This window comes from Odontesthes bonariensis, chromosome 22 (assembly GCF_027942865.1).
Source record: "Odontesthes bonariensis isolate fOdoBon6 chromosome 22, fOdoBon6.hap1, whole genome shotgun sequence".
NCBI lineage: Eukaryota > Metazoa > Chordata > Actinopteri > Atheriniformes > Atherinopsidae > Odontesthes > Odontesthes bonariensis.
In genome coordinates this window covers 8,743,301-8,815,389 of record NC_134527.1, presented here as the reverse complement: position 1 = coordinate 8,815,389, position 72,089 = coordinate 8,743,301, and the positions used below count along the sequence as shown (strand labels likewise).

At 39.9% G+C, this 72,089-nt stretch overlaps 1 pseudogene; it reads left to right on the top strand.

Moving 5' to 3' along the window:
- Positions 1–17,887: 17,887 nt before the first annotated feature.
- LOC142373318 (E3 SUMO-protein ligase ZBED1-like) lies at positions 17,888–39,581 on the top strand (annotated as a pseudogene).
- The last annotated feature ends 32,508 nt before the right edge of the window (positions 39,582–72,089 follow it).

Below are 72,089 nucleotides of genomic sequence, written 5' to 3'. Positions count from 1 at the left end.
TTTTTTTCTTTTACTATGTTTCATCAACTCTTCTTTGGCTATACTTACATTAACAGTTTATTTACACACACTTCACAGCATCTAGGACAAGGACAGTGTTCCAATGAAATGGCCAAGTTAAGCTGTCACTGTAGCTCTTCACTGATTGCTATGGCTAATTAGCATGCTTATTAACTGGAGCTGTTATAACATGCGCTTGCAAATCCAACCAAGTATGAAGATAGGCATTTTAGTGCCACCTGTTAATCTATATTAATAGTTACGTATCAATAGTTAAGTTTTCTGGTAAAGGCTAATTTATATTTTAAAGCTTTGCTTTACTTAAAAGTTGAAACCACAAGGCATTTAGGTACAGACAAAATACAGAAGGAATACTGTAGGAATTCAGTATAACTAGTTATTAAGAGGTAGGAGTTACTGCCAATCAGAGCCCACCAAAACAAACCTAGACAGTCCGCAAACCAGTGGGAACAAACCCCTTAATAAACCCAAATGATCCGTTTGTTAAAGTAATACTATGTAACTTCTCAAAAAGCCCATTATGGAGCTCCCCCTACAGGCTTGGAGGTAATGTACGGTTAAGACACTGTCGTAAATCTCTTTCTCTTCCTTGCTTCATCAGTCAACATCTTCTTCTGTTTCTTCGGTGCCTCTGCCATGATGATCGTACTGACAATGTTGCGCTAGCTTAGCCTTATACCTGGTAGCGTGAGAGGGGTCTATTTGTTTTTGCGGTAGGTGTGCCAGAAAGCAAGTCGAAGTACTTCCGCTCAGCTCCCGGGCCGGTCCTGCAAAGTTACATAGCGCAGTTATTCCAACTCAGACCCCCGAAGGGCATAGGAGACAGGCCAATCGTAATATTAAAACTCATTCTAGCCGCACAATTTTTTTCAAGCTGTTATTTTAAGGTAGAAATGTTACATAGTTTTGCTTTAACACAAAGTTTTAACAAAGTTTTTTCTTTTGAAATTACTTTTTTTTTCTAGTATTATATTTGCTAAATATAGAAGAAGTTTTGTCTGATATATTGGCACAAATCTGATTCCATAACTTCTTGCACGGCTGGAAAAAAAGAAAAGAAAGCAGAACTAATTTGAAACACTGCATCTTACTTAGCTCTGGTTTGACTTGAAGACCATGAAATGGTGATAGAACAATTTCCTGTCTGTAGAACAACTAGAATTACATTTGGGGTCAGGGTTCAGAGATAATCTAATTCTCCCTAAATACACATTTTCTATATAATGTCACGCTGAATATTAGCATGTATAAATGTGCTTGTGTGTGGGATTCTATGAACGTGTGTCTCTCAAAAACAGAGCTGAAAAAGACAGCATGTCTGCACCTGTTTCTGATTAAAATGCCCTGATACAGATCTCAGTCTCTTTTTTTCTTGGACTCTTAGGGGCACAGGGGAATGAGATGTCTATTTGTCAAGAGTGTTTGAAGTGGAAACAATGCGTGTCAAACCCTATGAATGTATCTTGGTCATGTTCACCCTTTTTTATGTGCACATGCACCTGTGAAAGTTTGTGAATTCATGTTTTTGCTCTTATGGTGACAAGCTGCTTTAAACGCGTGCATCTGTGCGTACATGTGTGGTCGACTGTGCCTCCAACAAATGCTTTACACTGAATAGTACAAGCCTTCTTTCCATGTTTATCCAGAATATTCTTGGATTTTTTTTTATTTTGTTCAGGGATAATCTGTTCATTCAAACTACATTAGCCAAGGCAGTATCTAAACATGAATGGAGGAATACTAATGTCTTAATTGTTTGAGCAGTATCATATTCTTTAACTCTAGATGTGTCAGAAACAGGAAAAACTCCAAAAACAAAGCCTTTTGTACCTATACCTGAGCAATGCTTGAGTGGTTTGATTTAGAACTTTTTTAAGTTTGCAGAAAAGTTAAAATACGTGGATGTCACACTTTGTTCCACACTGTCAAATCATATCAGAGAAGCCATTTGGCACGGCATACTGCATATCCATTCACCTGGAAGCTAGAGTGAGAGGTTTTCTCTTCTGGCTGTTTTGACTGTGTGTTTGTGCGTGCCCGCCTGTGTAAGTGAACACAGGATTGCATCTTCCTTGTGTTTCCATGTGTGGGCATACTACATGTTTTTGGTTCTTTTCTTGCCTTACTGTGTGTATTTCCTCATTTTTGAGCCTTTTCACATACATTTGTGTGTTTGTGGGTGGAAATATGTATGCTAATGTCTTCTCCTTCCAAATTCGAGTCCCTTGGAGCTAGAACAACATGAATGGTATCTGCAAGGTGATAAACGCATGACTTGGGAAATATGTGCTCTCGATATGCACGTGTATGCTCTTTCTTTAGGGCAATAACAAAGTCAGCCTACTATCACCTTAAGAATACCACAAGGTTAAAAGATCTGATGTCTCAGCAGGACCTGGAAAAACTAGTCCATGCATTCATCTTTAGGCTACCTTTACACGGAAACGATCTGAAACCAAAACGCAAAAGTGGCGTTTCGTTTTCACTTTTAAATCTGCATTAAGACGAGCGTTTTAGGGTGAAAATCTGCGTGCATACGGAAACGCAAAAGTGTGTGACGTTTCATATTTATCGATGCAGTAAACAAGCCAGATGGCTAGGTGGCAACACTACCAAGACCAAGTCTTTCTACTTCTCTACTCATTTCTATGTGACGAGAAACGCAGTTTTGCGTTTTCAAGAATTCCACTCTGGAGGGCGGTTTCACTTTTTTGCGTTTTCATGCCCCCAAAACGCCATTACCATCTGAAAGGTATAGTGCATCTGCAAAAAGGTTTTGCGTTTTTAACCTGTTTTCGTTTCCGTGTAAAGTGCCCCTGAGTAGGCTTGATTACTGTAACAGCATCTTTACAGGTCTACCTAAAAGTCAGGTAGACAACTGCAGCTTATTCAGAACTCTGCTGCTCGAGTCCTCACTGAGACCAAATAAGTGGAGAACATCAGTCCAGCTCTGAGGCCTTTACACTGGCTGCCTGTCCATCAGAGGATAGACTTTAAAGTTCTGATGCTGCTCTATGAAATGGTTTAGGACCAAAATACATCAGTGACCTCCTGACCCAGTATGAACCTTCCAGACCCCTCAGGTCATCTGCATCCGGTCTTCTATCAGTTCCCAGAGTCAGAACCAGACATGGAGAAGCTGCATTCAGCTTCTATGCTCCACATGTCTGGAACAAACTCCCAGAAAGCCTCAGATCAGCTGAAACACTCAGTGTGTTTAAGTCCAGGCTGAAGACACACCTATTTTCAGCTGCATTTGAATAAAGCTCCAAATCTGAAGCTTGAGTTTCAAAACTTAATCATATTTTAGCCACCGATTTTATCTATTGTTCTTATTTCTTTCTTTTTTGTTTGAATTTTAAATCATGCCTTTTATTTCTACTGTTTTAATGTTTCTGTAAAGCACTTTGAATCACCTTGTTGTTGAATTGTGCAAAACAAATAACTTGCCTTGCCTTGGTTTTCTTTGTAATTGCCACACTGGATTATTTCATTCAAATTATAATTTAGAATTAATCTATAACGGATTCCATGTCTTGTTTTTATTGTTATTGGAAGATAATTTATATTAGATGTAGTTGTAGTGATAAAATAAGTACTTTCACTTACTTTGTCAAATAAAATACTTGGTAAATAAGGTGAAATGGGGGTTAAATTCATGATGTAGCTCATCTAGATGCTGAAACGTCCTGCAGAGTCATTACTTCATCCAGTTATTCTTGCTCTTTTTCCTCTCTGAACTGTGGTGAAAAATATATCAACTTCCAGTATTGTTTGAATTTAAGGGGATATTACAAACAGGTGTTTTCAAGAATAGCTATAAGTTTCTACTGTCCTGTCTTTGTCAGGTTTGTGAGGATGGAGGACACGGATGCGGACTTCAAAAAAGAAAGCTTGGTTTCTCAAAGTAAAAATTAAGAACAAAAGGCGCGGCTGAGCCGGATTTCAAAAACTTAACTGTGAATCAATACTAGGAAAACAAAACAAAGAACTTAACATGGCATGGATAAATAAATACTTAGCTTGGTCGAAAACTGGTAGCATGGGTGAGTAAACAAGGCAGGCATGAATGGCAACAAAGATCCGGCAAACTGAGAGGGGAGGCAGGAAACTAAATAGGGAGTGAGAGTGATTGGAGAGTGAGTGCAGCTGAGGGAAAAGACACAGGTGAAGTGAGTGAACTTAATTAACAGAGTGCAGGGAAACTAAGACATGACTAAACTAAACATGGACTAAGAACCGAAACGTGACCTAAAACATAATAACTAAAAAATAAAACTTAAACAGAGTCCCATGGCGTGACAGTCTTGAATCCATGGCTGTGTAAACGAGGTTATATTTGTTCACAAACTGAAACTTTGCAACCTATGGTTAATGAATATGCATTTTTAAGTTTCACATTATGATCAAATCTACACATGCATCAGTAATGTACAATGTAGGTGTGTCTGTGTGAATTTGGAGCAAGTGGGCTGCAAGCTGGCTCATTCATCGCTGAGCTTCATTTCACTGTTTATTCAAAAACAAGCCAAAGCAGTTTTTCTTGGAGAGAAATGATCGTCCTTCTCAATTGACGGGACCAAAACTTTCATTATCAGTTCTGATAAACAGGTGACTGAGCCTTTAATATAGTGTTATAATATATATGTTATAATATAGTGTTAAGTTGCGACGGTTGGTGGCTGTGGGACTATAGTAAATAGCCTTGTAAATCATAAATATGTACTGCAGACTTTCTGCACAGTCTGCAAGAGCAGAGCTAGAGTATGTTGGCAAAGTTGATTTAGCCTTAGGCCAGAAATACATCCATTATCAATGTCATTGCTACTGTAGAACTGAATAGACTTAAACGTTGCAGACTTTCACGACACAAGTTGTGGAGCAAATCAAGTATGTCAACTCAAAGCAGTACGAGAAAGCTGTGTCCTGCTGAAACTTCAATCGCAGAATGAAAAATGCCAAAAGCCAAAATCCAATCTGCAGATAAAAGAAGATGGAAATAAAGAGTAGCAGCATGGTAATAGGTTTTTAAAAACATGTCCTTTCACTAATGTGGAATTTGATACCTATTAGCTCCTGTGAAGCTTTAATCTTGTTGATCTCCTACTGTGTGCTTAAAGGCAGGTAATAACATAGGTTTAACGGTCATTGGAAGTTTGGAGCAGTCATTTACCTTATTTCCTGTCTGGTGAGGAAGTGTGTTGCCAGTTATGATCATCCTCACAATGTTCATTCTCTCTCAGGTCTCTGATGGCCTGGCCGTGACCCTGACCGAGAGGTTAAAAGCCACATGTTTCCCTCCATTTCTCTGTGTTGCAACTGTGCAGCCTTCAGGTTTTACAGAGAACTGTGCATGTGGAATAAAGCAGCACCATTTTCCCTGTAGAGGAGTGGAGGGGGTATATGACTGGGGCTGAAAGGCCAAGGTGAAATCAAGCTTTTATGGAAAATCTGTTTCTGGTTAAAATACATTTTCTCTCCTCCAGCAGTTTTTCACCTCTTCCTTTTTTCTGACAGACTATGAAGTAGGTATGTATGGGGCTACTTAAACCTGTGAACTCATGCAGGAAGCACTGCTGTTAACAAATATACATGCCATGTCAGTGCATAGTTGGTACGCTTGATATTTTAATGAGTCTCCCTCGTCGGGCAAGGTGAATCTTTAAAGTCCATCTCTTAGATGTAAGCCTCTTAAACTGTCACCACTTGTTTGTTTTTTTGTTTTTTTTGTTTTGTTTTAATAAATCTTTCTAATCATTCTCTTGAGTAGAGAATGAATGAACAATTAGCATAATACAACAAGAGAAGATGCACTGAGAGGGGACTGTCAGTGACGCTGGGGATAGCTTATGGTGAAATTTGGGAAGTTACTTAATTATTTTTTTTTCTTTTGCACTCTTACTATCACACTTGGAAATTTGAGATTCCTTTAGAAATTTCTTGAGGAGACTAAAGTATGTGACTAGTGAAAAATATATGAACTTCCAGTATTATATGTTAGAATTTAAAGGGATATTATTGACAGATGTTTTTTTTTTTTTTTAATTAAACGATTACAAACAGGTATTTTTTAAATGTTTGTAGAATTGTGTCCTTGCATGGACAAAGGAGATATCCTCACAAAGTGAGTTGTCGATGCTTGTCAGGCAGGAAGATGTTAGAAAATCAACTCTGAAAAGTTTAGACTCCACAGGCTGCCAGATTGCATACAAAAGAAAGAAACTAATGTGCTTTGTTATGCTCCTCATGGAGGATCAACCAAAAAAGATTGTTCCAAGACTAAGATGAGTAATAGTCTGTCAAATCACAAAGCAACCCAATGCAGCTTAACACTCTGGGGTCTAATGCCCACCGGTGGGCATTTTTGACACATCTCCAAAAACACATCTGTAACTCTGTGAGTTTTTGTCATTCAAACATATAAGTGACACCATTAAAAACCTTGAAACTTCTACTTTCAAATATATATATTTTAAAATAAATTATATAGCTGGCCCTTTTTAAAGAGAGTGAACAGAAATCTTTGGATTTTCTGTACTCTCAGACTGTAGCAGCTTCCTAGGCACCTATCGCTATTCACATGTAAAGTACCAGGTGATTGAGTGGCTATTCACAGGTGAGAACACGCCCCATTCAGCCAGCATGTGGGGGAAGGCAGCAATGTCCTGCCAGTGACAGACAATTATCACATGGAGAGTGACAGGAGGGTGGGGGGGAATCAGGGGTGTTACACACCCATCTAATTAGTATTCAACTAACAGAGACACTGCCTGGAGTTACAAAAACTTTTTTACAGTTTGTGTGAAAACAAAAAAACATTTCTGACTGCACTTTTTACTTTTATGCAGCCAACACTTTTGTTTACAAGGTTCAACCTTCAAAAGTCTTGGCTAGATACATTTATAGTGTGTTTTCTTGCACTGTTTGAAGACCTTTAAAACAGTTGTGTTTCCCCTCAATTTAAATAAAACTTGTTTGTATTACATTCACTTCACTCTCATATTGTTTTTTGTTAGGCTTTTCAGAATACAACCATATGTGTCACTTTTGCATAGATGTTTACAGTTAGTTGAAATACTTGAAAATGTCAAGGTGGTGACAACTCCCTCAAAGTCTCTGAAAAGGCCTTAGACCCCAGAGGGTTAATGCTGAAATATAGTTCATGCTCAAGAGTCCAGCAAGATCTCTCAGCTTCTCTCCAAAGCCACATCTGGACAACCCGTGCACATGCACCAACCCAGTCAGCTGGAAGAGCAGCGAGCTAGCCATGGGCTAACATTTCATGAACACACTGAAAACTACAGCAGTCCACAAGCTGTACAGTAATGAAAACAGCAAATCCTCAACATCCAAAGCATTACATAGTGTCAACCATAGTAACAAGCATGGTGTCAGTTCCAAGGCCTGCAGTTGTTGCCACCATGGAAAAGCCATCCATTGTTGAGTCTGGTTTGACCTCTTTCTTTGTCCAAATGTTTTTTGGGTTTTCTTTGTAAGTTATAGACATACAGCCATCCTTTTCTCCCTTCCTTTAAAAGTACTTGATGTGGAGGCTTGGAAGCTTTAAGTTGCTGCTCCCTCTCAGCTTTTACCGTGCTACCTGTCAGTTGCTAGCTACTCTCGTTGACTGTCCTTGCAGCACTCTGTAGGCTGACAATGTTCAATTAATGTACAGCCAGAGTAAACGCAGGAAGGAAGATAAACAGGAAAAGGAGCTGGTAGGCCATCCAATCATTGCATTTGGCAAGAAAAAAAAGCATGTCGACCTCGAATAAATAAACAACAGTTTTCCTGTAAACTGAACTTGGCTCCTGAGGCCAAAAATTGAACATAGCTTTAACTGTTGCACTCACATTGGCAATTTTCTCTGTTGTCTTCATATTTGTTTACATATTTGCCTGTGTACTACACCTGTTAGCAGGAGGTTAGTATTTGGTTGATGTTTAAACCAGAGCAGAAAAAGTAACAGCTGCTGTTGTATAGATGGCATTTAAGGCCCCTGGATCAAGAACGTTGGATGTACAGTTTTATTTGCACTGCATTGTCTTTTGCAATTATCTAAATATTCCATAATGAAAAATATTCATCTATAAGTTAACCGATGCTCCAAGCAATTACAGAATATTGGAGATAGCCATTACAAATGCTTGAGTGCATCATTAAAAACAAGTATATTCTTAGCCCAATAATACTATGACGACCTCTGGTGAAACTGACAACTTGCTCTTATCGTCCGGACTCGGGATTGAGGAGACAAGGTTGTAACCTCGCATTATTCGAGTCTTTAATATTGATGTAATGAAGACAGTACAACGTTCAAATAATTGTCATTATGGAATCTGACCCCTTGCAGCCTAATAAGTCTTTAAAACAATGCAGGTGAAGTAAGGTTCCGCTCTACTGCTGATCCAATCTAGCATCAGTCATAACTCACTCACTTTATTCTCACAATGTCATGCCCGTTTGCCACCCACAAGGCCACCTTTGTAAAGGGCAAGGCTTATCTGGAGCATAAAGTATCCACTCTTTATCTTCATAATGACATCCTAATCATCATTCCTGTAAAACATCAACACAGAGTCAAATTATATTATTTTCTTAAGCATCATTAACTATGAAACTTAATCATAATCAATCCTGGTGAAAAGAAATATTGTATTAATTGACAGTACTAGTAAGAATATAATGTAGAGCAAAAAGTCTTGATGTACAATATGTGTGGGGAAAAAAAGCTCCAACCTTATCTTTCTGTAATTAGAAACTTTAGAAGTGAAGTTAATATAAAATATAGTGAATGTTATCATGACTTACCACGGAAGGCATCCATAACTTCTTGGCTGAGGAGGTGCAGCGGTCCTCATCCAATCAGTAACAGCCTCAAAAGTCAAAGTGTCCTTGAGATGGTCCATTTATCTTTTGTTTGTCGAGAATTGATGTTGTGCATAACTACGCTATTTAATGTATACGGTACATTGTTTTCTCATCTCTTGCAGGGAAGCTGCAATCTCAAATCAGGGTGACTAAAAGGGTCACAGGATTGCCGAGGACCGGAGTGAAAAGCTAGTTGTGTTTGGTGTCCCTCATGTCTTAGCCTTTGATGGATTCAGCAGATCCCACCAAAAGCAACCTTGCAATCCATGAGGATATGTTTGGGTAAAAACAGGTTTGGATGCCTGATGCATGTGGATCATGGCAAAGTGTTTTTTGATAATCACTTTAATTAGTCTGGACTGTGTACCAGCAGTGACCACAAACTGAAAAAATTATAACTATCAGGTTTGTTTGAGATACAATTAAATCCCTCGTTATGATGGACTTGCGCATTTCTTTGATTGTTTTGTGCACAATAAAGTTACTTTAATGTGATTTATGCACATAAAATGCATTAATCGATTAGCTTGTCATGACGCTCTTCCTAACACTCTTCGCGTTGACATTAAAATTTGTTTTTTATACACTCATCCTTAAAGTTGCAATTCACTCTGAACAATCAACTTTTCCAATCTGATGGAGCACGATGGCAGTGTTATTCTGTATCTTCCCAAATATCCTGGTTTCAGATATAACCTGTTCAGGTTGTCACTAAGCTCTGGTTAAAGATCGATTACACGCAAATGAATGGAAATAACATCTTCTTAAGGCTTAGTTGCTCAAAGCCTTTTTTACATGACAATAAAATGCAGTTTCCTGGAATCTCCGATTCTAACATCTCATTTTGCAGACAGAATCTTCTGCCTAAAAAACAATTGTGAATGTTGCAGATGATTTATGAAGTAGTTGTACCATCCAAGTTACCTTTATTTAAACCCACTGCTTTCCAATCCCTTCTTCCAATGCCTCCTCTTTTCTGAACTCCAGTTACAGATCCTTCTCAGTATGCATTTCACTCAATCAGGTTCTCCAGCTAAGTAAGCTGATCTTGGGAGAAGCCATAAAAGCATTGTTTATGAACAAAGCAGTAAGTGCATTGTTGGCAAGATAACCCAACCTGATTGAAGAGAATTCAGGGAGTAGTAAACTGAGAGAAACAACTGTCTCTATTTATTTATGCACTGGTTGCTTGTGTCCATATATGTCAGCCTCTTTCAACCTCTCTTTCTCACTTCTTTCGTCACATTTGTTTCTTGATTTTCACTTTCCCATCATCGCACTCTCTCTTTTGTTTTGTGTGGAAAAACCCACCCTTCCTTTTCTCATACTTTGTCTTGTCATTCTTATTTAAACGCTCCTAGAAATGCACTGGAATCCCATCAGTCCATAATAATATATCTTGCCTCCTACCTGACTTTTTAAAGACCTCTTTTAATCCATCTGCAGCAGGAAGCATTTGTTTAAGAATGTGATTTGCAAATGTGGTTTATGGTGACAGGGTTCCTGGTTCAAATCCCGGCCAAGGCCTTTCTGTGGGACGTTTGCATGTTCTCCCCATGCACGCGTGGGTTCTCTGCAGGTGCTTCCTCCCAGTGTCCAAAAACATGCATGTTAGGTTAACTTGAAGGAAGAATGGTTGTTTGTCTCTGTGTGACCCCGTGATGAACAGGCAACATGTCGAGGTGTACCCTCCCTTTTGCCCAATGGAAGCTGGGATAGACTCCAGACCCCTGTGACCCTGTACTGAAGTGAGTAGGAATAGAAAATGGATGGTTCATTTATGGTGGTGGTTTACAATTAGATTAGTGATGACACTCTGGCATTTGGTCGATTTAAGATTACTCAAAATACAGATGTTGCGAGTGTACCAACGCAAAGAGAGATGGTCTTCCTACCCTTCCGAGTAATGATGGGCAGCAACAACTGCTTCACACCAGTGCAGTCTCTCAACAGAATATGGTCTAGTTGGTTCACAGCACGAAACACAGGAGATTCACAAGGTAAAAAAAAAAAAAAAATTATTACTACACTTTCTGGGCTCCAAAATTGTTACATACCTACATTTTACTTTGCATGAAACTGCCTGCAAATGTTATATTGAAAAACTATCACATGTTCAAAAATGCTTAGCCACAAGGAGCTGGGCCATATTGTCACTCCATAGTTGGATACAGCATTGTTTGGGTTTAATATTTATAGATAAATGACTACAGGTTTTTACCACATTATCTGAATGCTGCGTTATGCAAAACAACAGGCAAAGAAAAATGTGACCACCTAACAATTTATTATTGATACTTTATTATGAAACTTCTTCATTTTGGACATGTGGACAAATGTAACTCCTTTTTCTTGACCAGGTTAGTTACAAACCCTGAAAGCTCCAGACTATCGAACTGACAAAATGTCTTTCTATACTTGTTGATGTCCAGCTAATCAAATTCAAACCAATTTGAATAGCAGCATCTGGTTGCTGCTCATCTTCTTAATTCCTATGGAAGCAGGAAGGGTGTTCTGAGTTTTTCACACACTGTTTACTATTCATGCTTTGACTGTATTTGTTTTTGGTAAAAATATCATAATACAGTGTAATTCTTCATTCCTCTTCATCTGAGGCTGACCTGAGGGTTTTTTAAAATTCATTATTATAATTTCCTGATACATAAAAACCTTAGAATGCGTGTACTTTCTTCTTCAGATGCCTATATACTGCTCTGTTTGACTTTTTCACACCATCATAACCCCAAAGAAATACATTTTGGATTCAGAGAGAGCAAAAGCAAAGAAAGCTCCAGAACAATTTATATGCTAACAATATCCACCCAGCTACTGAAGAAAAGAGAGGTCAATATATACAAAACCTTTCTCGAAAGAGCAAGAGATATATATTAAAAAATGGGATTCCATGACTATCTTTTTGTCAAATCAATGCAATATCAGCCAATAATTTTAAAATCTAATGTATGTGTTTTATATGAATTGGCAGCTCCTCTCATCCTGCCACCTACACACAGCTCCGTTAAACTTTGCATCATTTAGGTAAAAAACTTGTAAAGTTAATCTTTCCATAAGTAATAACTCCTGTTCATTATTTTTGCAATCTCTTACATAACATATTCAACCATCTACGGCATGGAAAAAAGGACAACTGGTACAAACACACCTGTTGTCTGGTCTGTCAAATCTCATGCCCTCGCAAAAGCCTGTCGGAGACATTTAAAAAATTGGTGCATGTCAAAAAGGTCAAACATATCAACATGTCAGCAGAGAGGATGACGAGAAGTGGTAGTGTACACAAACAAACAAAGAGGTGAGTGTGTGATTGGGCTCACAGGGGGAAAAAATGAGAAACAAGGGCTGAGAAAGACATTAGAGAGAAGACCATATATGGCTGGAGCCAATACCAGAGTGGTGAGAGGAGAGTAACACAAGTAAGAGGGACAGATTATGTGTTGTTGTTAAGAATAGGGTGATGACACAAAGTAAGGTCAAAAGAAAAAACAAACACCAGAGGCAAGGGAAGTTTTAAGAGGGAGGCTGGACTGGGACAAGGGTGACGGAAGTATGAGAAGATAAGATAAGACAGATGTGGAGGAGTGAAGTGAAGGGAAAGACTGAACACAGAAGGGTTGACCAAGGACAGGAACAGGGAGAATGTAATGGTGGAGTGTTGACGGCAGTAACACATCTCAATCTTGTTTTTTCCTCTGTGTAAATGAGAGTTCCAAAATAATCTGAGGGGGAGTAAAACAGCTGTCCTTTGATCTCAGTGATGTGGTTGGACTGATCAGCAATCAAGACATGCCAAAACACTTTTTCACCAGTCAGCAGGATCAGCAATAAAGACATTTTATACTATTTTTTTAAAATTTTGCAATAATAAAACATAGATCAGAGATTAAATCAGCAGTGGCAGAGAAAACAGTACACTGACAAGCATTTGAACAATGAAACGCCCTCAACAAAAAACACACTTCGTCATATTCTAATTCAGTCCTTATGCTTGTCTTATAAAGTCTAGGATTGCTGACAGATGTGGTTTGTTGATCATAATTTCTGTTCTTTTAATATTAAACTTTAGGAACTTTGACATCAACAAATTAGAAATGATCAGTGAAGTGACTGTTGGATGGAGTGTTTGGTCAAATCAAAAGAACAGATGTACAATGGGGTGAGCAGACATGAGAGCACTTAAGAGAGGTGAGGATTTTGATGAAGGAATAATGTTATTGGCTTGGGAAGAGTAGTAAATGTAGAAAATATATCCACATGCAAAAACAAAACAGTTACATCTTTACACTGATATCCTTCGGCACAGTACAAAAATCTCACTTGTTCTGTTCATCTCATCTTGTTCCTTTTTTTTGTGCCAAATGGTTGATTTGAGTATATTGAATCCTCTTGGTGTTAAAGCCTTAGAAGCCATCTGATGGAGTTCATTTAAAGAAAAAAAAGAAAAAGAAAGACAGAAAAGGAGTATATGACTCTTTTTGTTATCAAACTCTACTTACATAAAACTCACAACAGCCAGGGAGCCTGATGGTGTCTGGACGAGACCAACAACAATAGACAAACAACAACAAAGACGGCTATAAACTAAAAACAAAAACAGCAGGACGGAGAGAATGAAACACTTGTGGGGATGTGAGAGGCTGGGAAACAGAGGAAGAGAAGAATAGAAACAGATGGACACAGAGCAAGGAAAAGACAACAAGTTGAAAAAAGAAGCATAGAGTTACGAAGTGAGAATAAGACACCTGTTTGAAGTTAGTCCTCTTTCTGGTTACGGTTCACTCACTGATCCCTCACTATGCTAAATCCTCAGTAAATGGACCATGACATATTAAAACATAAATAGATTGTGTAATGGTTTAAACCCCCACCATTTTAAACTGAGCAAACCTTTCCACTTTACAACTTGCATTGTCCTGGTTGTTTTAGAAAACATCATGTTCTGAAATCATGCAGTCCATTGTATGAAAGTAGTTTTGTCTGACATCATGGTATCCATAAACCACAAATAGTTTGCCAAAACAATTTCTTCACCAACATTCTACATAAAGTCGAACAAGACTCTCGGGCTTGACCACCTAGAGCATTCCTGGACCAAACACATGTTGCGTAAAGCGCTCAGTTTGGGGAAAAAAAGACTAAATGAGTCTTTGAGCTGCAGCTGTCAGTAATGTGAGTAGAAAAGGATCCAAATGCAGAATAAGAGCAGGAGGCAGCAGGTGAAGTCTTAAAGGGATGCCAAAACTACATGAATAAACAAATAACGGTGCAGGGCAGGTAGTACAAGAGACCAAATCTAAACCCCGAATTAATCCAAAAAAATGGAGTGATGAAAATAATTATTACAGCATGGCAGCAGAGCTCAGCATCTTGCACAAAAAAATCTTTGATTAGTGGTCTGGAGACAACAGGGATCAAACCACTGACCTTCCAACAAGCAGGTGTCCGCTATGCTTCCTGAGCAGAAAGCAGAACATAATCAAAGACAAGGATCTGCTACACAGGTGTATGGTCATCAGGTAAAAAGACGAAGTAAAGCAAAAAAACAATTTTAAGAAATGGAAAAAAAAAAATCAAGCTGAGGTCAGTACAGAACATAGTAATCCAAAGAACAAGGTCAATGATAAAACCAAAAACAACAATGCTCATAAACTTGAGAGCAGCATCAATCTGATGCTTTTTCTGGCACCACAGCTGTACATAAAACAAATAAATAAATAAACAAGAAAAACAACATCACTGTGCCTTGTGTTTTACGTACTGTAATACTCTAGTTAGACAAAAACTTAAAAGTCATAGAGGTACTTACATGGAAATGCAGACACTAATAGATGATAAGATGATTTTACTCAGCGGAGAAGCATGCTGCCAGTTTGTAATAGCCAGGGAGACATAATGTGGACAAAAATGCAAGAGGAATACAAATCAAAGCAGGTAATTGTCCATACATCCCAGAAGTACCAGTGACAAAAAAAACATGATCTATATCTTTACAAACACTAATTGGGTTATATTGGGTTATAAGGTGCAGCTGAGGAGGCAGACAACGGGTCATGAGGACGGATCAGGAGGTGAAAGACTGGGGTCAGAAAAACAGAGAAAGACGACACAGTTTCCACTCTGAGTGATTTACGATGGGCAGGATCGATACATTTGCCAAGGACATTGAGAACTGCAGCATCAGGCTGAATAAAAGGTTGCATTGGCAACATGAAGTGCATATTGCAGCAGGGTAGAGTTTTAAAAGAAAACCTATAGGTTTTTCAAGGTAAACTACTAACTATGACATCACAATACTGCACTCATTATCAGCAGCTAAACTTTTGTGAGCATGACCGATCGCACAGACAATCCTTGTATTTCCATGTCAGAGACCCATCTGAGACCAAGAACCAGGCAGAAGTGGCCCACTGCTACTGTCATCTGTTTTGACAATTTCTTCCTTCGCAATGGAAAAAAAAATCATCATTCAAAGACACTGGTTCATTTATTCTAAGCCTTTGGTATCTGCTAAATCAGATCATTCTCCCTCTCAAGTTATGTCATACTAATGCTTAGTCAGGAACCCCTGAGTGTCACATTTCAATGCATTTCAGTTGCTGTTTGATTACAATTGTGCATCAGATTACTCGATTAGGGTTAACATCTCCTATACAATGGTCTCCACCTTGTTTATTGGCAGATACCATTTGGGTTTGATTTCATGGGATCCAATATAGAATTTGAGATACTTCTATGAAGGTATATTCAACCGATTATCATATAGAAAAATTACACTGAGAAGTTTGTTGCTTCCCTGCATCATAATCAACCATAAGTGCAGAAAAGCATGAATGTTTTGCTAAAAAAAAATGTTAATTCAATCAGAAATTGGAGACTCACCCCAAGTTTGGGAATCTTACAAATTAAAATAGGGTTAGAGGTCTTGCAAGATATCTGTATTGATCTGTATTGTGAAATACTGTCACATTTATTCAGAATGAATTAAGTTTTGGGACTCGAATAACTTTAAGGGCCAGTCACCCAGCACTCAGTAGCTGACTTGGGTCTGCCGGCAGCATGCCTCTGGAGTGGTTGGCTTTTGGTTGCTGTCTAACCATTTGCATAATATCAGCGGTCAGCAAGAGAAACATTTCAAAGACCAGCTGAAGGATAGAAAATGCAGACTGAGATCTAAAGATGTCATTGTTGACCGTAACACCCACTGGCAGCAGTGCCTTCAAGGTGCTAGAAGGAGAAGGCAGCTACAGACATTGAATATGGCATATGAGACTCATAATTTGAGTCAAGATGGCAAGATGGCACGGTGGGATATTCTGCCCAACAACAAAACACCCTGAAATCCAGCCTGAAGTTGTGTTTCCCTGATGTGAAAGGACACAACTTTTTTTTGTTTTTTTGCTGTACTCAGAGGCACAGGCATCAGCAAAGCTGAAGCCCACAGCACCAGTGTTTTCATCATAATTTGCAGCAGCGTTGTAGGTTTTTTTTGTTTGTTTGTTTTTGATTAAATTTAAATTGAAGGGGGGAATGACAGAAAGAGGGTAAGTGAGGAGAAAAGAAAGGAGATGCAAACATAAAACAGACAACCAGCTGCTGTATCTGGAGGAAAAGAAAAGACTCCTATGAGCAGGACCATCGAGAGCATCTGCAAAAGGATTAATGGAGATAAGTTTGAACAAAAAGAAAGAAACAAACAGCAACAATATTGCCAGCAACAAGCATATGAAAACTTAACTATGGTCACTGAATATCATTAAAGCTGTAGACTGAGCATGTAAGTGAATAAGTGGGTGTGTGTGTATGCAGTGTTGTGCGTGAACGAGTTCAAAAGAACGCGTTCATTGAACACGCTCTTTTTTTCGTGAACGCTGAACTGAACGCAACACATTTTTTAATAAAGAACTTGAACGTGAATGAGTTCACATTATGTGTCATGAACGGCAGACGTCACTGTAAATGAACGTTGGAATTTGTTTTCCCATTGAAAACTGAGTGACATCTGTTTTCTCTTTTGAAACGCAACGAGAGAAAGTTCCTCCCTCCTGTATTCTCGCTGGTGCCGCTTAAATCATGTATCACCAGACAGAAATGGTTTTGACATTGTGTGCGCAATGCATTGCGGGCAACGTAGTGTCCGGCTGAGAATAGTTGAATAACATACTGGCTTCCGCACGACTTTACCCGCGATGAATTGCAGCAGAGCGGGGTAAGCATAACAACGGCGCGTAGCAGGCAACGACGAGAGCGCGGAGGGCTGGAGGAGCGAGCGAGAGAGAGAGAGAGAGAGTGAGAGAAAGCGCTGCAATTAAAAAAAAAAAAAAGGCTAGTGGAAGTGATTGCACGGAGACAGACACCGATTCTCCTTATGAACATTTAAAACAATTTTACACTCTTGCAAACCAAGACCCCGACGCATTTCATATTATATATATTTTTTTAATTAAATGCTGGTAGATTTCATTGCACTAAGTATAGAACTGGTCTACCTTGTCTGTACTGCTGCAAGTTTCATCACCTGGTAAGAAACCCACAATTGCAGTGTCATGAGCAAATGTCTACAATGAGCAGTTTCAAAGAACATATAGTGATTTCTAGCTCGTAGTGTGAAAAAAAGTATTTATTTGAATATCTCACGAAAAAAGTAAAATGAACTGAATTTTGAACTAGTTCAGAATTAAAATTGTGAACTTTGAACGTGAACTGTTCACTTTGAGCATGTATGAACTGAACTTGAACTAGTTCAGAAAAGCTGTGAACTGGCACAACACTGTGTGTATGTATGAATGCATGCCCATGCGTGCGCATTTGCCAGCAAAATATTTGGCAAAGGCTTTACATGAATTGTGCTTAAAAATGTGGGAAGGGGGCCGCAACCACCCCCCACTCCAGGAGCAGACAGGAAGGGGACACAGACCCTGGTAACCAGCAGCCCCCATGGATCAAGGAAGTCAGAAATCGGGCACACCATCACAGAAAAGCCATGCTACAGCCCAGAGGACAGCATAGGAAGGCACAGCCATGGAGCAAAGGAGCCAGGGAACCAGGGGTGACAGGCCAGGGTCCCATCAGGCAGCGGCCGCCCAGCTTGCGTGCTCAAGAACCACACCTCCACCCGGTAGATGGCCTGCCCAAGACGACTGGGCCACCCAAGGCAGCCGGCCCCAGTGGGACAGCACCCACCCCGATGCCCAAGGCGAAGCGTCCCAGGACCGAAGTAGTGTCCATCCACAAGAACAGCGGGAAGGGGTGAGGAGGGGGCAAGCAGATTTTGGTGGTTTGGCTAAGAAACTGAGCATTCCACATTGACTGATCGCCAGTTATTCTCCTTCAGTTTCCCACACAGATGACTGTACAGTATAACTCTGTATCAACAGTGTGAGACTAAAGATGGAAGTCATAGCACACAAATGAAAGAATGTTGAATGTTGATCACTGTGGTTATGGTTGTGTTCTTGAGTACACAATCTTCCACTCAAGATCACCGTTTCTTCACTAAGGCATAGCCCTTTGCTCTGTCTGTAAGTTTAAAGTCCTCAGTAACCCTATAAGTGGTCAGAATAAACCTTGCAGGGAGCATTCCAAGTCTAGCACGAGCACTGAGAACGGTGTATTACTGCACAAGGCGGCTACTTTGTGGGGAATGCGATAGTGGCCTAATTTAAATCTGCTTTAATTTTTCTTGTTATAGGCACAGTGTCTGAACTTTGATCTTGTAATATATAAGGGGGTCTGCTGGCTGAGCAACTAATCTTTCATCTCTTTAATAGATTAGACAGATTGAGGGCAAAGGAACATTTTGTTGTGTTCATATCTATTTATGTGCTTTAAGTGGCTGCGCAAAAATGTTCAAATTGAACATAAATTTTGAACTAAGTAATTAAAAGTCAGCATTTATTCATGTAAGAGGTGATTAAATTCTCAAAGCGATTGCTTTGGTTGCTAGTAGGTCGGCTTGCACACCTGCACTCTGCAGTAATACTCCCCAACAAATAAACTGATGGAAGTGTGTCTTTTCTTGACCACATCAGTGACTTTCTACCAACTACACTGCACACTACAAACTGTTCACCAACATTTTTGGCACATTTGCCAGCGGAAGAACAGAACAGCCAGTGCTACCTTGTTGATCATGTAGCCTGGCTCTGAGATTTTATGGGATAATATTCATGTCTGTTTTGCTATTGAGACAACAGAGACACAGCTCTCCAACAAGGTGATGAAATACAGCAATACTCTCAGCACTTCTAAGTAAATCAATCCTATGATCCAACCAGCTGCCGACTACTAAATTAAGTAATTTAGTAGTTGGCTGGTGGATCTGTGAGTGGTTGTGCATGATTGCTGACAACTAATCCAATCATTAGAGACCATTCACCAATCCTTGGTAAAACAGTCTCTGTAAGTTTGCCTCATCGTCAACAAATTGCCAACCCCCAAGTGAATGAAAATATGCATTTCATTCTGTAGATCATTCTGGTTTCTAGGCCAGTGTGACTGATGCCAAAAAAAACTAAATGGTAAAGAAAGATTTATTTATTGTTGTTATAATATAATTGAAAGCTTATGGCAGTTGGAAGCACAACTTGAAAATAAATGTTTAAAATAAGCTGTTGAGAGGATGCAGCACGAAGAGAAAGAAAGAAATGAGAAGAGACACACTGAAACCCAGACAAAAGTTAGAAAAGAATTCTCTCTAGAGAGATACTTTTTTCAACAGACAACCTGCAGGAGTGGAGGACCGCCCTCCAGGGCCGTTTCTAGCTTTGTGGGGGCCCTAAGCAAGATACCGTTTGGGGGCCCCTAGTTTGTCAAACTACAATGAAGAGATTCCTAACCATTTAGATGGAACACTAAGATCTATTACACTTTATGAGCAAAACAGGCTAGAGTTTAAATTAAACATCTTAAGTTGAAGCACTCAGGCAAGTTAAACAAATAAGAATATGTAATACAAAGAAAACAATAAATAAAAGATTTTGAGGTTTTTTTTAATATTAAACTGTAATGTACAGCGTCCCTTTAAAGATTGTACTCAATTACAAAGTAGATAGATACTTTATTGATCCCGAAGGAAATTCAAGCATCCAGTAGCAAGACATAAAGCAATAAAAAATGTTTATACAATTATAAGCACTTTAAAAACTATTTAAGAATTTAAAAAAACTATTTAAAAAACAGTTTAAAAATCTAAAGTGACCAGTGAAATAAGACCAAAGTGAAATATAAAGTGACCAGTGAAATACAGAAGCGCCATCACTTAAAGCTGTTGTACATCCTGATGGCCAGAGGAACAAAAGAGCTCTTGAAGTTGTCACTTTTAAGACGTTTCTGCATTTATCTACACATTGTACTAGTTAAAGTACAATGTAACAAGTAACTAAGAAAAATTATCCACTGCCACAATATTCTAAAATAATCAACAGGATGCCTAATATTTGTATATCACTTAAAAAACTAACAGTAGAACACTTCTAATAAGAGGCCTATAAATAACACACCAAACTTAATAAATGAATCCTAAGTAATGCCAAAATCGTGTCAAATAGCTGAGAGACAACTTCCACTGAACAATGACAGAGCAGGACAACAACATGCCTCCCTCCCTGCTAGAATCTGAATAAACGGGTCTGCAGTCAGTCAGTCATTCCCATGGCAGGACATGCCTTACCTTTGTCCTCGGGTAACTTTGAAGACTGTACCATTCAGGAACCATTGTACCATTTCAGGAAGGGGGGGTATAGATAAGGTAAACACATGTAATTTGCCCGAATCGAGTAATAGGGCACACAATTAAGAAAAACAACGCTGGGCCTGTTCATGACTAATTTATATAATTTCTTTAATGTAATAACAGTGGCGGCTCCTCCATAGGGGCGATTTGTGCGACGCACTACCAAACACGGAGTTTTTTCTTTTTTTTTTTTTAATCTAGTTGCTAAGGTGGGACTGATCTGCTGTAGGCAAACTGGTTGTATATGTCATTGTCCAATCAGATTAAGGTCGCGCCTGGTGTTGCTACGCCCATTTTGTGCGATTTCGGTCAGGGTCGAATTTGCACCAGGAAGCTCCCATTGACATGAATGGGACCTCGGTTTTTTTCAAAAATCCTGCTCCCAATGCATTCTCTATGAGAGTTTATGTGCTCGCACAAACGACGCACAACGTGCTTTCGTCATGTGTCTGTTGCGCGGGACCATGAACATTCTACTTGTTGTTGTAACATTGTGGTTTTCAATAAAGAAAAAAAAAAAAAAAAAAACATTCTATGAAGAAGATGGCGAGTGTCGAGTGCAACAATACGTTAGTGTTTCTGACAGAAGTGCCCTTTAGTTGTCGTACTAATGCGGAGAAGGAAGTTTGGAAGAATTTTGCGGGATGTTCGAGCTCGCCTTGCGAGGCAAAGATGAAACCCAGGGCTCCACCAACCCTGCTATTTTTCCAGGTAGTTTTTGATGTAGCTAAATAACTTACCCTTTTGTGCTCAATCATTGACTTGTAATGATTTAAATCTTTAATATAATGTTGACAATGATAGCAGAATGTATAATGACACATTCATTGTTTATGGTGCAGTATTATATTTAAAAAAGAGAGAAATCTCACATAAGTAAGCTGCACTTAACCATGTTTGACAACTGGTTATACTTTTCTAAGTCATATTTTCCAAAACTTCCATAAACACTTGACTTGGATTTATATGCTATCATTTTAATTAGATTCTGTAGAATGAAAATTGAATGAATCTTATCATTAAGAGCTTATGTGTTTACTTATTTCATAGAATCCTGGAACAATATGAGGAAAATAAATAAAAAATGGTTAAGGTGTAATATTAACTGATTGGCAAATTATTAAAAATTATTACAATAAATTATGCTACCTAGACAAATATACCTCAGTCCTATGGACTTTTATGGTACTTATGGACATAACGGGGGGGAAATTGCAGAGTCACTTTGGTTATTTGGCAGACCAAATAACCCCTCGACTCTGCGTTGTGTTTATTTAAAGAAGACAAGGAGTTTCTGGACGATCAGACATTTTATTTCCTGTGTGGGAACATAACAGGTTTGCATCAGTGCAATCGGTTCAGCTTCGCACAGCACACTCTGATGCAGCTTTCGCAGACTGGAAATTGCACTACCTAAAAAAAATGTCAGGAGCCGCCACTGTGTAATAATATAATATATTTAACAACCTTAATTTTGGGGGCCCCCGCCAGGTACTTGGGGCCCTACGCGCTCTGCGTACTCTGCGTATGCGGAGCGGCGTGCCTGCCGCCCTCCAATCATGTTAGAAACAAAACTATCATCCTGCTGGCAGTACTGAGATTGGATCAAGACAGAGGTAGATTAAGAGAAAGGGGTTATTTGATGGATCAATATGTATGGTGTAAGAAACAAAGGGTAAAATACTGTAAGGTGAAAGAAAAGGACAGCTGGCAAATAGAAGGTGGAGAAAGAAACACTAGATAAATAGAGTGAGAAGACAAAAATCCGACACTGGTACACCAGTATCTCTTAAAATGTAACTCCTTTCCTTTATTTGCACTTCACAGTGCATGCCGCATTGAACGCTCACATATTATGGCAGATGTTTGTTGCTAGATTTTGGACACTACTTGGATGTAACACTGTCATGGTTACAAGCCAGATGCTCGTAATGATTTGAGTCACAAAAACATCTGCAACAAACATTTTTGGATAAGTGGTGCATGTTACAACTGATATATCTTTACACAAAATGTTATAACAAATATAGGTCACACGTTCTAATCTAAAAAAAAAATCTACTTTGAATCTGCTTTATTCTCCAATGTATGCATGAATGATACTGTGACTTTAACTCTATTATATACTGAACTTCCCTTCCAATTGTGGTAGTCTTACTTTTGATTTTATTGCAAATCTATGATGCCAATGCAAAGCCATAAAATACACACCAAGCTTCTTAATGTATTCCTACTATAATTAGACCGAGCAGTTGTAAATTTGAAGAATATTTAGTATTTTTTTAAATCATGCTGCTCAGTCATAAGAGGAGATGAATCTGAGTGTTTTCAAAACCACTCACTCTCGCCTAGTCAGAAAATCCCATTGAGTTGCAGCTATGTTTGCACCTAAGCTGTTAACGACAGCCGAGAGACAGTTGCAAGGCATGATGGTCTTCACTACAGTTGAGAAATCAAATAGCTATAGCTACAAAATGGCTGATAATATATTGCACATTCGTGAATATCCCAAACACAACAATATGAGAACCAGAGTGCAATAACATTGTGCTAACTATACCGCCTAGCTTTTAATCTAATATCAGGTAAACTAATTTTGTCATCACAACCCATTTGTCTTCTCCTTTGTACCAGTTGCCCTTTACATTTCTTTGTCTCTCTCCTACTCTATGTGCTCACATAATATGCTGTGTATTAATACAGAAAAATTACCCATTAAGCTCATTCACATGTTTTGCTATTTATGTTGTCAGGCAGCAAAATTAGCCCAAAATTGTTACTGAAACGCAGCCCAGTAAGACTACATGTTAACCTGCAGTCCCTAATTATTCATCTCAAGATTGTTACTCTGCTCTGATAAAATCCAGATTTTACAACCACAGCATCATCTGACAAAATGACCAACCAACAATTTAAAGACGTCTGTGCGGTGATTTCGCTATACTTACATGCACAATGATATTGAGGAGGGGAAGTTGGAAGCAACAGAATTTCTCAGATATTTTCTCACACAGTTCACAGCTTCTTACCAGACCACAAGGACAACCCTGGGCATGTGTGAGCGGCTCACAGCCACTGCGGCTCTTGATGGACTACAGATGTCTGTCCTAAAATTTGCAAGATTTGTCATTAGTTGATGCTTTGGGGGAAACAAGTCTTGAGGTGTTGTGTCATGAAAGGAGCCAGATGTGGCGTGAGAAAATTGACGTGAAGTGTGACATTCCCTAAAATCCATATATCTATTAGCTAGGATATGCATACGCAAACATTCAGGCACACTTTAAGTTCCTTCTGATTCTCACTTACCTGTGAGGCATGATCTGAGTTCACATTTCTTTTTCTTTGTGTGTATGCAACATAGGAGAGAATAGAGGTAACACGTGAGACTATTTTGTTTTCAGTAAATGTTCTGTTTACAACATCTACTAGATAACGTGAACTGATTTAATGTACATTTATTTCATTTCTTCCTGTGTGTATATGAGTGAGTCTGTGAGGAAGGCCCAGAGAAGCAGATGGGAACAGCAGCTGTACTGCCAAAGCTATTTCATGACTCGATACCCAACAATAAATGCAAAAATGAATGTCTTTAATCTGATCCACAAAAGGCCCACACGGAATTCATGAAATTTTATGGAAAATATATGTAAATACATATTTATTTTTTTATTTTTTTATAATGCAAAGTCATTTTAAAGTATTCAACACTGCTCAGCCCTGCACTTATTGTAATTGACAGGAGTAGTAACCAGGAACAACTTCTAATTAATCTAAGAACTTTAAACAGTTTACCAAAAAAGATAACTTGTTTCTTGGATAGGTGTAAGCATGTTATTACCATTTTTTCATCCCCACATTAATAGTTTTAATTTCACTATCACCAAAATCATGCTCTCTGAATGTCAGAGATTTAGATGAGAGAAGTAAGGAGCTGATCTCATTCAAGTCGACAACTCAGGAAAAAAGAAGCAATCACATATTCTGCCGTGTGACAAGGCTGGTTCCTAAGCAACCTTAAAATAAGGCTAATATTTTCTTACACGCAAATTTTGAAAAGTTGTGAAAGAGCAACAAACACCTCAAGCTCAAAATAAAGTCAGAATAAAGCAAATTCAGAGATTTGTATCGAGACTGTGTTATATTTGCAAGACAATAGTTGCTTAAAACATATTAAAAGGCAGAAAATTGTTTTTCACTGAGTTTTGGAGTTGTATAATTTTCTTTTAAGGATTTTAGAGACATTCCGTGACACAGAGGGATTGAGTATTTATGGCAATCATAAGTTGATTCTACTCGTATCACTGGATCATTACAAATAGGTCAGTTAGAATGCATCAGCTCCCACCTAGCTAACTGTCCTGCCTTAATCACGGAATTAGTCTTGGTTGGCAGAATTTGCAGAGCTTGGGCTGTTTAAGTAAACTGCAGAGGAGTAATTAGAACAAGATAAAGTGGATTGATATTGTGAAGAATGAAGCTGAAATGCTGGACAAACACAGACCTGGCAACACATTGAAAGACCAAGTTAATAATCTCGTACTGTGCTGTCACGGGATTGTATGTGCATGTACTTACTGGAGTACATTTTACAAGAAAGCCAGCAGAGCATCGTGGGGGTTCAAGGGCTGCACATTGACTCAAAGATCTTAAGTCTGAGGAGCAACTACTGTGAGTCAACGCTAAGTGGATGGGTGGATTTTGACTGACAACATAAGTCTCTTCCTTCCCTGCTGGTGTGCTCGCATTGCCCTGATATCTTTGCTGAATCCTCCCCAAGACTTACCGGCCATGAGAATGACAGTAGCACAATTTGCCAGAGTTGATAACTTATGTCAAAGCTGAAAGGTGATCTATTGACCTAATATCTACAGAGAGCTTTTGTGATTTCAGTTAAAACAAGCAGCGTTGGATCTTGTGTATTTCATTTGAGCTGATCTGAGATCTGTGTATCAGGTTGTTTAGCAGTCTTGCCCAGCATCCGAAAGCACAGACCAATATTTATTTGTCCTATGAGCTCTAATTTAATTCCTTTGGTGATGGTGTTAATAATTTGTGTTTGACTGAATGGTTAGTGACTAACTTTTTCTGCAATATTACATACTCATATAGAAGAGTTAGGCCTGCTTTACTTAGACTCTAAATAATACCTAATAGTACAGAAATAAAACAACTGGTTGGAGTTGGGGTAAGAAAGTTTGGAGTCCTCTTTAGCCTGCACTGTTTTAGCAGACAATTGTGCTTCCCCCTGAGCTACAGCTGCCTCAGTGTGAACTGTGAGCCCAACTCACATTGTATTCATGAAGTTAACTTCCATGTGGAGGATTATACAGATATGAAACCTAAAAGGTACAAATTGTTTGATCACAATGTCTTAAAATTAAAAACATAGAGGAGTAACACACAATCCGTCAGTGATGGATCATTTTTAAAAACAATTACAAACATGCTGGTCTCTGGCCAGTTTGCTATCAGATTAACTTTGTCTTCACTGATGTGAGGCATTTATTTTTCTTTTAAACCCCTGCATAATATTTCAGCCTGGAGACAGAGGACTTAACACTTTGGAAGCTGGAAAGACAGGTTCACAGAACTTATCAGCTTACAAATGAAAAATAAATATAGAAATGAATGGATAGAAATTAACTGATTGGCAACCATGGGGAAAAAAAACAAAAAAAACAAAAACACTCATCAAGATTCAAAAGCACGGATGATTCTATTGTTTCAGTAAGGGTCCATTATAACTGGTTTTATAACTTTGGTTTTCTGTGTTTTTCTAAAAACCCAGTTCAAATCTCATGAGTGAGGTCAAGATCTATAATCAAAATGTACTTTTCTAACCTGTTTGAGGACACTCACACAAGACAGTCCCACACTGAGAGGAGGAGGGCTGTATCTGGGTTCAGAGTGTCTTCTGTCCCCAGAGGCTTATGTGACTCACCAGCAAAGTAACTTCAACAAGTTGAAGGTTGAGTTGAATTGTGTTTGGAAAGACAAGCCGATTTCCTTTATTTACCCAAGAAATAAAGGGACAACATTTTTTTTCTCTTTTTTTCATCACTTTTAACATGTTAGTAAGTGATACATTTTGATTAGAACTTTATTTATTTATTTGTATCATGTGCTTTTATGGTATTATAATTCATATATTTAATTTCAACCATATGTTGACTGGAAGTCACATTTCTTAAAAGACTAGATCATTGTTTGCCATTATGGAAATCTTACAAAACTAGATCATATAAACTAAGCTGAGTTTTCCACACTAATCTATAATTCAGTCCACTAAATAACCTGTCATAACAAAGCTTCTGGTACAAATACCACTAACGCTCAATTTGTAAAATGTTAGACAGACAGCATTCTGGTACAGTATTTTGAAGTAATTACTTCTCTGATTCTCCACATTTAAGTCCATATTGTTAACCATCCACCATTCCTGTGTTCTTTTCCCACCTCTCTTTGTCAGTTTCTCAATGTGTTGCATTGATCTTCCCTTTTCCTCAGACGATTTACTCACCTTGCCTGTTAGCCCTATAAACCTAAATTTGTTAGGCACTGAAAAGCTCTAAAGTGGAGGAAATGACTTTACTTACTGGAGTGTGAAGCGGGACAGATGCATATAGCATACAGCCCACAGCACACCGTCTGAGAGCAAAGACTCCTCTCACTTTTTAGTGTTAGTTTCTTCTCACGTCCTCTTTCACTCATTGTGGAAATTGATCTTAATGTTCCTTAAAAAACATTGCAATGTATTAAAGGATTGTGATGCATTATATCCAAATTGAAAGAACAGTAATATCTTAATATCTTTGCTGTCTTGAACACTGCCAATGCACATCTTACAGACAATAAAAACAAGCTACACTGGTTAGCTGTAACAAGATAAATGACATCAGCGATATTTACCAGGTTTAAAACAACAGGGATGAAGCAAAGATTTCTCATTTTTCTGAATGCCTGTTTCCTTGATACCATGTCACCTTCTCTGATGACACCAAAGTCAGGAAGGACTAAGGTGCTGTTTACACATACCCGGGTATTTTGATAAACGCATATTTTCTAACCTTCGTTTGCAAAAAAAACTAGGTGCACACAGCCCCGTTTTTAAAAAAAAACACGTCTACATTGATCAGCATAAAAACGCTATCAAGAGCTGTTAAATTACGCCAAGCCTGACGGTGGCAGTGTTAGAACAATGAGAATTCCACACAAGCCAATCAGAAGCCTAATAGAGAACCGCTGACAGGAAGAACTTCCGGATCCTTTTCAAGAAGAAAATATGGCGCCAGGCTCATGTGTGTGGACTGATAGCGAGACTGAGCTACTTTTACACGTTGCGCTGGACTGTAAAACTCCTAAAGCCGTGAAAAATGTCTTTGTTGTTCATACATTGTATGACTGTAATTTTCAAAATCACACAAGCGAGTATAGCTCTCAACAACAGAAATGCTGCTAGCACCTCCATGCTTGCCAGATAAACAATGGACGGAGAGAATGGCGTTTTCACGCATAGGGGCGGGGCTCTGTACTATGACGACAACTCCTCATTCCATTCCCAAAACTTCGTTTTTGTCTCTTTCAACCAGTTTACACACAAACGCTAAACGGAGTTTTTAAAAAATCTCCACTTTTGCCGGAGTTTTTTTTTTAGCTTCGTTTTCGGAGGAAAAAACTCCGTTTGTGTATAAACGAAAGGCACAAACGAAGGGAAAGGTCTTCATTTTTACCTGGGTATGTGTAAGCAGCACCTAAGATGCAACAAGAAACGGAGAAAAGAGAGCAGGTGTCCACACTAGGCCTTTTTAACGGCAGACATTTACATTTGTCTGAGACATCAACAGTTATGGCTCAGTTTTATGTGTTGTCCTATTAAACCATGTTGGTGGCATGGAGTGATACACCAGTGCATTTCCTGACATGACCTATATACTGCAAATGCTGTGAAAAGGAAATCTAAAACTCAGCTGACTTAGGAAATTCCCAAGATTACTATGTGTGAGGACAGTCTGCATCACTTTTACACAGCAGGTCAACCTGCTCCCCTCCGGAATACCCTGCTCAGATCTAGCAGTGAAAGTAGTATATTGTCCACCGGCCTTTATTGTGAGATAAAAACACATACATGTCCATTTTAGTTTGATCACTTTAGTCTAACAATATTGCCGGACGATGATTACAATCAAATGTAATGAAGCAAAACAAATATTTGTGATTCCATGGTCTTTCATTTAATTTATATTGAATATAATGTATAAAAAATACATATTTGTAGATAACCAATGCCACATTTGCTGAAGTGGCTTGTTTCCAATTAGAATAGAAAATCAATATCAATGTTGAACTAGTGTTAACACAATATAATTATATCAAACTGAACTCAATCATTCTCCTTTAAATCTAAGTAAAGCAGCATAAATCTATGTTCTTAGTTTGTCACATTAAAGAAAAATGTGATCGTAATCAATTAGCCAAAGAGTGATTAAAACAATCACCCAGTAAACATGATTTGGTCTCAACTTAAGAAAATGAGCAGTGCTCTCTGCTCCCGGGCATTGGGGTCATGTCTGCTGAATATCTTGATTAACAGATCCCATGCAGCTCGCATAATAGTACATGACTTGATTAAACGTACTTCATTTTAAACAAAGCAAAGTGTTGTGATGTGAAAGCACAATTCAAGTAAACAGCCCAAGTTCTGTAAATTTTGGTATCTAGGGAAGAATTTTTGCGATGAAAGCAGAACTGTTATCTAGCTAGTAGCTACTTATGACGTGGGTCAGATTTTGCTCTTCTCAAATACTTGGTGCATCTCATAAATGTGAGTTGAAACAGACCTTAAAGAGCTAAGCATAAAATGGTTGCAGAACTCTTTAGTTGTCCAAATACACAATACATTTTTGTTTAACATTTGTATTTAACTGAATTATCGATAAATAATATAGTATCACATATATTTAGATCAGTGTTCTCAAACTGATCCTTGAAAGAAGCCGGTGTGGCTGCAGGTTTTTGTTCCAACCCCGCAGCATAACAGCTGACTTGTTTCATTCAATCAACTGAACTGGTTAAGACCTTCAGTGCAGACAGTGCAACCATTTAAGTTGATTGAATGAAACAAGTCAGCTGTGATGCTGCAGGGTTGGAACAAAAACCTGCAGCCACACCGGCCCTTTCAAGGATCAGTTTGAGACCACTGATTTAGATAAATGTCAGATTATCATGTATGGTAGCTATACACACACACACACACACTCAATAAATATAATTTAATTCCAAAACAATAATTTGTTATTATGTACACAGTAATGTTTCTTTAAACCACTGATCCATGTTGCTCCCAATGTACAGCATATTACATTAAATCGCTTTTGAATACAAGGAAAACTAATCTGACTCTCTGTTTTTAAGATTATATGATAAATAAACAAATTAGATTAAAAGGACTTTCAAATGTAGCTATGTATTATAGAGCACGGTAATCCACACAGTGATTTTCATTCTGACTTAGAATAGAAACAGCCAGGGTCCAAAAGCCTTTTGAAAAAAGTGCAATGGAATACAAAATGATTCTATTTGCAGATCCAATATGACTCTGCAATATTCACTTTTAAATGTCATTCTAATATGGCTTGTTTCATGGAGATTTGTTTAATTTCATAAAATCATGGAGAAAAGTGCAACAAAATATATAGACATGCTTTTTGTAGACAGACAATATACTTTACTCCAAAAAAAAACATTGAAAAGGTTAGGATTCTGTGTGAAACAGAAATGAAAATGAATCCAATGATTTTTAAATAATTTAAAGCTTATGATTAGAGCATAACACAGCATAGAAAATGCTGTCAATGAGAAAATTCATTTTCCTAATAGGGACAGGGGCATGTTACTATTATGCTACATTTTTTTCAGCTATTGACACATTGTAATCGCTGGGAACTTTGGAAGCCAACTACTTTACTCTTTTGAAGAGTTTTGGTCAATCAATTCAGGATCAAGACTCTATTTCGATTGACCGGTGGTCTTGTAAAATCTGCTGAAAGTGGATTGACGTAAGCTCCTTTCTCATATCAGCTGCATCACACTGGCACAAAAAAAGACGCCTTCATTGACCTACTGCCAAAGGAAAAAAACACTTGGTTGCTCCCTAACACCAAACAGGGACAGATCAGCACTACAACAGTTTTTGCATACACACAGCGAGCTGGTGAATTCAGTTGCACTGGGTCCCAGTGGAACTGGGAAGTAGATTTACCATTATTGTGTCCATGTTTAATCGTGTTTTACACGTACTAATTTGGTATTTTTCAATGCACAAATCTTTGTACTGGAGATAGGGGAGAGAAAAAAAAAGTGGAATCAGCGAGTATCTTAACAGAAGGAAATGAGAGCGAAGAAGGGCTTGTATAGTGTGCCCAGAGGAAGCACAGGTCACTGGGTGTGAGGGCGAGAGAAAAGAGAGGAATACAGAAAGTGAGAAAGACGGTGAGAGAGTCTTTGTTTAGTGCCGTCAAGGGAGGGACAAGTCTTTGTAGGACAGGAAAACTATTAATCTCTGAGCTCAGGGAGGGATGAGTTAAAACATGGCCGGATAGAGGATGAAAACAAAAAGAAAAAAGAGACATAAGGGACGAAGAAATGGAAGATCTCAACAGAGAGTGAGAGGAACATTTGAGGCACAGGAAAGAAGGAAAGTAAAAGGTTAATTAAAAAAGGGAGAAGAGGTGTTGAATGGGAATAACTGTTATATGAGGAAGTGGAGAGGATGATATGGAAGAAAGGTGGGCAAGAAGCAAGGCCTTACTGACCAAAGTTAGGCTTGAGAACTTCAATATACTCCAAAACTTCGCCATGAGGAGCAACAGATCACACAAGTGGAAAAAAGAAAGGAGAAATGGAAGCAGAAAAGAAGGACGGGGAGCCAAGATGAAAGTTAAAGGAGAAGGATAGATGAGAGAAATCAGGGGAAAACACAGTGAACACAATGTACAAACCCAGCCGCAATTTTCAAAAAATAGAAAATATTTATACGAATTAATTTGAAAAACAAATGTATCAATTATCAAATTGCTCTCTACTTGAAGGGAAAGGGAAACCTGTTGCAGCAAAAGAAGAGATAACTACATGCATACATGCAGGAGTGTTTCAGCGGGGTTGCCATGTTGCTTGAGTAGAACAAGCTATAGAAGAAAAACAGGGAAATGATGTATTGTGTACAACTATAGATTTTAGAATCATTTTATTATAGTTGAAGTTGTAGCGGCTTGCTTTGGACCAAAGCATCTGCTGCTGAAATCGTTTACTAAATACATGTAATTTAGGGTGAAATCCACATAGAGTTTAAACTTTCATCAAGAACTATAAATGACAGGGAATATATAGAAGTTATTTTAAAGATGGATTTTGTAACGTTGGTCTCCTTTTCTTCTTCTATTGACTCCAGATCAGAGAAGATGCAATGGTGACTTGCGTCCCATCTAGTGGTACAAAGAGATATCACAGAAAAATCCATGCAGTCTTGAAACTCTTTCGGTTAAATATCTCATCTGCATTGTATGTTGACGTTTTTTATACCATGTCATAGATATGGACAATTCCAAATTTACCATTCGCTGTAGTTGCATTATTGATGCTTTTAACATTTCTTTTCTACAGAGAGCACCTTTTATTACCAACCATTACAGAAAACATACTGAAGCCTCTCAACTTCTTCATTCCCACAATAAAGTATAAAAACATGTCATAGGAAATCTGATGTTTATGGAAGATAATAAGCATGCACCAGGCACATTTTAAATAAGTTTTTCCTTCGTATGAAATCAGTGTTGCTACGTTTAACATCTAATGTCAGCTGTATATCGTTTAAACTGGAGAAAACCTGTGGAAAAATCTTTGAAAACCCCCCCAAAAAAAAGGTAAAAATAAGATTTAACGAGTTTCTGCATCAGTCCTCTTTCACACTTCCTGAGTTTCTTAGAAAAATATACAAACTCGGCCGCATTGCATTGCGGTGACTCAGTTTTGTGAAAGAGGGGGAACATCAGTTTTACATCTCAATCATGCCTGATTTACAATGGCTCCACTCTGTGAGGGATTCTGCACCTGCAAGTAATATCCTTTAAGTGAATATTCTGCTTGGATTTGTGTGTGTACAAGTGGAGGCGTGTGTTATCCACAGAGGAGCAGGAGTGTCAGTGTGTGAAAGGTGGTGACAGTGTAAAACAAGTAGATTAGCTTCAAGGGTCTCTCTCCCTGCCTCGTCCTTGCTCACAGATGTGTCACTGAAGTAAAAAGAAAGAAAAAAGAGGGTGATGAGGCAAGCAACAAGAAGACTTCTTGGCAATGAATCAGGCTGATGATGGAAACTGTTGCTTTTTTGGAGTGTCAGTGTTCAGGTTGCTCAGATGGTGTACTTGCAGTCAATCTCAAAGCAAGAAGGAGGAAGAAATCAGCAGTGCTTCTGAAAAGCAGCCACAGAGCCAGACAGCCTGGAGGGTACTCAGAGTGACAGAACATTAATGAAATAGAAAAGAGATGTATTATTAGATGAATTGGTGAAGAGCATAAAGGGGGAGGGCTGAGAGATTTGAGGTTTGGGGTTAGAAAGAATGATGTACATGTACACTTAATATGAACAGAGGAATAAAGAGGGAAAAAAAGGCTTGGGAATGGAATATATCTACAGATGAGCCTAGATATTAATAGAATAATGGTTGGACATTGCATGAATGGTGAGAATTAGGCATGGGTGACTGTAGACAAACAAATATGAACAGTGACTGACAGTTGAATGACTAATTAAATATCTTCTTAGACTATGTGGTTCGAAACCAAACATTTTGACTAATCCTAAATCCTATGACACAAATTGTTTGGAATCAAAATAAAAGGTATAACACACAAACATAACATTTTTACTGTTCCTGTATGACGTTCTAATTGTTTATTTGTTACAGAATCCCTGATGAGATTTTGCTAAACCCGTGTGAGAAACAGCATAAAACAAACACAACCAGCGAGATTGTTTATTTAGTTTATATATATGTAAAAGAGCATATGCATAACTTCAATAAGGAAGATTTGGTCTCATTTTCTGGTGTTGGGACTTCCTAGTGTACCTCCCACTACGCTTTGTTACTCCCATAACTCACCTCATTCTTTATTTAGACGTCACAACTCTGGTTCAATGGCCTACCTGCTGCTTTCCGAGATAATTAGTCGTCTGATCTCCATTCTTTAAAGCTGTCTTCTGTTGTGTCTCTTACCCTCAAGGGTTACTTTCATGCAACCTGTGTCTGCCACCTCTTATCTCTGCTCATCTACCACCAGTGTCTAGACTCCAGGGGGTTGGGGTCCTATATTATACCCTTTCTTCTGCCATGTCACCACTCCACCAAGATTATGCAATGGAGTCTGATCCTCAAACATAATTGCTTCAAACTGATCTCCTCCTCATTGAGGTCGGGTTGTGTAAGATATTTATTAAGCAATCAGTGTCTTACCTGCAGCTGTCAGAGTGTTCTTAGTTTGGAGAATCACAGAGGAATTCTGACTTGGGTACCAAGCAAACACCGACTCAACACTGTGGACCATCAAACAGCCATCTAAAACAACTCAAACCTCCACAACGTATGAACAATATTTAAAGTCATTTAGTGTCAGACCGCTTTTAAATTGTTTTCTCAACCCAAGAATACGTTGTTGGGCTTTATTATATGCATGGTGGCTGCCCTATGCATCCCACCAGTGATCTGATGTGACTCACATTTCTTCCAGTCTGATCACAAGATAGAAGTCCGAAAAAAATTGTTAACAGCCTGAAAAAGCACGCTTACCCCTTTTTCTTATTTTTTTGCATAAGCAATGCTCTGCAGCCAGCAATTTAACATGTCTCACAGAAGGCCATCAGCTGTGATTAGCAGTCATCGTGCACGCAATGACCTGTAGCAACACAGACATTTTTCAGTTGAAAACTGTCTGATGCAACAGAGGTACCGTCTAAAAAAAATCCCAATGTATGGCCTTTGCTCAAATTGCTTTTAGCGTTAATTTTTGAGATTTGCTCATCTGTGGCTCCCATTCAGAGTAGCTGTTTGCTCCCTGCAAAAGTTTCTTCCAGATTCTCTGAGCTTTGACCTCAGCCTACTCAAGGTGAGATCCTGACGACTCATGAGTCCTTGATACGGCTCCACTTATACTCATGTAAAACTAAGCATCTCAGGCTGAATGAACTTACTACCAAGACAAAAGTATGACAGTGAGCCCATATTAAACTTATTAACTCATTTACACTAACTGTCACTAAGCAATCCTCTAAATACTGCTGTTGGGTCTAAATGGTATTACAGATGGTCTGACACACTAATCGAGCCACATGATTTTTTTCATGGTAGAAAATGACAACAAGCTGATGGGCTGTCCTACTTGATGCAAACGAGAACACAGTTGGCTTGTGACAAAATCTTCATTAAATATGTAATATGATAATGTATTCTGCTCTCGATGTCTTGAGCCAGAACATTCCTTTGAATGAACATTTGTCTATCTGACAAGTTGAATTTTAATTCTGGACACACAGTGCACATTGCCAAACCCCAGAGAACATGAAGGAAACAAGAAACTTCTGTTGGACAGAAACCCCTCTATTTGGCTTTTGTAACAATGTGTAGAAAATTATTATCCAAGCTTTTGAATTAAAGAGCATTTTATAATCAAGCTACTTTTTTCTATGGCCGCTTTATTACGAAAAAAGAAAATTATATAATTCCACTAGTTAAAAATAAAACCCGAGCTGTGAATACTTTCAGCAAAGTACCAGTCTCCATAAAGGCCGGGAGAGAAGGAAATGATTAAAGGATGATGATCTGGTGCCACTTGATGGAAATGATTACTGATTGTCTGCATCACAGTCTGCACATAACATTTCTTATTGTCCCTGTGTGCTGAACATTTGTCAGTTTGGCAGACTTTCTCTTGGGCTGCATCTTCCAACGCAACATTGTTTTGAAGAATTATTTTCGACAGTTTTGCTTTAGCATACATCGGGGAGTTTATTGGAGATGAGACACTGCAGAGGCAGTTTAGTAGAAGAGTGCAAATATGCCACTGTTGAAATTTAATGTCTCAATCCAAGCTCTAATGTCTTGGGGCAAAACAATGAATCCCCTACCAATTTCAATAATGCTCCTCAGCAACAAAGCAGACTAGTGGATACGTGGACATTACTGCTTAATGTCTGCTTGTGTTTGTTATCAGTTCATTCTTACATCATTCCAAAACCGAGCACAAGAAGGCATTTTTGAGATGCCATTAACAATTATTATTTTTTGTTTTGTTTTATTCTATTCATTTTAAACATGTTAACAAGAACATAACAATGACTTATACTACAGAGAAGTAAAAATAGTTATCTTACTAAATAACATAACATGTTCAAAAGGGAATAGGAAGATGCATAAACTTATTAAATCCCACCCATTCTCCATAGTTAATAACTAAGGAGCTTCAATTCATTTTTCTTCCTGTCAATGTTCAATACTCCTATCTTATATTTACATATATTTGCACATATACTCATATGTACATACGTAGAAACATATATAGACATAATTAGATACACGCATACATTGATGCAAGGGATACATGAGAATATAGATGGTGTGAACACCAGCTCACAAACCTTCCTCGTTCCTTCAATTCAATTCAAATATGGTGAAACCAGAGAGCAGTAGAGAACATGGAGTGGTTTGTGGTTCAGAATGTGTTTGGCTTTGCTAAAGACTAACATGCTTCTTGAAACTTTGTTATGTATGAGATTTCAATCATATTTTATCGTCTATTATCACACCAAGAAACTTATTTTCACTTTCAATATCCACACCGTCTATCTGTATCTGTACTTGTGAATTTTCTTTTTCATTCCAAAATGAAGGCTAGCCGCAGATTCAACATGGCAGACTCAAAAGGTGTGGCCAATCGCTCATCAACCGTCCAGATCCAGATATAAGGCTCTCCTTCCTGGGCTCTCCCTGTTCGCCAGCCAAGCTGCATGTGTAGCAAGGTGGGCATTGACGCTCCTTTCCCATCACGTTACGTGCGTCATCACGTCACCTGACCTATCAGCTGATCCCACAGCTGATATCATTCAAGCTGAGATGCCGGCTTTTGCGAGCTAGGAGGAAGAACTGATGGTCAACGTGCCTTTCCTCATTCATCCATGCGTGCACTTTGGTCTGCTTTTTGCGCTGCAATCTGTTGCGAAGCTCGACTTGGTGTGCTAACGCTCCCCGCCTCGTACAAGTGTATCTACTGGCTCGGTACCATCATCTGTTTGTTGGTTACCCTGTCATCTACCAAAGTTCCGAAGCTCTCTCCTTCTGGCTCAGGTAGGCCACCCTCATGACGCTAACCGCCTGTTAGGTGTTTAAATGTTGACTCGGTTCTAAACGAGGTTTTATTTTTGTAGCGTGGGTTTATGAATTTCCTCCTGCTCGTCGGCCTGTATTGTCTCCCTCCTCTCCTCCTGCTGCTTTGGAACGTGAGTATAACACTTCAGCTTTCCATCACGCCGTTAGAACTAGTATATTGGCCCAGTTACATCACATTATGCTCTGTATTTGTAGGCGCCTGGGTGTAGCTGCTGATTCCAAGTTCTCTCGGGATTGTTGCTGTTTTGTCCCACCCGGGCAATTGCTTCGACTTCATGCGACGCGGTGCCCGGTCACCCGTTATCACTCTGAAGCTGTTAAGCGGCCCATTGTGGGGCTAGTTCTAGCCTCAACCTGCGCTGGTGGTGCTCGACTGTGGCCGAGTTCAATGTGTGTGTGTGAATGTTAACTATTAGTCTGTGCGAGTGAGTGTCCTGGTATATTGTGGTGAGAGCACGATTCATTTGTTTATTTTGTATATTTCTTTGTGGGATGCTTTTTCCTTGTTTTGACATTTTCTTTTGATTGAGTTGAGTATTTCAATTTGGATTATTTTCCTTTTGTTTGTAACTTCCCTGTGGGTGTGTAGACCTCACACACCAGTGTCCCTGGTAGGGATGTTAACCGATGACCGCATGACCGATGGTTGACCGAAACAACGTCGTCTGGTTAGAATTTTTCTGCCGTCGGTTATAAAAAAAAAAAAAAAAACTAACCTCACTATAAAAACCCTCACTATATCTTTAGAAATGTTATGTGAGCATGAGCCATCCCACGATGGAAGAACAACCGCAGCAGAGCTCAAGTAACGCCCTCCTCAGAGGTCCTCTCTTACACCGGTTGCTACTTGTACGCCGTACATGACGGGTCCTGCCTGTGGGTGTGGTGAGCGGAGAGGGCTTTTTAGAGCTCTTGAAATACCTGGAGCCAAACTTTTCTGTCCCATCACGTCAGACGATCACATCCAGGATCGAGCATCGTTTTGCCAGCAAGAAGGATGAGCTCCTCGCTGAGGTCTCTGCCGTCAACTACGTGGCCATCACCACAGACTCATGGACTGCGCTCACCACCGAGTCTTACGTGACGGTGACATGCCACTGGATTGCCAAGGAGTGGCAAATGAAATCTGCAGTTCTCATGACAAGAAGTATGGCAGGCAGGCACACGGCTGACAACCTTGCTGCATCGGTGTCTTGCTTTGCGCACACCCTGCAGCTGGCAATCAACGACGCCTTCAAGATTTTCGTCCATAGAGTGATATGTGCTGCGGGAAAACTAGTGCGCCATTTCAGCCACAGCACCGTAGCATGTAAGGCATTGGAAGAAAAGCAAGAACAGATGCAGCTGCCGAAACATAAGCTCATACAGTCCTGCAAGACTCGTTGGAACTCGAGAGGCTGCTGGAGCAGCGGTGGGCGGTGATGGCCGTCCTCTCCGACCGCACCGTGACCAAGCTCCAAGATGCCAGAGTCTTGGAGCTCACTGATGAGTACTGGGGAATTATGGGCGAGCTCAAACCCCTCTTAGAAACCCTGAAATGTGCTACAACGGTAATGTCATCCGAGAAGACCGTAGCAATCTCCCACATTTACCCCATCACCTTTAGCATCATCAGGAAACACCTGCTCGTTGCTGCAGATGAAAGGCCTCGGGTGGCGGAGTTTAAGAGGACGGTTCTACGATCACTAAGTGAACACATGGAGGTAAGTTATTTTGTCTATAGGCCTAGTATTTTAATTAAGTAGCCTAATGTCATATAGCCTATATAGTCAATCATTACATATTTAATGATTAATAAAACCAGGCCAGGCCAATATTTTATTAGGCCATTATATTTTAGTCGGCTAGGCCTATATGTTGTTATAAAGAAAAATGATTAATTAATCGCATGTGTTCTGTAGGCATGTTGCCTATGCCTACATGTTATGTGGCTATATCTCATTAACAATTAGGCTAATTACATACATTTTATCCACATTCTTTGTCGGGTTGACAGCGAACGCTTGGTTTCAATGCCAGCGCTGATCGCTTCAGCCCTCGACCCACGGCACAAACACATCCCGTTCCTGTCACCAGCAAAAAGAGAGGCAGTGTTTGAGAAACTCAAGCAACTCTGTGCTGACATGGAGCACGCGATGGGTGAGGACGTGCCTGGTGCCATAGGAGAAGGGGACGGTGCGGTGACAGCAGGCCCGTCTGAAATCAGCTGCAGGGAGAGTGCGATGGCTATGTTACTGGGGGACGACTACAGCACAGCCGATGCCGCGGATCCTCAACTGGAGGTGGACACGTACAGAAAAGACAGCCGCCCTTCACTCGACAGCAACCCACTGGAGTGGTGGAGGGCAAATCATCCGCGCTTTCCTCGGCTGGCGAGCTTGGCAGAGCGCTACCTCTGCATCCCCGGAACCTCTGTACCATCGGAGACTGCGGGACTTGTGGTGAATCGCCTGCACACACGTCTAACTCCGGGGCATGTGGACATGCTCGTGTTTTTGAATAAGAATAATTAATAGCCTAATATAAATAATGGGGTGGGTAAATTGATCAGTTTTTCTTTAGCCTATTTCACACGGTGTTTATGTGTTCATGTTTGCCGTTTTTTAACAATAATAATAAACAATATAAATAAAAAAATATATAAATTATAAAAAAAACAAATGTAGAAATTGTTCTCATCGTTATTGCACCATTCTCACAGTCATTTTGACGTGAGAAGTTAAGTGTTGCGTGTAGGCTAATGCAAATGTATCCTGACGGAAATATTGTGACAACCTTCACTGCCAGCTTGTTAGTGGCTGCGTGTGGACTACGACATAATGAAAATTGTAACACTGTAATGGCAAAAGATACAAGACTAACTTAGCCTACTTGTTGTGATATATTCATCTGAACTTGAATGGCATGACGACAGGAACTTATTGCAAAGGATTTTGTGCAGCATGGGCTACGCCACAGAGGCTGTTGGCATTCGGTAATTTTTTTTTTTAACAAAGTCATTGGTTAACCTACTTTCCTGTAACACTGCCAAATGCACCGTTCTCTGTTTGTGACTTTGTAACGGGGGCTTTTAACAGCCCGAGTTCGGTGCCGAATTTGATCCGTGTTTAAAAAGTACCGTGACTGCGCAGACATGCACAGCCACACATTACGTGCAACGGCGCCCTAATGTGTGGTTGTGCATGTCTGCGCAGGCACAGCAATTATTTTTCTACCCAAAACCTTTATTCCTCCACAAGTACGCCTAGAACTAGTGGTCGATGATTGGGGAAAATGTACAATTCCAAGGGCACAAACTAACATTGATTGTGTGATGGGAGCCTAACCATTCTAAAATGGGGGCATAACTTGTTCCACGAGGCAGAGAAAGACGCACGACAGGACACAGATATCATAAATGGCACTTATAGAATTTTCGGTGACCGACTTTAATCGACTAATGAGGCTCAGTGGTCGGTCAAGACTTTTTTTAAATTTCGACATCCCTTGTCCCTGGCCTGCTGTTGTTACTACTGTCCACCAGTGTGACTCTCGCCTATAGCAACTTCACATGGCCAGTGGCGGTTGCATTTATTTTGTGTTGATTTTGTTTGTCAAGTGGCAGGCCTTTTATTCCCCTCATTTACCCTTGTTCTTCTGTTAACAGGTGCAGGTAATCCCGGAGGGAGGTCCTCTTCCCCCCCTGGTGGTGGGTCCGGTCACGTGGTGTGCAGTGAATTGCAGTGCAGTGTTACCTTTGTGTAAGTGTTCCAGCAGTGAGTGCCATAATTTACCTTCACTTAGTGTGTGCATGAGCACGCGTGTTTGTGTGTACTTACCCAAGGCCTGTACAGGGGGCTTAGTATAGCTCCCCCCTTCCGGGTGCACCTGCCCTGTGTCGAGGACCCTTTACTCGTCTACAGATTTGTGTGTGTGGGTGTGAGCGAGCGTGAGTGTGTGTGCGAGTGGTTGGGAAACATTTTAAGTGTCTGTTTTAATATTTATATGCGAAGATTGTTAATAAAAAGTCATTTTGTTACGGAATTCACGTTTCCTGTTTAATGCAGTAAAACTTGTGTGGGGGTCAAATATAAGGTTCTTGTACAGTCCCTGGGCTGTAGTTCCCAATATTATCCCAGGGTGGTGTTGTCTGGTTCGAAGCAAGAAGAGCTTTGAAATTTGAAGTTTAAAACTTTTCCTGTCCTTACCACCCTGTTACACATGCATTCGCTTCTCGCTTGTTGGTCGCACTTTATGATGTCCGATTCTGATTCTGACGCCTCTCAGGGGCCTCCGATCCGCCATTCTGACTTTGCCAATCCTTCTTCCCCCGCTCCCCTCCGTCGGAGCGCCCGGCTCGCCCCTCACTCTGCTGCCTGCTCCCCGTCATCTGTTCTCCGGTCCAGGGGCATCCGCCCAGCCGCCGGCCTCGGCTCCGATCAGCTCGCTTCTCTCGCAGAGCTTCTCCAATCCGGTGGTTCATCGCCTCCTTCCCCACCCACCGCTGGTAGAAGATCCAGGAAACGATCCCCGCCTCCGGCTAAGCGGCGCCGGGGCCGTCCCCGCTCCTCCGGTACCTCCGCTCCGGCTCTGGGGCCCACCTCAGCGGGAGCCGCCCGGATGATCCCGCCCCGGTTGGTTCCCTGTTGGCCTCGACTTCTGCCCTCCCCCCCTCCTTGCTTCCCGACCTGTCTTGGGCTCTGCCTCCCCTGGACGCCCAGCAGCTCACGGCAGCTCTCAACTCCTCCATGGAAATTCTTCATCGATCTATCTCCGCTCTCTCTTGGTCTTGGTCTCCCTGTTGCTCCCCTGTCCCGTGGTCGACCGGCAGGTCGCTTCCTCTCCTGATTTCACGGCCGTGTTCCGCTCGGCCGATCCCCGCCTGTCCAGGGATCTTTCCATCAGCGAGTTTGTAGCTGCATTTGGGGTCTTCAGGGACGTTATTTGCTCTGTTTATCCCGAGCGCCGAGTCGAGCTGGACTCCTATCTCACTCTGATTGCCGATCTCAACCTAAAATATTATTTTACCATCACCACAAGGCGTTCTCCTCTAAAGCCGCCTCTCTTCTGTCACAGTCGGGTGTTCGCCTGAACTGGTCCGTCCTGGACAATGAGCTCCTGGTTATGTTGACTCACGCAACCCCATGCTTCTCCTGCTCGGCCGTCGGCCATCGTAGCGCACTCTGTCCCTCCATTCCGTTAAGCCGGCCCCCACCGTAAAGTTAACAGCCCGCCCACAGATCGCTATGGCCGGAAGGTGGAGGTATTTAACGACACGCCCATCTGCAATACCTTTAACCGGAGCGTTTGTTCCTCCCCTAATTGCTCCTTTCTTCATGTTGTGCAGGTGCTTTGCCCGCTGATCATATGAAGAATGCTGAGCTGGGGTACTTCATATTAGATGGAATATTGGTGCGTAAATGGGTGCAGCATGATGGGGATCTGGGAGTGAACATTGTGCAGATTGTGATACCCGACAGTCTAAAAACTGTAGTATTAAAAACCGCACACAGGGACATAGCTGGCCATTTTGGGGTGCGTAAAACCTATGATCACTTATTGCAGCATTTTTACTGGCACCGCATGAAGAGAGATGTCGCCGCGTTTATTAAGACTTGCCACGTGTGTCAGATAGCTGGTAAACCAAATCAGTGCATTAAGCCAGCCCCTCTCCATCCGATCCCTGCAGTGGGCCGTCCGTTTGAACATTTGATAGTGGATTGCGTTGGCCCATTGCCCCCATCAAAAAGTGGTTCAGTGTATCTCTTAACGGTTATGTGTCAAAGCACTCGATATCCAGCAGCTTATCCACTGAGGTCCATTACCACCAGGTCCATTGTAAAAGCACTGTCTCAGTTTATTTCAATTTTTGGCATTCCCAAAGTCATTCAGAGTGACAGAGGGAGTAATTTCACGTCCAACATGTTTGCGCAGGTGTTAAAGGAACTTCATGTTAAACATAGCTTCAGCAGTGCATACCACCCCCAAAGTCAAGGTGGGTTGGAACGGTTCCATTCCACTTTGAAGTCCTTGTTGCACGCCTATTGTGTGGAACTGAATCGTGACTGGGAAGATGGACTTCCCTGGCTTATGCTGGCGGCTAGAGAAGTCACTCAAGAAAGTACGGGTTTCAGTCCCAACGATTTAGTTTTTGGTCATAAAGTCCATGGTCCTCTTTCTGTTTTAAAAGATTGTGTTAATGAGACCGATCCTCCAGTTAATTTACTTGAATATGTCCAAGGGTTTCGACGTAAGCGTTTTTTCTCATGTGAACTGGCAAATAAAAACTTGACTAAAGCACAGGACAGGATGAAAAGACTGTTTCATTGTGGTGCAGCCGAACGAGTCTTTAGTCCAGGCGATCAAATACTGGCTTTATTGCCGCTACAAGGTTCGCCTTTTAAAGCGCGTTTCTCTGGTCCTTATCCCATTGTTCGGCAAGTCACAGAGCTGTACTATTTAGTGGCAACACCAGATCGGAAAAAATCTTAACAGTTGTGTCATGTAAACATGTTAAAACCTTACTATACCCAGCACTGCAAGTCTGAGCCTGCTGACGGTAAAGTGTCGGCTGCGCTGATTGTGGACGCGGTGCATCGCGCGCCTCAAGTGGCAGTTGGGGAGGACGAGGGTGCTCCCGATGACTCTGTGCTGATGCCTAGACCTAAAAACTCTGAAATGTTGAAAGACATGAATGCTCTGTTGACTCATATGTCTTGTGAACAGCGTGAAGAACTGAAGTTGGACTGGATAGAACATGACATCGAGCTGGTTGGTGAGATAAAGACCATTAGACAGCGTTTCTATCGGGTCTCAGCCGAGAAGAAAAACTTTAATTCAATTCAATTCAATTCATTTTTATTTATATAGCGCCAAATACAACAAATGTCATCTCAAGGCACTTAGATAGTAAGTCCAATTCAAGCCAATTGGAATTCAATTAATTAATAATAATCATAATTCATAAAATAATCCAATTCGTTCATATAGAGCCAATTCAAAAACAATTTCCTAGCTAAGAAAACCAACAGATTGCACTGAAAACTTTTTGTTTTTTCGGTCCAATCTCCCGGCCTGAGCGGCGTGCCTGAGGCGACTGTGGAGAGAAACAACTCCCTTTTAACAGGAAGAAACCTCTGGCAGAACCAGACTCAGGAAGGGTGGCCATCCGCCTCGACCAGCTGGGGTTTGAGAAGACAGAAAAGGGGGGGGGCCGCCGCCGCCGCGGCGGCACTGTAACACCATTCAAAGGATATCTGTTGGAACAGGGAAACACGAGTTAATGACCACAATAATATCACATATACATAAAGAGAGTAAAGTGAGGAAAGGTGTGACAGATGAGGCCCCCCAGCAGTCTAGGCCCATAGCAGCTTAACTATGGGATGTTTCAGGATCACCTGAGCCATCCCTATTCAAGGTAAACACAAGAAACTTGTGCTAACGAAAATAAATAAATAAATAAAGGACCAGACTCAGTGAGTAATTCCCTATACTCCCTCTATAGATCCATATATAGAACCATCTTTTACAGCCACAAGCTACCTCAGCCTCTCACCAACTGCACACCAGTCACAGCGGGGTGGGGATGCAAACCCTGGTTCGGGTAGGGGGAGAAATAAAAGAGGTAAGATAAGCGGGAATGGGATTCAAACCCTGGTTCGGGTAGGGGGTAATGAAAGTATAGAAGGTGCCAGAGGTGGAGGCAGGACAAGACACACTAGCAGATTCAGCAGACAAACTCACTTAAACAGTCCTATAATCACTAAAAATACCAGCAAAAACAAAGCCATACAACTCACTCTCACCAACTGCACACCAGTCACAGCGGGGTGGGGATGCAAACCCTGGTTCGGGTAGGGGTAGAAATAAAAGAGGTAAGATAGGCAGGAATGGGATTCAAACCCTGGTTCGGGTAGGGGGTAATGAAAGTATAGAGGGTGCCAGAGGTGGAGGCAGGACAAGACACACTAGCAGACACACTATCAGATTCAACAGACCTAACTATAAGCTTTATAAAAAAGGAAAGTTTTAAGCCTGGTCTTAAAAGTGGAAAGGGTGTCTGCTTCCCGGACATTTACTGGCAGCTTATTCCACAAGAGAGGGGCCTGATAACTGAAGGCTCTGCCTCCCATTCTACTTTTAGAAACTCTGGGAACCTCAAGTAAACCTGCAGTTTGGGAACGAAGTGCTCTGTTAGGAAAATATCTTACAATGAGATCTTTAAGATATGATGGAGCTCGGTCATTAAGAGCTTTATATGTAAGGAGAAGAATCTTAAATTCTATTCTGAATTTAACAGGGAGCCAATGAAGAGAAGCTAAAACTGGAGAAATATGATCTCTCCTGTTAGTTCTCATCAGAACTCTGGCTGCAGCATTTTGGATCAGCTGGAGGCTTTTCAGAGAATATGTGGGACAGCCCAATAATAAAGAATTACAGTAGTCCAATCTTGAAGTAACAAATGCATGAATTAGTTTTTCTGCATCACTCTGAGACAAGATGTTCCTGATTTTAACAATATTACGAAGATGAAAGAAGGCAGTCCTGGAAACCTGTTTTATATGCGAGTCAAATGATAAGTTCTGGTCAAAAATAACTCCAAGGTTCCTCACTGTAGAACTAGAAGCCAAGGAAATACCATCTAGAGTAACTATATAGCTAGACAATTTCTCCCTGAAACGCTCAGGTCCAAAGATAACGACTTCAGTTTTGTCTGAATTTAGAAGCAGACAGTTCTGAGTCATCCAGGTCTTTATGTCTTTAAGACATGCTTGTAGTCTGACCAACCTATTGGGTTCATCTGGTTTTATAGATAAGTACAGCTGAGTATCATCAGCATAGCAATGGAAATTTATGCCATGCTGTCTAATAATGTTACCTAATGGAAGCATGTATAAAGTGAAAAGAATCGGTCCAAGCACAGAACCCTGAGGAACTCCATGACTTACTCTGGTGTGTGAGGAAGATTCTTCATTTACAAGAACAAACTGAAATCTATCAGATAAATATGACTTAAACCAGCCTAATGCAGTTCCTTTAATCCCAATAACATGTTCAAGTCTGTGTAATAAGATACTGTGATCGATCGTATCAAATGCAGCACTGAGATCCAACAGGACAAGCACAGACACAAGTCCGCTATCAGAGGCTAAGAGGAGATCATTGGTAACTTTCAGCAGTGCAGTTTCTGTGCTATGATGCACTCTGAATCCTGACTGAAACTCTTCAAACAGATTATTTCTGTGTAAGTGATCACAAAGCTGAGCTGCAACTATTTTTTCAAGAACTTTAGACATAAAAGGGAGATTGATATAGGTCTATAATGAGCCAACACTTCTGAATCAAGAGTAGGTTTTTTAAGTAAAGGTTTAATTACAGCAACCTTAAAAGTCTGAGGTACATATCCTGTCAACAAAGACAGATTGATCAAATCCAATATGGAAGTGTCAATTAGCTTTATGGATGCTAAGGTTCAGTACTTCTTAGATACTCGTTTAGCAAAGCCATCTAATTCCAGCTGGACGTCCCCATGCTTGCTGGTAGGGAAACCAGATGGTACTCCTCGTTTTTGTACCGATTATCGAAAGTTAAACACGGTAACCAAGCCTGACTCCTTTCCACTCCCCAGAATGGAAGATTGTATTGATTTGGGTTCTGCACGTTTTGTCACTAAAATAGATCTTCTGAAGGGATACTATCAGGTGCCTTTAACACAAAGGGCTCAGGAATTGTCAGCGTTTGTGACCCCATCGGGCCTGTATTCGTATAATGTAATGAGTTTTGGATTGAGGAATGCGCCATCTACATTCCAATGGCTCATGAACCGTGTAGTATCAGGTCTTGAGGGATGTGCTGTCTATTTGGATGATTGCATTGTAACAGGTGGCACGTGGGAACAACACCTAAGCAGGCTTCGTGCTCTGTTTGTCCGTTTGATGGGAGCAAACCTGACCGTAAATTTAGCCAAATGTGACTTTGCACAGGCCACTGTAATCTATCTGGGGAAGATTGTGAGGCAGGGGCAGGTGAGGCCCGTTCGAGCAAAAGTGTTAGCCATTGATGCTTTTCCACCTCCTACTACAAAGAAGGAGCTGAGACGTTTTTTAGGTATGGTGGGGTACTATAGGGGGTTCTGTGCTAACTTCTCTTCAGTTGTGTCTCCTCTCACTGATCTAATGAAGGACAGGGTCATATTTACTTGGTCTCCTTGTCTCCTTTACTTGGTGACTTCCTTTTGAAAAGTTGCCCTCAACGGTGAATGACCACTTGAGCAAGACAATGTAAATACCTTAACTTATTTACCTTAACGGCTAAGGGTTTTAGGCCTTTATTATGAACAGGCTTGTATTAAAGGCAGCCCTTCATTTTCAGTTATTATTGTCATGGTATGAATTGTCATGTTTTTCTGCAGTTTCCTTACTTAATGCCTCAAAACGAAATCGGAAACAGTGCACATAAACTCCTGGGGCTCATTTCCACATTCTCGTACGTTCACTCCTATGAAAATCTCCTGGGACTCTCCCGGCAAGAGTACAACACTCCACTGTCGTATTCTGTTTTGCCCCAATCCTCCACTTATGTAGAAAAAGTAACTTTTTTGAAACACTCCTATTGTTGGCACTGCTTTTATTGTGCAACTATATCACTAATCTGAATCTGTTCAAAATCCACTCCGAATGTTTAGAAAGATGGTAATTTTAATAGAATTTAATAGACACATTTCTATAAACTAAATTTCTTTGTCTTTGGTATATACATAGTTATGACATGTATGCTCTTCTTCCCCTTTTTTTCATGTTTTCTCCACCGTTGGGCATTATAAGAGGCTCAGCTTTTCATTTAATTCTGTTTTTTATATGAGGAAATAAGGTACTCCAAAACCCTCAAAGAATACATTTTAAATTGGCTTCAAACTATTTTGATATGGCCTGGATCTCCACAAAGGGATTTTGAGTTTCTCTGCCCCAAAAAAATGATTGGACAAAGGCTTCTTCTTTACGAAAAATATGCAGTGATCAAAGGAAACAAAAGTAAAATGGGGGCAGACTTATTTTCAGTTTTTGAGTATGTTAAAAGACACAGCTCAGTCCCCAGGCCTGCTCTACTTTGAAAAATAAACAGGGAAATCCTCTGATACATTCTGTACACTCGTGAATGATTGAGTGGTTAGTCATTGCTAACAAATCTGCTCTGTCTGAGCTGGCCATACCAAATTTATGACTAATATAAATAATTACTGTGTGTTTAATTAGAGAGAAGAATCATCGAGTCCTTGCCTAGAAATCTAGACGCCCCTAGCGACCGCAGATTGAATTTGCTCCCGGGCTATTCTAGTCACTTGTGGTCGTTTTGCGAGGCTGAAAATCGAAACTTAATCACGCCAATCAAATCGTGAGGAGCGGGGTCGGAGCCCGGGCTACCTAGTGACGACAGAGGTGCGACGTTTCAGTGTGTAGTTCCAAAGAGAGGTAAACAATGGCTGCGCCCGGCAATTGTCGTTTAGTTCCATTCTTCCACATCATTCGCGTACAGTTTCTACATTAACAGATTGGAGTGCCGGTATTGAAAACACAGGCAAAGTCGAAAAGAAAAATAATATTCTTTCCTCTCTGATATTAGACTACACACCACGATGTAGTTCCGTCGCGCTGACTTCGTAATCCTTCTTCATCGCTCTGATTGGTTGTTGCGCCATCCTATTACGTGGCGTTGAGTGCAGAGGCAACTTAACAGACAACCGTTTATCCCGCCCACACTGCTATCCAGCGTCACTAGACCCCTGTACAGCTTTTTGCTGTAGGGGTCTGGCTTGCTAGGCTAATCGAGTCCTGCATGGAAGAGAAAAAATCTTGACCGTAGCAGACCCAGAAACACTTAGATACCTGATCGTCTCATTCTCCATATTCATACTTTCCCTGTCAGCATTCAGGCTTTCTCCTGAAAGCTTATTATTATCGGATGTACGCCACATTTGAAGAGAAATTATTAAGCTGATTGCAACTGTGATTATGTGCACCCCTGATCTGCACAGAATATTTTCAGAAGGCTGGTGGTGAAAAATTCAGTCATAGAGCAATTGTGCCAGGAACACTCCAGCATTGAACACATGTAGAGTACATAACAACAACACAAAAGTGTATGCTATGAGAAGTACGCAAGTAAAGAGAGAGTCTTATAGAGAAAATAATCATGGAAATGGTCAAATTTTCTCTAAATTATAAAAGAAAAATATGACAACAAAAAAATCCATCTCCACTTTAAATCAGCTACTGAATTAAACTTTCTTTAGATTTTTTGGATAGATCTTAATAAAATAGATACCTTCATAAGTTTTGTGGTGTGCTGATTTAATCTTAAGGTTCTATCAAAGGTACCTTTCAACAAGAAGACAAAACTTCAATTACCTGGGGCTGATTTTTCCAGGAGCTACAAGATATTTCAGTCCTGGATCTGTTGCATTTCAACTGAGGCCTGTGGTTCAGGGTAGCAAATTTAGTGCACTGGACAGTAAAACCAGTAAGTCTGCATCATCTTTGATAACTGTCCATATGACACACTTCTATGGGGTTAAGGGTGTTTTTCTTTGTGTCTTACACAATAACTGCTGTAAATTAATCCCAGACTTACTGTATGTTTTATTCTTAACTTAAAATCTGTTTTAAACATTTCTATTAGGTTTGGGGATGTTTTAACCCTCATAGGGTCTTCGGGTCTGTGGGACCCATTTTCAGTTTTTAGCTTAATAAAAATGATACAAATAATTATTATTTCAAACTAAGATTCATTGACCTTGGCTCATTTTCTGTGAGGAACATAAATGAGAAAAAAATTTCAATGACCTCCCCATGTATACCGCCACTTCACATTTATATTACATACAGGGTCTTCGGGTCCACTGGACCCGGGGTTAGTGAAATTGTGGAAATCATAAGTCCTGTGCACCCATATTTTCCCTTACTCCTCTCTGGGCCTCTGTGTGTGTGTGTGTGTGTGTGTGTGTGTTGGTAATTTACCAACTATGTTGCAAAATTAGATCACCCAACACTGTCTGAACCCAGATTCCCACACATTTCACCCTCTGTCTTGCGGGAACCAATCTTGGGGACCTGACACTATAAATAGCTCTGTCAGCGTGGTTCCATACCACAAGTGATCAAGACGGCAAAGTGACTCTCTGTTCAGGCTGCCTTACAGTTGAAGAGACAGAGGGGTTTTGATAGTGATGCAGAGGAAGTAGAATTTGAGGATCACCCGAAATGATCATGGACCATAATGCCACAAAAGGAGGGGTGGACAACCTCGATAGCTGGTGACTGCCTACAGCTGCAAACAGAAGACCCTACGATGGCCTCTGGTGATATTCTTTGATATGTTGGATATCTCCTTGTACAACACCTTCGTCATTTGGATGTCACTGAGCCCAGAGTGGAATGGGGGAAAGCTGCAGAAGAGGCGTCTCTTTCTTGAGGAATTGGGGAAAATGTTGGTGAGACCTCAGATTGAGAGAAGACGACATCTTCCAAGAACCCCAATCTCTGCAGCCATTGTGAGGAGGATTCAGGGGGAAGATGACGGTGCCACATCCTCCCAAATTACAGAACCACCATCTGCAGAGCCTGAGGTAAGTGTTTGATGCTGTTGCAGTAAAATAATTCATGTTTCTGAGAGGGAGAAGTGTTAGTAAAGATCCTTATCTTTTCATTATTCTAGATGGCCGGCAACAACAAAAAGAAGCGCTGTGAAGTGTGTGGACCCAAGAAGGACAGAAAAACACATTATAAATGCACCCAGTGCAAGAAGTACATATGCAATACACACACAGTGAAACTCTGCCCCTCATGTGTGGTATAGTCTGGTATGAAAATAGCCGTGTTCAATGGGGCTAATGTGTTGTTCAGACAGATGTTATTTGTAAACTGACCTGACTAGGTTGCATTTCTAATGAAATTCAAATAAATAACACTTGCTTCATTTGTACATTTGTTAATTACTTTCCAGTTATGCCTGTTTTATGACGCATTTCCTTATTGTTACATTTGAATAAAAAAAATGAACAAAAACGGTGGCATTTTTATTCATAAATTTAATTTAACAAAGGTAAAGGGAAAAAAAATTAACATATGTGTTGTTTATAATACTTGCAATTAGGATGGAGTAAACACCTGCAGAGTATTTTAACAAAAAAAGGTTTGATTATGTTGAATTAAAAGCCTCAAATAGCAATGGGTCCACCAGACCCAGCAGGACTCCCTGTGTAACAAAAAGACGAGGACCCTATGAGGGTTAATTTGTCTAGCATCAGTGCTGTGAAGAGACCAGAGATTACAATTTAATTGCTCTGATTTTGCTGCTTTCCTGTCACAATTGGGGCAATCTCTCATTCTTGAGAATGTTCGACCACCGCAGTTCGTACGGCATGTTGTCTTATTGTTGTCTCCCACTCCACAGCCAAAACCCATGGAAGCACATAGCTGCATTAATTCAAACTCTGTTAGAATTAAGGCTTAGGTGTTTTTGTTTGTGCTGTCAAGACTAACTACTGTCAAACAATCAGAGATTGATGTTTTGTTATTCTAACTTAACTGCTTTTCTGTGACTCTGTGCTCTTTCTCCTCATTCATTCTGGAGCTCCTAAATACAGCATGAAGTCGTGCCCATTTAAGGCAGTTTGCTTGACAATAGCTTAAGTTCCTGTTCAAGAGCCAGTGTTGGTGTTTTCAGGTGGGCTGGTCTTGCCTGCACCCTAGGTGGCTTCTAGAGGGGTCTCTAACCAGCTTTGCCAGTCGCCACTGGTTCTCCTCATTGCTCTGTGCAGACAAAACTACACAGCACTGTCATAATTCCAGGATATGTTGTAGAAATTTGCATACTTATGTTAGTCTTCTTAAATGTGAAAGCAAGCACTGCCATTTAACGACATTTAGCACTTGGTTGTGTCAGGATTCAGCTCTAATTGCAGCCTCAGCATCTAGACCTTCACACTCATTGATCAGTTCAACTGATGCATTACCTTTGACATCAATGAGCTGTTGCTGACTTGTGGCTGACAAAAGTTTACAATATCTGTGTCTTTTTCCTATGTTGCCAACGCATGTACTATCTGTATTAGCATACAACCATGGTGTCACTCCAGATGATTATACAGATCTGACCTGCTTCAATTTTACGTAAGCAATGCTCAAGACAATTTTGTCAAATTTTCCTGCCCTTTTAGAAAAATCCAAATAATTGTAAGACATTTTTTTGTGTGATAGCTATAGGTTAATTTCACCAAGATCTGAGCAAGTCATCTGATAGGTGAGCAAGCTGATGCATTGGGTAGGTTGGCCTCTATACATCTCTCACTACATTTACCCCCCATCAATGTTTTTAAAATTACATTTTTAGGGGAGTCTCATTGCAATCATTCTATATTGATCCTCAGATGCTCTTAAAATTTAGTCTAATTTTTTACGTGGAACTTCAATCTCACTGGATCACAAGTTCCCAGGCTACACAATGAGTTATAAAGCACCACTCAGCAGGAGAAGAAAATCTAAAGTGTCACCTGTAAGACCTCTTATACACCAAAAAACATTAAAAAAAAAAAGGTGGTAATGACAGCTCTATGCTTTGCCTTCTCATGTCAAGGCAATGTTCAACTCTCACCTTGGCCATAAGATCTGTCTTCAAAAAAGGATACAACTTTGCAGTGCAGAAAGGAGCAATATTCTACCAATGTTTTATTCAGTAAGGGAAACCAGAAGGCTGCGTCTGTAAAAATATTTAACAAAGCATGGTTTGTATAAAGCCAGGGTAATTATGAGTTCAGTTTCAAGTATCCAACAAAGTTGTTGCCCAGGAAGGATTGTGTCAGTATAACTGGACTAATTAAACACCTGCATTTCAATAAAAAAAATAAAAATAAAAAAAACACATGAAGTTAATGTCATACTAATGTCTAAGTGATCTCCCTCACTGATAAACCCAACATTAATTCAACATGCTGAAGGTGATGCATTACACACCAAAAAGGCAGGAGGCATACACATTCAACAACTCTCCCTGACGGTGGATTGTTGGCCTGATGTACAAGAGCCCTCAAAACTTTCAAAGAGATGGAGCTGGAGCACAGAGAGTGTTTTAATTCAGCAAGTCAAGAGGGAGATAAAAAGTCATGGAATGCATGTAAAAAAATCCAGCGGGTTGAATACAGTTTACAGATGTGTGGAGATTAATTCAGGAGGAGTCCTCATTGTCACCAATCTTTGCCAGCTAGCTTCAGAAACTTCTTGGAGGGACCACAACTAGCCCATGCTGACCCATCCCTGCTTCATGCTTCATCTTTGTAGAATCCATAGCCCCAATATGTGGCTATATTTATGATAAAGCAAATGGGGTTGAATCTAAAGCTATACTAGAATTGATACTACTTATATATCTCTTCAATATAAGTCCCCAAATGTAGATTTGCAGCTAAGTTTAATAAATACAGCTTTACAGGGCATGCTTCAAACCCACAGCAATGAAATCCATATTAATTAAATAAAACACAATGGGATTGAACTATACTAAAAAAAAACAAAAAAGAAGAAAGGGTTCCAGCGTTTCTCATGAGTAGAACCCCTTGCTTTTACACAAAAGTAATAATACAGTGGTCCAGAAAATATATTACAAACAAAATAAAATAAACTCTTGTAAATTCCGTAAGCTTTTTTTTGGTACCCACAGAGGATGTGGGAAGCCACAGGAGAGTGTAGAAAGAAATAAGACGGAGGGAAGCATAAAGAGGAAGGGAATGACAGATGCATGGAGAATGTGTATGTGTGTAAAGGTGAAAGGAGAAGGGAAAACATTTCCTGTGCTTTACTGTCCAAAGACGGGAGGTAATAAACATACTTACAGGCTCCGGTGTAGACTGCAAGTGTGTGCGGGGACTTGGCATCTGGCATCCAGCAACAGGACATTAAAAAAAAGTACAAAAGAGTGGTGTAATCTCTCCTGTGAGCACTAACACACACGTACACGAGCATATGCCCTCACCCTTACACACTAATGATAGCACTTCAGGTCAAATTGTGGGAATCAGAGAGCAAGCGGCGCAGTAAGGCCCTGCCTGCCGAACTCTAGCACCTGACTTCAAAAGGCCAATGCTTATGTTTTGCCTGTTTGAGCCCATTTACTACAAGTCACCCATACTTTATGACATGACTGACTTATAATTTTCCAAAACATTCATGCTGTTTTAAAGCTTGATGAAGTTGTTTTTTAACCTTCCAGACAGCCTCTGGTTTCAGGTCATTTCAGTACAATATTAACATATTCCAGAGAATTCAAACTCGCTGCAGGTCATGAATCCGTCAAAGTGAAGACAGCTTTGTGTCTGCTCTGTTGAAGGTGCATTATTGTTGAATAATAATGCAGCTAAAAAGACTTGAAACATTGTAAATGAGGGACTGAAATGTAATGGTTTGTGGGATTTATATATATCTATAGCTATATAGATATATATCTGTCTAGAAAATTAAAGGGTCAAGTAATAGTGCTGATATATTGCATTGATTTGCTTTATGTGTGTGTGTTATTGTTTCAGGGCATTTTAGTATGTGTGTGTATGTGCGTGCGAGTGTGGGTAGTCCTACTTTGGCAACATGTTGCCAGTCAAGATTCACAGGAGAAAAAATGGATAGTATTCCTTTCACACATCCCCTGAGGTACATGATATGTCATTACTTGAACTTATTTGGTCATTACGAGTGGTGACATGGATTCCAAGTCAATCCCCACAGCCACAATGGTACCAGCAGCCAGAGGCGGAAAAAAAAACACAGACTAAAAAAACATGACTAATAATGATAGAATAGTTGAAAATAAACGTTGATACTCAGAATAATTGGAGCAGGTTGGAAAAGATAAACTCAGGAGGCAAATAAGGGGTAGATTTAGAGGAAATGTATGTTTAATACCTGTATGGCATAGTAAAAAAAAAAAAAAAAAAGAGTATAAAAAAAACAGGTCATCTGTGAACATATGTTTAATTTAACCTCAACAGCCTCAGCTCAGCACTTTCATGGTGTCCTCTATTCAGTTCTTGGTCCCTCTTCTTCGCATTCTCATTGACAAAACAAAATGCATCCGTGATGGAGTGTGTTAACCAAGGTACAAAAATAGCCTTTTCTGTTCAAAATTGTTCATTGGAGCATGTAAAATATTTCTACAGACACAAGATGAAATGAAAAATATCAAGCGGCACTGTCAGGTTGGGGTGGTAGGACACATATGCGGACTCAGAGATCTAGGTTTGGCATGAAGACGTGGCATGAAGGTGCAAGGATCTGACAAAGTGCATGGGGAAACCTGGAAACTAAATACTGAGGAGGGTGATTGGGGAGTGAGTGCAGCTGATGGGGAAAACACAGGTGAGGGAAGTGAAGCTGATGGCAGGGCAGGAGAAAGACTGAGGTGGCATAGCATGGCAAAAACTAAAAAGACCTGAACCTAAAACTTAACAAAACTAAGACATGAAAAACTAAAACATGGTAAAACTAAGGACTAAAACAGAAACTAAAAACGTGGCAAAAACCCACAGACATGACAGCCACTTTAGCAGTCATAAAATGTTTTGTTTTTTCAAATACAATGGTGCCTGGGCTCTCCCTTAGAGATAGGGTGAGAAGCTCGGTGATCCGGGAGGGGCTCGGAGTAGAACCACTGCTCCTCCGCATCGAGAGGAGTCAGATGAGGTGGCTCGGGCATCTGATTGCCTTCTGGACGCCTCCCTGGTGAGGAGTTCTGGGCACGTCCCACTGGGAGGAGACCCCGGGGAAGACCCAGGACACGTTGGAGAGACTGTGTCTCTCGGCTGGCCTGGGAACGCCTCGGGGTCCCCCCGGAAGAGCTGGAGGAAGTGGCCGGGGACAGGGACGTCTGGGTTTCTCTGCTCAAGCTGCTGCCCCCGCGACCCGATCCCCGGAGAAGCGGAAGATGATGGATGGATGGATAAACACAATGGACCTTACTTCATTTTAGCTTGTATGCAATTTCCAATCACCATACAGCATTAAAGAACACATCCATTTGACATGGCACCATATAATTTCATTAGGCTTTCCTCGTAAATTGTTCACTAAGACACTCCAAGTAAAACTCTTTTTGTGTTCAAACATCAAGATAACTTTTGCTGGTGTTGAATTTCTCTTTCAGAGTTTGGTCTCTCAGGCTGTTCAGACCAAACACGCAGTTATCATCTGAACCAACTGTGACCTCTCCCTTTTCAAGTACTCCATTTGTGTGCCCAGTTTTTTGGAGTCATTCTCAACCTACATTCCTGACCTGCTTTTGAATTGATTCTAAGTGAATGAAGCTAATCATTTACAATAATCTGGGATGAGCGGAAAGGGGTGAGAGAGATGTGTTATATTTGATTTTGTAAGGATTTTTCTCATCAGACCCAGGATAATTTTTTTTTTTTTAAAGTGGTTAAAATGTGCTGTTGGGAACTGCAAAAGCTCTGAGTGGTATGAACACAAACTTTCTTGTTGTAGAGTAAACAGGGCCACATATGGAGATATGCTGCAAATGTGCAAAATATACTACAAATGACTACTCTTTTAATAACCTTTTATGCCTCAGTTTCTCTATCCTGCGGCAGCGTACCCCCTGCCTACATCTTTTAGATGGTTCCCTGCTCCAACACACCTGATTCATATGACTGAATCAGCTCATCATTAAACACTGCAGAAGCCTTATAATGACATATTCATTTGAATCAGATGCGTTGGAGTGAGGAAAACATCTAGAAGTCGCAGGTGCAATGAAAGAGGCTCTTTCATTTCACTTCAGTTTTTTTATTCAAATGTCTCTTTTAACTAAATAAAACTATCAAACACTTCAAATCTACGATCAGTTAGAGCATATATTACAATAAGATTTTGCAGCTGTTTGATAAAAAGATACAACAACACTTAATGAACCCAGCACCAGCTGCATCTAGTTTCTGCACATTGTCATGACATAGAAGGAAAAAACCCTTTTCTAGATGTTTCACACATTTTTCCCAACAAACAAGTAACATTTAATGTTGTCATATGTCTCTGGATCCCTTTTGGACAAACCATCTTCATTCTGATGAGTATCTTCTAAATCTGCCTTTATTCTCTAATTCCCTTTGTTATCTTCACTTCCCCCACCAGCACAATATCTGTGTTTCCTTTTTCTATGTTTCTCCAGAGGCCAACTATTTTATAATTTCTCATCTCTTAGAGGTCCATCCAAGGGATAAGTCGATCCCATGTGATGGGTGGGGTGGGACAGTTTCCACGTCACAGGAGGTAAGACAATGTATGGAGGCACAAGTTACTGTAATGAAAAGCACCCCAGAAGTGATACTCTGCGGTCTGCTGATTTCTCTATTTCTTCCCCCTTTCTCATTTCCCTCCTCCATCCTCCTGTCTGTGACCTGAAAATTGATGTCTTAATTCATAAAATGCACACGGAAGAGAGAGAAAGCTTGCAAGAGGAGTTTCCATTTCAGGGTGGACGTCTGTTTTGTTTGCAGCATTCATGATGGGACAATATCCAGCATTATAAATTTGATTTGACGGCCCAGAGTGCAAAAACTACATCTGTTCCAAAAGCACTCTATGTCTTGTTGCTGTGTTATTTCATGCAGGTTGTATAAATGTGGACAACCTGGAGTATTGATTAACTTTCCAAACTAGCAGATTAGAGAAATAGAACATAGAACAAAAAATAAGATACTGTTGTCAGGAAATGAAAAGGATTGATCCAACTCTTCCTTCTATCCCGATATTCATTCATGTAAATACAAATTAGTACTACTAAATGAAAAACTGAAGTGTGTTGCTTTGCATGTTGCTGCCTTAAACAATTGTGGAACAGCATTGTTTCCTTTTGCCAGGAATTGGGTTTTGTTTGGCTTTTATTTTGTTAGGTCTCCTTTTGCTCCGGGACTTCCTGCTGGGTGTGCGGTGGTGCTGATTGGGGATTTGTCTCGCCTGCTGCTGATCGCCTACCTTTGCCTTTTTACGCTCCAGTCTGCAGTCTCTTTATTGCCAGAGTGTTGCCTTACCTGAGTGGTGCAGTGCTGGCCAAAAAAAAATTATATATATTATTTAAATCTTGTTCGTGTTCTGAAGTTGCTTGTTTTTTTTTTTTTACCCTTTCCAGAGAAAGCCCAGTTAAGAGTGGAGCTGTACACGCACCCAATCATGTTAAGCCTGTTTTTGCTGGATTACCTATAAAGATTTAACACCTATTAGGTGCCACAGAGGATTATTTTGAGTTTGGTTTCTCTGAAGCTCTTCAGTTCCCCTCAAACATTTGTTTTTCTACTTACCTGCTGTTTCTGCTCCTTCCTGGGTCCGATCTGTCTTATTTAATTGTAACATATTTCCTTACTTAAAGGACAGCCCAGTGTTTCTGATGCTAAGGGACACCATTAGAACCACAAATAAAGAATAGAGAATTTGACCAGCTTCTATACTTCTTTAATACTTCCATGTGATTTCTCTCAAGAACATTCCCAAGGAAAAATGAATTCCTTCCAGAGCAGCCTCACTCAAGAACTCCAGTTTAAATCCACAGCACAAAAATGTAGTTGTGTCAAAATTAAGGCTTGAGGGTTTTGTACAGGGCATTGTTCAGGTACCAATATGTTTTTTGTTGACTCTTTACAAAGCAACTGCTAGCTTTTGTGCTATAGTGTTTTGCTTTCTGGAGTGACACATTGTCCCTTCAGTCCCTGGGTGCTTAATTATAAGAGTAGATAGAGATGTCTGTGTGTGTGTGTGAGTGTGAGTGAGTGAGAGACAGTCTGAGCAGACCTTATTGGCTACAACCATTTCCATGACTGAGATCTCTTAGACCTTCTTTCAGCCTTGCCAAATTGTAGACTCTACTAATGATCGATGGCCCTGAGCTTCAAGACAAATGAAGGGTTTTCTATTCTCCATTCAGTTTTAATTGCTTGCTCCTCCACACTCTACTCCATTCCTGGATCTTACTGTAGATCAACTGTGAAAATCATATTTATTTATTACCTCTTTGTGGTTCATAGTATTGACAGTCTCATTCCTATATTCTATTTTTTTTTTCTTTTTTTTTTTTTCAATTGGAGAGTTTTTATTTGCTTGTTAAGTCCCAGTCAACTGCTCTATCGTAATTATATTCTGTGGTCACCAAACTCATCTCCAAAAAGGTTCTAGGCTAAGAAAGCAAATTATACTAATCATCAGTGTGGAAGCAAAACTAGACTTTACTGAAGTGTCAAAATATGACAATCTCTCCACCACACACTCATTATTTATTGCACTTTTCCTTAGTATAAAGCTGCTGTACTTTTGTGTCTTCTCTCAGGTTTTCCCTCTCTGTCAGAATGCTTGCTGATATCCCAAATTCCTGACGTTCTCATGTCGAGCGCGCTTGCATTAGTTTTGTGGAAATATGAAATGGCTGTCGCTACACATAACCTCTGATCTCACACAGCTAATAATTGTCCTCCTACATATTTCTTGGGTTTTGTATTCAATGTTTGCTGATGCTCTATCTTCCTCAGCGTGATTGTGTCAATTAAGAAGAAAGACATGTTTGCATTGCACTCATATTTCCATATTTGGGGTAGACTTTACTATGTCTTTGGACATGGTGCAACTCTGTTTTGGTGTTTAAAAAAAAAAAAAAAAAATGAAACCTTGGTGCCTACTATGGATGCACAGTGGTAAATATGTGCCACATATACAGTGATCTTTGTAGCCTTGCTGTATTAGTATTTATGGGAATTTACTTTTCAGAAAGAGAGGGAATTATGTAAATAGTTCAAACGGATTTATTCACCGAGCCCTGCATTTGTAGTTCACTGCCACTTTTGCAACACTTTTGCAATTTTGTGCTTCACATTGCTGTGATGGTTTCTCTGTGGAGAATGCACAAGTGTTTCACAAAGACAGTGGGAGGAAAGAGCATGTTAAGGAACTGATACTAGTAATTACTGGTAAGACAGATTCCCTCCAGTCAATGAAAAATAACCTAAGTCTTTACCAAATGGCAAGGACTTAGTAATGCAACAGCAGCTTTATATTCATCATGTGGAATAATAACTGTTTACAATCTCCCAGGGGTGGAGAGAAGACGACAGTGATTGCTGGGTTTTGAGTTAGTCCAAAATGTTTTATTATTACACTTAGTTGTGAAATACAGGCACCTACTTAGCTGCTTGTTTGTGAATTGATTCTAATTTGCACTTTTCCTGGTAGTTAAGCCATTGTTTTAAGAAATCAACCACCAAACTTTTTTCTCCTGTCGGCGACATTTGTGATGTGCGACCACACGTTCGGCTTAGCAAATCTGCCCTTTTGGATTTTGTGATCTCGGGGAGAGTCGGTGTCAAGCTTGCTCAGAGTGTCTCAAACACTAAACATCACTGCAAAATACCAAAGAGTAATTCTCAAACATTGTCATCCTTTGAACTACATTTAATTCTAAACCACCCTGTCCTTAGTAGTCTGCTTTTGGATTTAGGTTTCTGTGCTATTTGTAACAAAAGTTACTAATAAGTGACCTAACCGGGTCCAGGTTGACAGATTTGGTTGGCTTTGGACAGAGCTAGTCATTTCCAGACTTGATGCAAAGAGATGATAAATGCCAAAACTCACAGTGAACAAGAAATATCATTCATTAATTAAGTATTTAACTGAGTTTGAGGGTTGATTCATGAAATAACTATTGGAATAATATGAATTTGGAATCGTTTTTAATAAGATAGATAATTTTTAAACTAATCATTCTAATTCTTTATAAAATTATAAATTGCTTCTTAGTATGTCTTTTTGAGTGACTTCCAAATACAAAAACACCATTATAGATCACAAGAGAGCATTGCTTTAGTAATTTCTATTGTAGCCATCCTTCAAAATTGTGATTTTAATGTAGAAAGAGCTTTAGAGTTCCTAAATATTTCCTTTTTTTTTTTTTAAATAACACAGGCAAGTCTTAAAACAAGATGAACACTTCCTTTTTGTGACCTTGCACATATTCCCAGTTTGCTTTTATTATTTTTTTATTTTTTTGTGTCATGTGAAGTGCTAAAAAGATTGCCCAGGGTGTCATTGCTGTGTTTCTTCGGCTCTGTAGTGGCCTGGCACTGTCTTAACGTGTTACTGTGTCCTCTGTCCAGACCTGTCATTTTCACTCTTGTTTGTCTTGTCCTCCTGTGGAATGTTTGTCTTTCTCTCTTTTAATCACTTTGACGTATAGTCTCTGTCTCAGTTCCTCTTCTCAATAGAGTATAAAACATATTTGTTGAAAAATGTTTTCTTTCTGTCCTATTCTCCATTCTTATTGACTTCTTGAATTGTAAGGTTTGCCTCTCTCTTTATTTATTCATTTTTTTTTCCCAAGGACATAGATTTTAATACAATTTAATTGAGTGTGTGTATATGTACTTTTTTTTGTTTAGAAATAGTGTAAAGATTTGGCTTTAGCAACTTTGCAAATGCATGAGCTAATTATCAGGATACCCGAGGCACTACTTGAAATTGCAAGGGCAGGTATTGGGTATTAGATTTTTAAGGGAGCTCCTCATCCTTAACAACTTTACAACATTACTGAAACTATTAAATAAACTAATAGGGAATGCTGTGTAAATGGTAAAAAAAAGAATTGGAAGGCAATTATATGCAAATCCTATAAACCTATGTCTCATCTTGAATTTGATGGTAGAATAATGTCTCGAGATTGGACAGGGCATTATTACCAAGGCATAGCATTTCCTTTTTGTTTAACATTCTAAGTGTCTGGGAACTGAGACCAGTTGATGGACCTTTGGAAGAGGAACGTTGTCTATTTCTTAGATGTCGTCTGGATGGGGGCAAAACTTATATAAACCTTTCAGCATTGATGGTGCTTTTCTTCGTGTGAAAATCGCCACTTCCGTGGACACTAATTCTGAGACATGCTTTTTAACTGAGCACGGATAATTCCACTTTAAATTCATTTTGGCTCAGAAGATGGTGGTATTTCTGGCTAAAGTTCACATATAGCTTCTTCTTTGCATGAGAGCTTTAACCTGCATTTGTGGATGGCACAGTGAATTGTGCTCGCAGAAACCAATTGAAGCCAAAATTGATTTTTCAGCCATGTGCTTTACACACTGAGACATCTCGAGATTCTTTGAACATAATAATATAGTTAATATTATTTACTGTCAATGATGGAATATTCATGACTTCACAATTTTGTGTTGATGGACTTTGTTCTGCTATTGCCCCACATCTTGAAAACGTCACTTGTAAAATTTTAGATTTGTTGTCTGATATATGGTGTATAAAGTATTTATGAACATGTATTTGTTTATTAAACTTGCAAATTATTTTATGTTTTTTATTTACATAGAGTCCCAACCTTTTTTTTCTTCTTTTTTTTTACCTTTTGATGGAATTGGAGTAATAAGTAATCAAAATTTCAGCAACGCTCTGTAAAGCCTGGAAACAAAGACCCTTAACTCTATTGTGAACACAACAGAATGAAAAGCTTTTCTAGTGGACATGTCTGCACAGAGACATACAACAACAGCACACAACCCAGCAAACAAACTGTATTACTCAAATGGATAGATCCTGACAGGCATATCTTTGTCCTTTCAACTCACCAGGAAACTGCTAATCTGTTCAAACTGTCAGCTTGCAGTGGCTGTTAATTAGCTGCCTTTCCAGTATTCACTGATTATCTCGGCTTCCTGACAGTGGGGTTGCTTTTCGATTGTCATCTGCTCTGAAACCGGTGTGTCCCTGAGTGTGAATGTTGGAACATGCAATGTGACTATTAAAAGCTTTGTGAGGACCATGTGGAATATTCATGGAAAGTGTTAGCAAGGAAACTGTTCAACTTCTAATCTTTCTAAAGCATTTTTGGGTTATTATTTCTGTGCTCCATTAGAAGTGCAGATAACTACAGGCCACCTGTTTCTCTGATGGTGTGATGGTGTCTTCATTCTAATTGTAGTAAACCTGCCTTCATTCATGTGCCTATCCATCATAACTTGGTTTTATTGCTTCTGACTTCAGTTTTAAATTGGGCTTACTTGCCTTTCTTGTCCTCAATTGTCTATTTTAACAATAGTCTTTAATAATACACCATACTCGCTCATTGTTCGATTTATGTCACACTCTGTGGTCCATCATTTATCGAGCACTCCTTGTCCATTCATGCCAAAAAAAGCAGTTAACTGTGAAATACCCCGATGGAGTTGATTTTTAACATTCAATGATTGTCTAAATCTTGCGCAATTACAGACCCAAATGTTTTTGAAGTGCACAATCAAAGGATAAAAAATGATTGGTTCGTCAAGTCACATAAAATCAAGGCAAGGCAAGTTTATTTGTAGAGCACAATTCGTGCACAAGGCAATTCAAAGTGCTTTAAAGCTACATAAAATGACAAGAAGGCAATAAAATCATTCCAAAAAACATAAAAAATTATCATCAATTAATTAAATTAAAAGTGAAGAGTGCAGATAAAATACTTTCAAGGGTATTTCACAGCTAAATAGAACCGTTTTCAGCCTGGATTTAAACATTGTCAGAGTTGAGGCCTGTCTCACATCTTCTGAATAGAGCTGTAACAAAATCCGGGTTATCCGGTTTTCAACCCGGATAAATACGTCACCCGGGCAGACCGGATGGTGGCATGCATTTGATCCGCCTTAAAAAAAAAATTTAAAAAAAAAGATTAAACCGGAATATATATATATATATCCCTCTTTAGTTGCCTACTAGGCTACAGTCTTTCTCTAGCATGGTGTTCAGTCACGAACACAGTCACACACTGAGTGAAACGAAACCTAACTCCCGCCCCGTTTGTCACGAGCCGGTTAAGTGAGCCATGCCTCCTACTGATCCGTCCCCGCTGACTCGTAACTGCTCGAACGGCTCACTCTGCTCGCGCTCGGCTCTATCTCTCTGCTCGCTCGCAACTCTTAGTTGTATAAATGAGCCACACCACCACTTATGTTCCAACTTCGTAGCGTTGCATTTTTTTCTCTAGTTAAGCCAGCCACTTCATGACGGGTCCTTGCTCGGTCAGACCGTATTGAGTTGTTTCTGTGTGGAAGCGGGTCCCTGAGTCTGGCAAATCATGCCGGCTCTGGGTGACTCATGCTGGCTCTGGGTGACTCACGGCCAGACGAGTCACGCGGCAGAATCGAAACTTAAAAAGATCCGAGTTGGCATGGATTCGCTACTTGCCCGTCTGACCGCTGAATCGCTGGCTCTGGGCTCTGGGTGACTCAGCGGTTTTTTCTCTAGTTAAGCCAGCCACTTCATGACGGATCCTTGCTCGGTCAGACCGTATTGAGTTGTTTCTGTGTGGAAGCGGGTCCCTGAGTCTGGCGAATCATGCCGGCTCTGGGTGACTCATGCTGGCTCTGGGTGACTCACGGCCAGACGAGTCACGCGGCAGAATCGAAACTTAAAAAGATCCGAGTTGGCATGGATTCGCTACTTGCCCGTCTGACCGCTGAGTCACCCAGAGCCAGCGATTCAGCGGTCAGACGGGCAAGTAGCGAATCCATGCCAACTCGGATCTTTTTAAGTTTCGATTCTGCCGGCAGCAAGGATTGTCGACTCGTCAACCCATCTGACTGCTGAAGCCTCTGTACCTCGCTACAGGCTCGGTTAGCGTGGCTTCATGCATCTTGTACAGTCGTTGAAAAATAATAATTTAGTGATATAGGGAGGGCAAGATCATTCCATGTTGTTTACTTGTAGGTCTAAACTCAGCATTGCCTCACCTAATGCTAGCACATTTGTCGCTGTGTAAATGCACACACTAGCTGTTGTGTCTGGCTTTCAGATAAAATGGCATTGAATTATTACTTGACAAAAATAAATGAATGAAATTGTAGCCGTAGGCTGCTCTTTGATTTATCAAAATGAATTGATAAATGGGACAAAAAAAGGCGAGGCGTATAGCCACTAAACGGCAGAAAGTTTTTTTTTTTTTTTTTTTTTAATAAGTGACTCAAGTGATTCAAGTGATCCGTATAACTCGAATCCCCTCCTCGAAATGATCCGATCAGCCCGGATCGCCCAAAAGATTCGAGTTAAGCATCTCTACTTCTGAAAGACTGTTCCAGATATTAGGAGCATAAAACTGAAACGCAGCCTCACCTTGTTTCGTCCTGACTCTGGGCACCAGCAGGAGACCCCTCCCTGAGGTTCTCAGAGCCCGAGTTGGTTCACATGGCTCTAACATGTCAGAGATGTACTTTGGCGTTAGACCATGAAGAGACTTGTACACAAGCAGAGCTGTTTTAAAGTCTATTCTCTGAGCGACAGGAAGCCAGTGCAGAGACCTGAGCACTGGACTAATATGGTCGTATTTCCTGGTTCTAGTCAGGACTCGAGCAGCAGCGTTCTGGATGTACTGCAGCTGTCTTATAGCCCGTTTAGAGAGCCCAGTGAGCAGGCCGTTACAGCAGTCTAACCTGCTGGAGACAAACGCATGGATCAGTCTCTCTAAGTCTGGTTTAGATACTATTCCTTTGATTCTGGCAATGTTTTTTAGATGGTAAAAAGCTGCTGATGTTACTGATTTACTGTGGCTGTTAAAGTTCAGGTCTGAGTCCAATATTACCCCGAGATTTCTAACTTGATTATTAGGTTTTAGAGAGAGAGTCTCAAGGTGACTGATAACACTTTCTCTTTGTTTCTGTGGGCCACAGACAATGATTTCAGTTTTGTCTGAGTTTAGCTGGAGAAAATTGTTTTGCATCCACACACTGATCTGTTCGATGCAGTGACACAGTGTATCTACAGGCCCGTGTTCTCCTGCTGTCAGTGACATGTAGATCTGAGTGTCATCTGCATAGTTGTGGTAGGACACATTATAGCTGCGTATTAGCTGGCCTAATGGAAGCATGTACAGATTGAACATTTGTTTAGTCAACTGTGTCAAAGGCAGCACTCAGGTCCAGCAGAACTAAGACTGAGACTACGTACATCTGTGTTCAGGCGGATATCGTTTGTCACCTTGATCAGAGCTGTCTCAGTGCTGTGGTGGGGCCTAAAGCCTGATTGGAAAGTATCAAAAGCATTGTTAGACAGGACTAGGACTTTGCCTAAGAATGGCAGGTTTGTTATGGGCCGGTAGTTGTTCAGTACTGTGGCATCAAGGTTGCTCTTCTTTAGAAGAGGCTTAATGACAGCAGTTTTTAAAGCCTTTGGAAATGTTTCAGTCTGGAGTGAGATGTTAGATGAGCGAGTTGTGGTAACAAACTGCTCAGTACAAACTTTAGAAATCAGTCCAGCTGGCTCCAGAGTAGTTATTTGTGTTGTGGAAATTCTTACACTCTTAAAGCCTTGAACTTTGTCATTAAAGAATATTGCAAACTCATTACAATATTTCATCCTTCCATTAGAAGATTCAGACCTCCCTCGTGCACCATGGATGAGGACATTGTCATCCCAAAGGAAATCACACCTATGAAGATATAAACATTGTATCAAAGGATAACTGTGATCATTCTGTTGAAGTGACTTGTGACGGAAGCTTTTGGCATCCATGCCCCAACAATTAACTCTCTTTCTCTTCTTCATCTTCTCTTGTTGCCAGCTTTCATCAGTATCAACTGGGCCCACACAGAATTTTAATACAAGCCACAATGCATGAAAGAATGCTGACTGCTTAATTGTTACATGCTTTGCTTCTGTGTGGAAAAATTAGGCAGTACATACCAGGACAAAATAATTGATAATGTGCAGAATTCCTTTTTGCTTTCACAGCTTTTAAGATAAGACATTGATTATATTATCATTAAAGAATTTTCCTTTGTCATTTCAAGTGGCTTATTTAAATTAGTGGTTAAAAAAATCATTTGGTAGTTATCTGATAAATTCAATTATATTCACAAAATAGTTTGTCCTCTAAGATTGGTGTTAAGTGTCATAACAAGGAATATGAAATTGAGTCATTCTGATTTTAAAAAAAGAAACAGAAACTCAATCAATTTGAAATTAAGTCGCAAAATTATTTGTCTGCCAAAAAAGAGAGTTAACTCTCCAGAGTGGTGGGTTACATTTATAATTATATAGTTGAACATGTGATGGTGCACGATCAGGTATTATGATTCCCAAATAGTTGAATTAAGAGTGCTATTTATATAAATAAATAAATACATAAACAATCCTAGGATATGTTTGATGCAACTAGGAGTAGAAAGAGATTTTTTTTTTTTTTAATCTATGAAAAGGTTACGAGATCTCCATGGATCAATAAGACCATTCTGCCTCATAAATTCAGAAACTGTTTTAGACACAGCAGATTGAGTCAGATTACAGGGATTAGACCAATCTAAAAATGGGTTCTTTCTTTGCATTAAGGTTCCAGACGCTTTCAGATATCTTAGCAGCAATAACATTAGTGGATGAAAACTTTTGTTCATTAAAATAATGACTCCTCTTGCTTTTGAATTAAAGTTTGAGTGGAATACTTGACTCACCCAAGGGCAGTGTAGCCTATTGTGATCTTTAATCCGATGGCGAGTCAGAAACTAAATTTCCCATGCTTCTAATTTTCAACTAATAAATCTGAGAGGTATGCTTATCCCAGCAATGTGGGAATCTATGTTGGTGTTAACCATTTGAATGAAATAAAATAACAAAAATACAAATAGCCATAGCTGAGGTGGGAGACCCTCCCCTCAACACACATAACCCAAAGTCCCCATATCACCATAGAACAAAGGAGACGGCAGTGTTTCCCACAGTAACCAAAAGTTGTCCACAATAATGTGAAAGCAACGCGGAGACAAAGCAGAACAAAGAAAAGCAAGAGAAAAGACACCTACCGGTTTCTAATCTGTATCTCTAATCTGCAATGACAAATACAAAAAGAAAACCCACATATCTAAATATTAGTTTTATCTGAAGGTGAACCTCTCGGCTAAACGACAATAGGTTAACATGTGTCCTATTAACACAAAACAAATTTCCACATAGAACAGAAAAAAAGTGGCAGAGCACGTTTAAAAAAAAAAAGTGGTGCAAATGCAATTTTTTTGCCACTGTTTTTAAGAATGTTAATACATTATACTGTATGCTATATTACAGTACCCAATATTGTTTTAAACAAGCAATTAGAGGGGAGAACAGGGAAGGGACAAAGCCAGGAGGGGAAGCGGACAGGAGGAGGGCTTTCAGTCAGTACGGTGCGGCGGAAGGTATGGTGTCGGTTAGGGCTGCCGATGACGAAGACAGCCAGACAGATGGTTAGCTGTTCCTGTGTGAGGAGGGGAGGTCAGCTGGCTCCTTTAGATAGTCAGGGCCTGGGGTGTATAGCTGTGCAGATTGGAGGGTCATACATCGTGGTCCAGTCTGGCCAGGCCTCTGTGATGGCAGTGGTGTTGCTCAGCATATTCACAACCCTCCGCACCTTGGCCAGGTCTCCTCCAGGAACCACAGTGGGAAGTTGATAGGTGTCCACCTGAAGAAGCCTTTTAGATAAGAGGAGTAATGTGTTCAAGCTCTTATGATTACTGATCCCGGTTTTTAGATTGTTTTTAAACATTTCCCTTCAATACATCTTGTTCCTGTCACTTCTGTGCGTGTGCATCTTTGAAATTAATGGTATTATTTTATTATTATAAAAGTTTTTGGCCACATTGTGTTTGTAGCACAAAATTAAGTGTTTGTGCTTGAAGATTTTAATCTTCAAATACAGAATCATAAGGCAAATCATCTAATAAGAACACACAGCGTGATATTTGCTTTTCTTTGATTGCTTTTTGAAAGATAAGCAATTTCTTTTTTTTTTCCAAACAAGAACTGCTCTTCGACTGCCTTGCTGTGAGAGATTGACTTCATTAGAATTTCTAATGTCATTAGGTGCTGCATACATAATTCCACAAAAAATAAAAGCTGAATGATTGTCTCAACATTCCACTGCTTGAACAAAGGGGTTAACGCAATTCATAATTACAATTATAAAATGCCATAGAGTATTTAACACAATCTCTTAACTGAATTCTGGAAGCATTTTACTTTTGGGGGACAGTGTTCCATTAACCAGGGGAAGCAGATCGAGCTGCAGTCGTTCAGTTTTTGTCATTTATGATCATTGCCGCAATTCAGCGAAATATGCTGTAGTACATTCTTACTACCATTATATCGCCCTTGTTTATAATGTAAATCACTATAATGTCTCTTGCTTGGTACATCTGGCAAGCCCAGGAGAGCTCTAAAGCTCTGAAGACGTTTATTAACAACACAAACACGACTCTGAGAACACAAGAAAGGGATTGGGGAAACGACAGATGTAACATTCCGGAGGTAAAAATAATTGAAATGGGATATAAAAGTAATCACATATTGCAAGACAGTGAGGGGTTGAAAAATTTTTAACGAGTCTCTGGATTATAATTCAAAATGATGGAGAATTTAAAACAACAAAAATAAAAAAAAATGTATTACATTCTGACATGTTATGAATAGGAAGTTGCAATGTGAAATTTAAGGTCTTCATTTCTTTCAAATTTGTGAACGACTTTAGACACAGTGTGTTGGAAAATATTGTGAAAATTTGTGAAGAGACAGAAGAAAAAATGTATTATGTGTCCACATGCAAGATTTGAGAAACTGTTGTTACAACTTGTGCAAAAAAATCACAACAAGATATGATTTGAGTTTCACTTTCATGTCCTGCAGCATTTAACAGCAATAGGTAAACAGTGTTTATGTCCTATCAAAACACAATGTCAATCCTATCTTGTTACATATTTCAGCTCTCATTTAACCTCTTTAGTGATGCTATTCACAAAGAGTAGTGATCTGCTGTACATAGGGTGGGGATGTTTACAAGACTTATTTGGAAATCGGATGTTTTAAATGCATGATTTTCAACCAGGAGATCCAAATCTTCCACTTTCTTTGTAAAGTTTGGGTTTTCAGCCACTTTTTGGTTTGGGTTGCAGGACCAAATTAACTTGGAACCATTTTTGACCATTTTTGTTCTGTGCCTATGATGACAAAAGTCCTCTTCGATTAACAGAGCAGTCACTGGAAATCAGATTTAGATTTTCTTCTTTAAATGGCTCTCCAATATTCCCATTTTGGCTAATTTGACAAAATGACAGCGGCTGAGTGCTGCTTATAGCTAATAGCACTAGTTCAGCCATAGGGAACTTCCCCACAGAAATGTGAAAAAAGCAACCATTCATCAAGAAGGTTTTGGCACAGAGTCAATACGCCTTGGACAGCATGACAGGCACTGTTTTGGACTATGACCAAGTGCTCGGTAGGGGTTGTCTGAGCCTGCTCTGGTGGGGAAACCTCTGGTGATAAATAGATGGTCTTCAAATTTGAATAATAGGCATTTTGCAGGAAAGGACAGTTTTTGAATGAAATAAAAAAATAAAAAAAAATCTGATTGCATGCATTGATGGGATAAAATGGGAGACAGACAGACAGGGGAGGGCTGGGCAAGAAAGAGAACTTGGCAGAATATCATCATTGAACAATAGTAGCCTTCTAGTTACATCAATCTATACAGAAGATCAAAAGTGGCCTCCTGAGAACCGTAAAGTTAGAAATGATCAACATTAACATGAATGCAATTTTATTTCTTTCATCAATGTAATCAAATATATTAAAGCAATACAATGTAACTTCTCAAAAAGCCCACTATGGAGCTCCCCCTACAGGCTTGGAGGTAATGTACGGTTACACTGTCGTAAATACAACACCCTTTCGCTTTCACGTTTCACGTTTGTTGACGAACCGGCGAGGAGTCAGAAGGTGCAAGCTATGTCGACCGAGAAGGTAAGAGTAATCAAATGTACCTGGGAGCGTGAGAGGGGTCTATTTGTTTTTGCGGTAGGTGTTCCAGAAAGCAAGTCGAAGTACTTCCGCTCAGCTCCAGGGCTGCTCCCGGGCCGCTCCAGCAAAGTTACATAGCGCAGTTTTTCCAACTCAGACCCCCGAAGGGCATAGGAGACAGGCCAATCGTAATATTAAAACTCATTCTAGCTGCACAATTTTTTTCAAGCTGTTATTTTAAGGTAGAAATGTTACATAGTATTGCTTTAATTTGTTGTTTCCACTATTGCTGTATGCATTTATAGAGGGCCATCGTTGTTCTGATTGCAGACCTAAGTGCATGTTGTATAGCAACTGGTGCAATAAAAGAGGAAAAGTTTGCAAGTCTTGCTTAGGCCTAGTTATGATTGAATGTAAAGTGGAGTTTTTTACAGTATTCTCTACCATTAACACAGTCCTCTGTTGACAGCTTCCATGCACATGACAGGGAAGCTCAGAGTGCCAAGAAGCCATTCACAGCGCAAATGGCATGGAAATAAAATGGCTGAAAATTGCTGCTTAGAAACAAAATGCTGGCAAATCACGGTCCATTGCACCTGTTTGCAGAAAGTCCAAGGCGCCGACTGTGCTGTATTATGCACAGGCTCTTATACAGAGAAGTATACTCAAAGCCAACTTAGTCATCTGTGAAGAATCAGCTACTCAAAGAACTCTCAGCCACCGTCAACACATAACCATTCATAGAAAATATAAGGTGCGAAAAAAAAAAGTTATGCTTCGTTGGTTTCCACTATAGCAGATGAAGGGACTCACTCTTTCACTGGAGTTTTGAGGCAGAGCAAAAATAGGGCAATCACTAAAAAGAGAAAACCGAGGACTATGCAACATTTTTAACATGTCTTTATAATATAGTGATGAAATCACACTATGAAAACAGAGTATTTCAAATAAAGTTGTCAGCCATTAGTCCTGTGACATGACACAGGACCATACTTGAATTTTGTTCAAGTACTTTAGCACTTTAACATTTCTTAAGCTCTCACAGTAAGAAATGTTCTTCCAAGTGTTCATTTGGATTCTCAGTAGTTCCAAAGATGCTTCCATGTTGTAAAATATCATTCATTTCCATCAGTTAGTCAGTGTTGTGTTTCTGAAACAGTTCTAAGATTCAACAGCAGAGACTTGCGATGTATGAACGCAGCTATATTAGAGCCTGATAACTCAAGATAGAAG